Genomic DNA, 69,662 nt, shown 5'->3' with positions numbered 1-69,662 from the left:
TCGGAACGCGGACTCACCACAGAGCAATTCATGTCATTTATTTTCAGTATATTTTATAAAAGTTTACTACCACTATGAGAATTGAATCAAAATTTATTTCACGTAAAATTATTTTAAAAATGAAAAGGTCACACAAATAATGTTTTGTTTTAATTGATGCGGATTTGAACATGTGCAGAACATTAAAAATAAGTCTATGCAAACAATAATTTGCAAATATGCTATAAAAAATTTAACACAGATTTATAAAAACATTGATTTCTACCTAGTGACGCAAGTTTATCATTAAAATATTAGGTTCGCGCCATAAATCGCCGCCATATTATCATCGCGCACAGAGTAGTATCCCCGCGGTGCAGAGTAGTTTAATGTTGTGTAACGTTTCCTGACAGCAGTAAGCTCATCTGTCATGAGTCCTGGGAAGACTCAGATATGGCCCGTCGGCTTATATGCTATTCCCTAAAGTACAAATACCCATAGCTGAATTTTTCACCTTTATTCATTGTTGTAATAAAATTTTATTTAAACGTAAATTGTATATTAATCAAGTACAATAAATTTACATATTTTTTTACTTCTTTATTAAATACTTAGCTGTATAATTTAGGCTGCCCTCTGCTTGTCTCATCGTTGTTACTAAATTCCAAAATATGGTTTAAGGCATTTTCATTATTTTCTGATTGTAGTCCTATTCTAATAGGAATTTTCCGCATTTTTGTTTATAGTTATATATATTTTTATAAAAGCACATAAGTATAGAATAGAATAGTCTCTCTAATCTCTCAATCACTAGATACTCATCCTCTATAAATATCAAAAATAGTCATCAAAATAGGTAAATATACTATTTTGACCGTTGATGTAAACTATAAATATAATTTAATTTTAATATAACATAATTAAGTACTTCTATTCATGACTAAAGTAGTTACTAAACACCGAATATTCTGGAAACGCATTACCACACCCTCAAAGTTGGGAGCGAGTAAAATTGCGCCAAAACTTCTGACATTATCACTTCATTCCTGTATCGCAAAAACATTTAGCGTACAATTTCGGTCTGCAATCTGCATTAACCAAGCCCAGCCAGTGTAATAAAACGTAACCGTTGCTTTTAGGTATCTAATAATCTTCATGACGCAGTGGATGATGAAATTCCGTATTCACATCTCGGTTGTAACAATTAAAGAAATATATCTTACTAGCTGTCCCGGCAAACTTTGTTTTGCCATATAAATTAATAATAAAAATGTTGGTGATAGAAAGGTGAAAATTTAGGGTAGTATATATTTTTTAATAACACATAATAAAAAATATAAATAAAAAAATTGCCAAAAAATAAAAAAAATATGTTAGGGGTGGACAACCCTTATCACTTAGGGGTGTAAAAAATTGATAGTGTAATGACCGATTTTTATGAAATTTTATATGCTTATTCAGAAGGTCTGAGAATCGACTATCATCTATTTTTCATAATAAATATTTTTTGCCACATATTTCATAGCTGCTCTGCTCATACAGATCGTACCTTTATATTATATAGCCTATAGGATGTAGGTATAATATAACTTTCCAAGTGTGAAAGAATTTTTAAAATCGGATTAGCAGAACTGGAGGTTACCCCGAAGATACATACATGCAAATACCTACCCAAACCTCTTTATAGAAATAATAAAGTGACTATGGATTAAGTGCATTAAAGTTAAATAAATTAATAAAAAAAATAAGTAAACTACTCGTCTACACAGATGCGCTGAAAACGATTTCGTCTATTTCCGCGAAATTTAACCAATATTTTGAATTAAACTAATGATACAAAAAATAGCCGATAAAATCCGTATCCATTTAAAATCTATTGCGCCACATAGATTATAAATTCTATAGATCTATAGAAACAAAGACTTCAAATAGAAACTATTTGCATTGATATTAAAAAAAAATAATCGTTCAGTATTGGGCAGTGAGTTATCAAATCGTTTGTGCGCTGGTGCAGTGCACTTTGATGGTATTAATAGCCATGATGCTTTGTGAATCTCTATGGCAGCTTTAGGGCTTTAGATACTGCAATATCAAACCAATCAAGGTCGGATAAGAGAAATATACACTACTACTTTATAAAAAGTATAGAGTGCCTTTATTAGAGAGTTTAAGAAAAACTTAAGCTGTATAAATATAAGGTCATTTCTATATAAGCTCTTTTCTATATATATATTGTAAAAAATCATCCCTGTATTTGATCAGTTGTCTAGTACGCATAACACAGGTTCGTTCGTTTAGTTCTACTTAGCTTGGGACTAGATGGCGTCGTTGTATTATACTATAATTTAGTTTTTGTTACTTTTTAATCTTACTCTTGTTCCATTATTCAGGATATTCGCAGAAAGTCTTCATTCACTCCCTGTGACCGATATATCTGGTCTTGATCTCCTTTTATACATATCATCTTTCACACATTCCACGCATCTTTTGTTCGTTCGTCTTTCCTTTTAATTTTATTCATGTCAATGCCGGATTAGCCTAGTTGTAAGCGTAGCAATTGGGGTACGCGCTTTGAGGGCCACCTAATACTTCTGGCTGAACATTGACAATAAAAAAATCTAGAAATATATGTTCACGCCTCTTAGTGAGAAGAGGGTCTTGATGGTGTAATCAAAATCGGAGATTCCAGGCTAGTTTTTTAATTTGAAAATAGTTTACAATGGTTGCGTATGATAATGCGTATATGATCGTTGACAGATTTTGAATATGAACTGTAATGGTTTGGTCTATGGCCCACTGAAATACCGACATTCCAGAGTTGCTATATTAAAATAATATATTGGGCCAAATATAGCACAACCGCACCTGAACATATATATATATATATATATTTAATTAACACAAAGTAAAAACTGTAATAATTTACTTTAATTATCATTTGTAAGTACTGTTTATAAAACCAAACTTGTGAACCGAAGCGATATTGGAGTGTCTTGAAAAATTTGCTACAGCACTCCGCTGAATATATACTCGTATATAGCACTGTAAAATTTTTAATATCATCGTCAAAACTATGTTCCATTACTTGTAACATATTATTTTGTTTAATTCCGCTACCATTAGTATGTGTGAGAGCACAAATATTCAGTGCGGAAACCTGACTACCGCTACTGGACTGGAAGCGTTACGGTAATCTCTATTGGTGATCAAATTCCGACCGATAAATTCTACACACATTGCAACACGTGTTTTGCTTCTGAACAAGGACAAAGAATAGATCTAGTGTACAGCACAGTAGCCTAAAGACATTATTAAACAAAGAATAGAGCTAGTATACAGCATAGTAGCATATTGTTGACTGGAGACTGTTTGGCGACTAAACTACGAGTACACTGCAAAATACTACCTAATTCGATAAAATATTGCACTTAACTACATTTTCTTAGATATAGTAATTAGAAATAATGTTAACAAATGAGGACTTATCTATAAAAGAGATCTCTTCCAGTCAACCCAATACAGCGTGGCATAGGAAGTGTTGAGTGGGTGAAATTGTGCAAATAATAATAAATACTACAAAGATAAATTTACAATGATGACACTAATCACATAGCAGTAGAAGGATAGTACGATTTTAACTTAAATATATGAATTACAATACGTTAACATTTTCAGCTTTGCCCAACTAGTTTCGCACTCGACATCAGCCGTTATTTATGAGCACGTCACGCGGTATCCCGCAGGCAGTTCGACACGCAACTGATATAAATCACTACAATTTAGCATTACTCATGACAGTTAATACCTACCTTCTAAATTCATAATTATAATTTATCACCGGCCAGACCCTTTTTTATGTAAGTCATTATAATAATAAGTTTTTATTTCATCTGCACAAATTATATTAGATTAAATTGATTCTAGTAGAAATAGAAATAATGTTTATTAAAATAAATCTAAGACAAGCGAACTTTTAATTAATTTTTTTACTTTTTTTATTCTACCACTCATTCGGAACGCAAACGATGAGTCTGAATGATAAGAAGAATGAGCTAGAAACTTGCGTCTTGCTCGTTTAAATATATGTAGATCAGAATTAGATATTTAAGATTTTTTTTTGTGAATATACCAATAGCACTAATTTATTACAATCAATAATAAAGACACAACCAACTGGTTGAGTAAATAAATAAGAATAAACGTAGACGATAGATATAAGACGTAGTGATTGGAGCAGACCAGAGCCTACAGCCGGACCCGTTCACTGTATAAATGCCAATGACAAAAATTGTAAATAGAGCTAATCAAATCATTCATGAATACACATGTTTGTACCAAGAATGCAAGAATCGAACCCGCGATTATCGAACGTAAAGCGACGTTTAAATAAATTTTATATCTATGTCTATAATGGATTACCACTTTCCTTGTGGAGGATCATCAGCATGTTTACCATTACGTTTACACGAACAAAATACTCTAAACTGCATATACGGTTAAGGCTACAATACCTTAAGGTAATTAAGGGATTAGCATCCATAATGCAACGTATTACGTGTCTAGATGGCGTGTACTTTAGGGATTGTTGTAGATTATCTGTGAGCACCTAAACTGAGCTTACCTTTATGACCGTCGTTAATTTATCGGATCGTTTTATCGATATCGGATAATTATAGATCCGTATGATTACTGATATATTAAGTTTTAAATTTTCCCACTTTCTTCCAGTCACGTAATAAAATTTAAGAACTATTAATAAAAATACATTCCAATGTACCCACAATAAACTTCTTCTGATAAAAGGAGAAAACTTTAGTCTTTAGGCATAATAAAAAAATGTTCAAATTGAGTTTCTTGCCAGTTTTTCACATTAGTCTTCGTCATTAGACGTAGCTAGCTGAACTGGTAGGAAGGATAGCGATAAAAGTTTTGACACATAAGAAATAATTATTTTGACTGCCAAATTTAACAGTTTTTTAATTATTCCTATTACTGAACACCGCATTGAAAAATCTTATTACTTACATAGAGACCGGCATTTTTTTAAATTGTTGAATACGTATATTATTTTTTAAATATGTTTTTAGTGCACAATAATTTGAGGTAGACATTATTTAACCCATAGATTTATTTCAATTAAAGTGCTCACGAGTGATCACCTGGTCCCAAAGTGTAAATTTACTTTCATTGCGAAGTGACGCACCGGTGGGCATGCGGTCTATAACGCGTTAAGATATGGTATTATACTTATGATGCGTCATAACTTATATGTTGTAATTTTACTACCTAATTCACTATACAAAGAATAACCAGCTTACTAAGCGGCTGTTTAGCGGCTGAAACAGGTGAGTGCCAAAGTCTCACAGTTTCGTTGAATAGAATAGAAAATCATTTATTCAAATAAACTTACATTGAAGCACTTTTGAATAGTCATCACATTTTTTTTTCAATCTACCGCTCATTCGAAAAGCTGTCTCATCACAAGAAGAACGAGCAAGAAACTTGTGTGTTGCTCTTTTAAATAATTTTATTCTTACTTACAATTTAAGTTTAAGTGTGTGAATACAAACTATTGATTAGCACTAATTCAATTAAATAATAAAATAGAAACAAAAAGTTGAGAAAAGTAAATTCCGTAACCACTGCACCAAATTAATTCACTGTTTCAAAGGAAAGTACATTTGTTCCATAGTAAGATATGCTTATATTATAATATAAGTGACATTATATTAATTGTGTGTATATGCTAAATTTATGGGCACCAAGGTCAAGTTTAGTTCGGTCAGCACCTCTCTTATGAGAATTGAACCAATAATGGTTCTAAAAAAAGAATAGTTTGATGAAAAACTATTTTGTTTTGTAATGAGGGCTTGCATATGCGGACAAAACCTAAACAAATATGCTTGCTAATATACGTGCTGAAAAAAATTGTTACATTGTATAAAAAAAAACATCTGAACGCTGTATTCTGCATTCAAATAAATGAATGAATGAAGACCCTGTTGTGACGAAAATCTGGCTTGGTTGGTTGTCTGTTACCTTTTAGTGAATGTACATGGTTGACTATTTTTTTTTGTACTCTTCATCCTTTTAGGCGAAAGGCAAAAGCGTAAGCCGTACAGCCGTATATGTGCAAATTGTACGTGGATTATCATAGACCTTTTTTGTTTTTACAAAGGCTAAGAAATGGACACCCTTTCGCCCGTTCCTTTGTTCTCATGTGACCTAAAAATGTTAAATCGCTATATTGTTAACTCCCTGATAACGGTTTTTATGTAGTTGAAATAACAAAACACGCTGACGGCCCATTGATGGTAAGTGGTAACTGTAGTCTATATACATGAACAGCACTACGGTTATCACGTTATCATGTTTCCGTAATACCCATACGTTGCCATTCCAGAGGACTAAGATCTCATGCTTCTTATCCTGTCTGTATCACTGCTTAATCGCATCCTACAATTTAACATAGATTACAAACCAAGCTGCTTGGTACTGAGGTACCCAAATGCCTTTTTTACAGTCCATCTCTGTATATTTTTTCTAATGGATGATAATGGAATGGGGTATATATACCATTACATTATCATTGTTTGCGCTAACGGTTTACATACGCTGGCGGGACACCAGTGGAGGATGATAAGATGAGCAAGAGGTCAGGTCAGTTTGCCTGTGATTAAACAGCCATAATTAGCCATAATTGCTTCCAGGAGGAACCGTGTGATGGTCGATCTAATATAGTACTCACTACCGAATTCGGTCTATGTCCTTATTGTGACTCAAACATCATATAATAGCTATAACAGCGGAAAATCATATAAAAACAATATAAAGTGCCACAGAGACGTCGAGCAGAGAAATAGTAATGTAATTAACTATATTAAATAAGGCCATTCATCAAAATAGCCTGAAGTCTGCGCTACTACACAAGTTTGTTTGAGTTTCTATTCTGTGCAGGGTTGTCAACCCTTAGACGTTTACAGAAGTAAATTTTCTCATATATTAACTCAATTACGAGAAATTTGATTTGAATTTGACGGCTTTAGTGGTCTAGTGGTTTAGCATACCGTCTTACTTCCGATGGTCGCGGGTTCGATTCCTGGCACGGCACAAAAATTTGTATGATTGTTTGTATTGATCTGGATGCTTTCTATGCATAATATGTATGTATTTATGAGAAAATAAATATCTAACCCATAACATAAATTTTAGGTAACTTAACTTGGGTCTACATAGATGGCGCTGTGTGAATTGTTCTAAGATTATTATAATAAAAATATAATTGCAACCTCGTACTTGTAAACGTGTTTTGATATTCGTAGGTTAAAATCTCGTACACTCCTAGTAAGAAGAAAGCATCGTCCTGCCTAAGGTTTTTTTTATTGCACAGGGGATAAACGACCACGTCTAACCACGGCCCGTAAGTACCCGCAACAATTGCAAGTGCATTGTCTGTCTTGTACGAAGGAATAAACTCTTTGTTTGAAGGTCAATATCGTAGAGGTCGAAGATCTTGTACCTGTACTAGGATTCTCTTACTCTCTTTGGCATCCTTAGTAGTGTTGATTTTCTTGTCTATTCAGAACAAAAATAGGCTTTATTAAGATCAACAAGAACTGAGGTTTGTACAACTATTGGAAGTGTTCTTTGTTTGCTTTGTATTATTTGGACAACCTATAATCGGTTCAACTTGATTTAGAGTAAAACTCAAACTATAGCTGGAATATGTTTTATAGCTAGACATAGTAGAGGTAGTATATATATATCGCAGTGGGTACCTATTTACCTACGCCTATTTTAACTGTCAAACAGCTTGCTTTTTCAGTTATAGGTTGAGATATGTCAGTCAATTTAGAAAGAAAGACAGAAATTATTAGAAACATATTTTTATTTAGCACATACTGTCTACAAATTAAACATCTTATGACTGTATGTATGTATACACAAGTTATTTATTTTTATGAATGAGATATATAATTAATATAATAATATAATATTTCAGGACAATTTACACAGCGTCATCTAGTCCCAAGCTAAGCAGACCTTGTGTTATGGGTACTAGAAAACTGATACTAATACATAGATGTTTTTTGTTAATACATACATAATATATCATACGAAACACTCAGATCGAAAAAACAATGATTATATATATAACTCAGGTGACAAACTGTTTGTACATCCATTTTTTTAAATAATAAAACTAGACAATTCACTGCGCTATTTATTCCCAAGCTTAGTTTGTGTAATAGGTATGAGATAACGGATAAAAACACCTAAATATAATAAAAAACACATAGATCGGATATACTCATGAATATAAATATTTGTATAGCTTCAGCAAATGCCAGAATCGTTGTGCAAAACCGATAAACCATTGAAGTCGTCTTAAGTACATGAAAATATATAATTCTTACATCACATTTTTAGCATACTGCCTTCCATAATATATGTATATATGAGTATGTTTATTGACAAATGAGATATAATGTAATTTTACGAATGTAAAATATTTGATGAAAATTACATTGTTTTTTGAACGTATTACGTAATTATATAATGTCGTGGGTAGAATGACAATGCGACCACATAACTCCGGCATGCACAGCATCTTGAAGCATACCGTGGGAATTTCAAGAGGGTTAAAATTCTATACTCGCTAACCTGCCTCCCCAGACGGGCGAAAATCTTTGTAACATTTTTCATAACTTCAAAAAGGAGGTACATATAATCTAAGTGTAAATAATTTGCATTATTAAAAATGTTCTTATTATTTTCCGTGAACTTGGGATTAATAAATAAATAACCCTGGACAATTAACACAGCGCCATATAGTTTCACGGGAAGCAGAGCTTGTATAATGGATACTAAGCAACTGATATAAATACTTAAATATTGTTTTTAATACATACATATCATACATATAATACACTCAATACACTGATACAACAATCATACTCATGAATATAAAAGTTTTCACCGCGCAAGGAATCAAACCCGCAACCATCGGGAGTAAAGGGCTGTGCTAAACCGCTAGATCACCGAGACCGTCAAATATAATCAAATAAATATAAATATAGTCAATAGGATTATTTTAATATTTATAACACTTACGATGGAATTATGGAAGTAAAGAATGTAAACGTAAAATCGATTAATGGATGTAGAGAAAAAGGCGCGAACTCTCTAGGGAAAGTTAGAATAGAATGTCTTTGCCTCCTTTTTTCTGTTCATATTTTGTGCCTTTTAAAAAATAAAAGAGGACGTATTAAATATTTATTATCGTATCGTCGTAAATTTTAAACATAGAATATTTAATATCAAATTCGAATTTTCAATCAATTTGAATTTGGAATTGTGTATAATAAATTTCCAACCAGGATCCAGTGTCATATCACTTAGTACAAAAAAACATTTTAGGAAACTGTGTACTGCAATCGTTTAATAACTCTATTGGAAACTATTTTATAAACTTTTTTTATTGTCTATATTTTTTATAAACACTATATTGTTTTTATATTACATAAGTCATTATTACATAATATTTTACGATTATACCGGTGCCGTTTCCTTTGCGTGTCGTCTTGGTCTCCATCCTTCACAACTACCATTAAAAGACTATGTACTGATTCAAAGTTACTTACGTTACCGTAAGGGTGATGTTAAATCTTTTAAAATGCAGTTTTATTTGCTTTGTAGAAAGAATGAGAATGCTAAGTTTGAAACATATTCAATAGAATATGTAGATTATCTGTTGCACAGAGCAATTAACACTACTTTATAGAAGAGTTGTTACCTGTTACTACAATTTAACCTATATTATTATAATAATATTAGGCATAGACAATTCACACAGCGTTATATAACAATATATATTTAATTACAGTTTTTTGTATGTATATACGCATATATATATAAATATCGAAAACAATCAGATTGATACAATGATACTCATGAATACAAATGCTTGAACCGTGCGCGTAATCGAACCCGCTACTATCAGATGTAAAGCGATGTGCTGAACTGCTAGACCACCGAGGCCGTCGAATTTTATAACAAATTATGCCTCTAAAAAAGAAAAGTTTGCACATAAAAATGTTTTCTATTAATTGATCTTGCATATGAGAACAATAGCGTTAAAATGAATCTACAAAAACAATTGCTTATAAATATGAATTGCTGAATACAGATTCATATAAAATTTATTTTGTTTGTAGTTGCAGCCCTGGTCTGTTGTTATATATATACAAACAGTTTATAATTGGTAGATCACAGACAATACCTGTGCAATTAACTCGCGACGATATTTACATTTCGTTTAATTAACGATACTGTAACTAGTCTTTGTATATCATTGTGTTTGTTTTGTTTCCCCTAATTTAGGCTCCGAACATGTTCCTGAGTAGAGCAGCTAATTTTGTTAAGATTAGTAGCCTAATTTGGGACTAGACGTGATATAAATATGTAAGTCTAAGTCTGCCTGAAAATAGATTTACACGTCCTATAAAACACATTCTCTGTAAAAGCGCTTATTATACATAAAATTGGCGAGTTTTTAAATGATAGTAATATTTTTCTAGAAACACACTTAAAATTCAAAGCGCTGACAATATTCTCTGATTGGACTGGGAATGAGTACGTAGCGGTTTCTATGTTGATTATCCCATGCCACTTACTTGTTATTATTATAAACAACGTTATATGTTATGTTAAAGAATATGTATAATATAGAATTAGATACACTATTGTATTGGGCTTAGACCTGTAATAATAGTTGTGTAAATAAATAAATAAATATTTCATTTATAACTTTAAAATAATACTTAAAAGAACAACACACAAGTTTTTTGCTTATTCTTCTTGTGATGTGTCTTCGTTCCGAATGAGTGATAGGATAAAAAATATCACTATAAAGTGCTTGTATTGTGTTTATTTGAATAAAGAATATTTTTATTTCTATTTCTAAGAGGTTAAATATTACTAATTTTAAAATCTCATGTTATTTTAAATGTATACTGTAAGTACGTATAATAAGATGAGTCTAATAAATAAATATAGAGTCAATACACAAAAATTTAAAGTAGCAACTCGAAAGTTTCTTGCTCCTTCTTGAGATGAGTTTGCTTTCCAAATGAAAAATGTGAATAATTCAAAACTGCTTATATTAAGTTTATGAATGAATGAAGATTTATGTCGTTTCTATTCTATTTCTTTATTCATTTATGTTTTTATGTTCATGTTTCTCTATTCATATATAAACATATCTTAATAAAAAGTGATGTAAACTAGTTTGTATCCCAAGGATATCTTTAATATCAAAAAAAGTATTCAGGGTCGCGGGTCTTAGCTAGTATAGCTATATGTAGCTTGTGAAAATGCCAAGGTTTCAGTGTTATGCAATTTTTTATATAAATTATATAATATACTACATTTTGGTGAGTATATTGTAAACGGTTTTAAAAAAGGATTTTTTACTGATCCATCAACTTTGGCTAAATGATTGGAGCCAGAATATAAAGCCTGAAATATTGAATATGCTTCTTTAATAACGCAAGCATTCACTAAGAATAGAATAATCAGCTGAAGGATGTAATATGTTAAACACAAAGTGAAGCATAGGTCTAACAAAATGTACTGTGACGTCAGGTTTATAACTCTTACTTAAGGTGTTAACACAAATAAGGTGTCTAAGGCCTAGTTAAAGAAAAAAAAATCAAATAAAAGGCAAGTACCAAGTACTTATATATTTATATTTGCATAAATATTATAAAATCAGTTTACCCGTGATCATGGTGGTTGAAACACTGCCGAAATATCGGGAAGTCAGCAAATAAATATAAAACGTGGTAAGATCTGGTGATTTTTACTAATTATACGTATAAATAATGACCGCGTCAAATTTAAAACAGTATATTATAAAATAACATTGAAAACTATTCTACAAGTATTTATTTAATATTATAGAGCGGAATTTTTTTATTTATATTGAAATGTATAACATACATTATAAATAAAAAAATTAGGACTTTTTAATTATATAATCAGTTTATATAATTATTAATTAAATAATATTGATAAACAAACTCACCTTCATAATCCCTCTGCACTCGAGCAAGTACACTCGACCACATTATTACAACTATTTCACATTTAGTATATAATAATTAAATGTTATACACATCATTGTTCACATAAATTATATTCTATTAACAACACCACTGTAATATAAATTAAAGTAAATATGTAAATAATATAAATAAATTTATCTAATTTATTTTTTAAAAACCTAATATGTTTACACCTAAATATAAAGATACCTGTTTTGATAATTCAGAAAATTATACACGAAACTAGTTACTAAAATTAAAAGTTTTTGTTAAATTCACTATTCACGATTTAGATTTTTTTCTTATTTCATAATTTACCGAATTATATCTGGTAATAACTATATTGTATAATTTTGTAATATAATGTCATGAAAACATGTTTACAGGTCATGAAAATCTTTTTCATAATTATACTCAGACTCTTATGTCTTATTGTATATTAAGTTTTTCCTAAGACATTAAAAACGACTGGAAATAAATATACAATTACAAAATATATTATTTGAAATTAGAATTATAAATTAATATTCCTGTTTATATATTTTTAATAATAATAAATAAATAAAACTTTATTAAAGTATTAGTTTATAATTAAACCACATAATAATTATGTAATTGAGTTTCGTAATAAATTAATGCAATTAAAACTGTAATCGGATCGCACTCATAATTAAAACGAAACAAAGATTAATTGTTGTCACTTCTTAACCAATTTTATATAAATTACACGAAATCTGTTTTGATTATAAAATTGTATTGAATGACTAAGTAAAATATAAATGGAAGATTGATAAAAGATATTAATATTAAATTATATTTATATAAATAAATATAAATTATAAATAACTATTATACATCACTATAATATAAGTAACTGTTATACTAAGTTCGTGATAGAATACCTAAATATTTCGTATTATACAATAATTTTCGGGCGTAGAAACTTTGACACGTAGCGCTCGGAACGTAGCTGGCGTAGCAACCGCTCTACGCCGTAGCACGGGCGAAACTGCCTTAGTAATCTTATTTAAGACAGGTACTGAGTATCGGAGATGGCTTGAAGCGCCGATGCGATGATCTAAGGCTTTACGTTTGTGTACTAGACCATTTATAAGGCTTACAACAAAATTAGGTCGCGCTGTAAATTTGTGTTCATATAAAATTCCATTACTCATTCTTTTATATCACACATAAAAATTAAATGAATGAGTAAAGTCCCAGAATAGAGTATTATTTTTGTAGTAGACCTTTTTCTATTTTAGAGACCGCGATATTTTTGGATAGGTTGGAATACGAATACAGACAGTGTAAATGACTCGTATTTGTATCAATTTATATCTGCAATGCTTGCTCTGATAATTGAAAATATATCAATCTAACAGTCCTGGGAAATGTACGGAATAATTAAAAAAATATTTTTTTATAGGTTGGTCACCATCATTCATGGGTATATAAATAGATAATAGCCTATGTACAGACCAAGCATACATATAAAAATTCATCAAAATCAGTAGTTTAGGATTCCATCGCGGACAAACAACGGGACTCGAAATTTTTATATATGTAGATATATACATATATATATAATTCAATACCGAGGTATACTTTAATAAAAAGAAGTCTTTCGTATGCCTCCAAGTTTATATTTGAAGGATGGAACAATACTGAGGGGAGCAAAACTCAGCATGAAGAGGATCTTCAAATGGGTTGAAGCGGAAAATCAGTGTTTTGTTCTCTGAACAAACTCCCACACTGTGATTACGACCTCGTTGTGTTACCATTGCCACTCACGTATAATGACACAAAATTGTTATTATTATGTATTATCCTTGTATATACAAGTATAATTAAGTATGATTGGTAATAATGAAATAACGATTTATCTATCTATCTACAATGAGAGTCATGTGATGATGTGGTAGTGGTAATCCTGATTATACCTAAACATGAACTGGAAGGTAGGGAAATAATTATAATATTAAAAATATGTTTTATAAGCGGCTAACATGTGCCCATGAATAAATGATTTTTGCAGTTGATGTTGAGTTATTTGTAGACAGTTTTCATCATGTGGGCAGTCAGATTGTTTCATACAGTCAGATCATTTCTATTATATAAAAATGTATACTTTTCTATTCGATATGGTTACACTTGGTTGACAGCCTCAGTGGTCCAGTAGGTTAGTACGCTGCCTTACTTCCTATGGTCGCAGTTTCGATTATGATTGTTTGTATTAGTCATATATTTAAGTATTTCTAATAGTTATTTAATATCTTTAACAAAAGCTCATTTTATCTTTGGACTAGATAACACTGTATGGCTTGTACTGAGATTTTATTATTATTATTTTGAACACGCAAATTGTGTTTATTAATTTTCATTAATGCAATAAATAACAGTACAACTAAGTATTAAATTTTCATTTATAATATATATTTAATACAGAAACACAGTTATGACAGAATTATGTTGCTAATAAAAGTAAAACGTCTTACATTTACTGTAAAAGTATTCCCAACAGTATCGTATGCTCAGTTTGAGTTATATAACAGATATAAGAGGGCCAATTGCTTATTTATATAATACAAGGTTTACCCGCGTCTTCTCTCGCCTTAATTTACCCCCTTAGAGGTGGAATTTATTAAAATTCTTTCTTAGGGGATGCCTACGTCATAATATCTTTATGCATGCAAAGTCTCAGCCCGATCGGTTTAAAATTGACAAAGCTTCATACAAACTTTCATACCCTATTTTATCCCGTTGGGGGTAGAATTAGTTAAAATCCTACGTCATAACATCTACCTGCAAATCTAATTTCAGCCCGATCTGTCCAGTGGTTTGGGCTGTGCGTTGATAGATCACTAAGTCAGTCACCTTTGAGTTATATATATTTAGACTAGTTGACTCGCGCAACTTCGTCTGCGTTACATTTCAGATGTCTAGCCATAAACAAGCTCTGCTTAGCTAGGGACTAGATGGCGTTGTGTAAATTGTCTAAGGATATTATTATAATTATCCCCATTATATAACCCGTACTCTTCCTCAATCTATCTAAAACAAATTTTTTTTTTTAAATCGACACAGTAGTTCAAGAGATATAAGGAACATCCAAACTCACTATAAAATCTCTTTTTAATATTAGTATAGATTGAAAGAGGATTTATAGTTACGGTTTTTCACGTTGCCATGTATACTGGATCTGGTATAGTGCTTGTTTGAACATTATCTTCTCGTCTATGCGTTTTTGATTTGTTCTCAAAAGATGAAATGGAGTAATAATAAATTATATTCATATTCTGTCTATATGCAGAATTTGGTGGTCACACTCGTCTCTCTGCCTATTATACCCTATGAGATTTGGCTTTTTTTTTCCGGATGAGTAATCCGAAAAAAAAAAGCCAAATCTTAATGCTGCAATAATGCTGTTGTCCGCAGCTGGCCTTTACAGCTTCACCGGACGATAGCGGGCGAGTGCAGATGGCACTCCAAACCCGCGGAGGTACTTAACTCCCGGCTGACGCATACGACTTTAGTTTGAGGGCACCGCTAGGGGTTCGAACCTCGGCTCATCCCGTAATTTAGATCACCGTTTGAATTGAACGAGAAATCGATCCGAAAGTACAGTATCTGCTCTTTTCATCATAATGAGTTTTGGCGTCCAGATATACAGTTAGAAGATAATGTTTAATTTGTATGTACTACACAATGCTAATGCTCAGCGTTTTCGATATGAATACCGGGGTGCATGTTCAACCGAGGTGCCTCCTGACCTATTTCGTTAACCCAATCTACGCCAGAAGCGTTAGCTATTGGTGGTTTAATATCTGAAAATTGCACTATGTTCCATTTAAACTAATTATAATTTCAGATACAGACGGATGTTATACAGTTATGGACTTCTAATGTACCTAGAAATTTATATTAAGAATAATAATATATCAGGAGCGTTCATACAGCGCCATCTAATCTGAAGCCAATTAGAGCTTGTATTGTGGGTACTAGACAACTCATTTAAATACATAGATTTTTTTGATAATACATATGTAATATACATAGAAATCATCTTGACTGATACAAACAAACATACTAATGAATATAAATTTTTGTATCGTGTGAGGAATCGAACCCGTAATGATGAGAATTAAGGACGGTACACTTTTATAAGGAACACCAAATAACACAGCACCGACTGGGCCTAACTTCATGTTGCGTGCCATAACGCCGAACATGGCAATATACCGGTCTTGCCTGTACTACATCATCAAGGAACAGGACATCGTCGACTATATCTGGAACAAAAGTAACTTGATATTGAGGGTGACGCAGCTGGAATTGAGTCACAACGCGACAGCGTTCGTAGCCCGGGTCTCCACCAACACGCTTCATGAAGTAAGACTGCTGACCGAAAGGGGTGGTGTATAGACGCTACCGTGGCAGATTACCATCGTCAGTGCCGTGACCATAGAGACAATTGGAATTTATATCTTATTATTGTTTCTTATGTATGTTAATTTATAAAGTATTTAAAATATAAGCCATGTAGTCTGAATTAAATAAAAAATAAACTCTAACATCAAATGGTATGATCAAAACTAAAAATTAGTTTCTTATTTCACTTATAATTACTGATTCAGAATATGTATATCAAATTTCAAAAAACATATCATGCTGGGCAATTCATAAATCAATTTCATTTTTACCTTTGATGATGGAATAAAAATGCAAGTACCATCCACTAAATGCTACTTGATGATCTGTATTGGATCTCGTTTTGATTCCGTCAAACGGTTCGAGTCTGATGATTTTATTGGACAACTACAAAGAGAATTGGCAATTGCCATAACCACAGTCGACTCTTAGTCCGCGAGCCAGGAACAGATCAATGTGACTAATTTCCTCACAGACCATTTTGTACAACGTCATTATTAATCAGTAGATGTCCTGTTAAAATAAATTTCAGAAACAAGAATTGAAATGTAGTTTAAAATTAAGTGGGTAAAGTCTATTTTCATAAACAACTAATTTTAAAATCTTGTGAGCTTCCTCAAACCAGCTAACTAATGTTCACTTGGCTTCATAATATAATATAACTACCTTAACCATCATATAAATTATCGGTCGAAAGGAAGTGATTAACGAAATTAAACTTTGGCTCGCGGACTATTGAATACATGGCACTGCATCACAGATATAATTGGATAGAATGGCTCAATAAGCAATATTGAACATTCTATAATCTATTCAAAACCGTATTAGTTACTAATATTAAAGTATGTATTAATGTAGTTCATTTTAGTACATAATTTTTATAGTTAATTTTAAACTGTGTTTAATATACATTATTTAAATTATTAACCGGGTCTTAACACGAATAATTTTATGGCAAATAAAGGTATTGATCTCTCGACGTTTCGACAAACACGATCTCAGCGTGTTAAGACCCGGTTAATAATTTAAATAATTTTTTAAGTACAAGAATTTTTATGTAATTTGATAGACAAACAATCTCACGTCCTACTTGATGGTAAGTGGTACCGTGTGTACCTGTGGTTAGAGCTAACAACAGGTACCTACTAGAGATAAACTATAATATAAAGAACCGGCTTATGATGGCGGAGCACCAGTGGTGAATGGGGTTTTTTTTAACGATTGATAATGGAATAGTGTATTTGCACTAATCTTGGCGGGGCACCAGTAGAATGATATAATGAACATGAGGACAGGTCAGTTAGTCCATCATGACAAATCACCAAGAGCATATCACCATGGCTTCCAGGTGGAAACATGGAAGTCAATCTTGTCAATACATACATTGAAACTATACATTGCTAGCAATCGAGTCATCTGTCCACATTACTAACAATCTCTTTTCATCCATCTAGTTCTAAGTTAAGCAAAGCTTGAGTTATGGGTACTAGAGAATTAATAGATACATAGATATTTTTTTGTAAATACAGACATAATTTACACAGACAACATACTGATCGATACAAATAACCATACTCAGGAATATAAATAATAACTAACTCGAACTCTCTTCTAACCTCTCCCCCAGTAGAAGATATTTAAAGTAAGCCTACAAATAAAATTCAGAGGCAGTAAACAAAAAAAAATCCACAGAGTTCTGATCTTTTCGAGATCACTTTTCCTGCAACAACTAATTTTAACATTTGCCTACAAAATTCGAGAAAAAAAGCAAAAATAAAACACATTTTGTGTAATATATTTAAATTTCATTCCGTCTCTGTGGTCGGGTACAGTACAGGGTATCACATTTAAATTCACTTGTAAATTTGCACCGGAACATTTTGACGAGAAAGGATTTTTTTTTCCGTGTTCTTGTATACCCAAATTTATGATGTGACAACTAATTAATGAATATAGACACAGTTATGTAAATATATATAATAAATTGTATATTTTAAATACAACCCGTATAAAAAAAAATCTAATAAATTGTAGATAATATCATTGGTAATCATCTTTGTGACAGACTCGACCCGTTGGTTCTGCGGAAGACATTGCATCTCTGTGTATTTACTACCTCATATATCACGGTAACTGCTATGAGGAATTGTCCCAATTAATACCATCAACTGATTTCACACCATCATTTCACTACCCGCCAGAAACTAAAATACCATCCTGATCATCTAGGACGAATGGCGGTCCTCCTGTCCTGCATTTTTCTAGAAACTTTTTGACACGAATAATCACATTGTGGAATCACTATCTTACAATGGTATTTCCGAACCGATACGACATTGAAACCTTTAAGATAAGTGTTACTGGAGCGGGAACACAACTACTATTTTAATAGAAACCAAATACTAGTAAAAATGTGTATTCTTCCCAAAAGGGCTCACAGCGAGAAGTAACAAAACAATATAGTGGTCAAAAGTGACATATAAAAAATAGATATAAAAAATATAAAGTTTATAAAAAGAATGGTAGACAAGCTGCCAGTAACAATAAGCTTATTCCTTCTTAAAAAGGCGGCAACGTACTTGTCATTCTCCTGGTATTGCGGATCAGGTGAGCCTCAAACTCGTTTGTCTCCTATGATATAAAAAAATGATAAGAAATAACAGAATAACAATGCAGTCGTTTGCTTATAACTAAACTACACACATATACACCTCATTTTACAGAGACAGATTTTAACTTCTTGTGTATCTGTGTTTGGCACTGTAGCTTTTAAACGACTAAACCGATTATAATGCGGCTTTTCTGTTCGAAAGCTTGAGCATCCGAAATGGTTCTTAGCTACAATTTATAAAGATCTGTTTAGGCGTTTCAAGGACCTCAGCTATTTTTCTTGATGGCAGTAGGTATCTTACACGCATATGTAATGTTTACTTATTGGAGTTTTTTTTAGTCTGGGACATCTTTTTCTACTGATCCTAAAGGGTTGCCTAACAAGCACCACCCTTATATGGCGACCCTGCCACCCTTATAAGAGTATGTTTTTTATTTGTATACCATAATAATATTAAAACTGGTGTTACATATTATACAGAACACTTTATAACAAACCATTCAAATTTCCATGCAAAATACTAACTCTTGCTCTGCCTACTGAGTTTGTGGGCTTTTTACTTTATTTCTATTAACTTTACTACGGAATTAACGCCATTCTATGTATTTCTGACATGTTTGACATGACAAAATAGAAAGCGCTTTTAAAATATATATATATTTTACATAGAAAACACCCAGACCGATACAAACAATCATACTCATGTTTGTACTGTCCAAGGAATAGAAACCGCAACCATCGGAAGTAAGGCGTGCTAGATCGCTAGACTATTGGTGCCGTCGTTTTACTGGATATATCTGAATACAACATAATATGGGGAGAGCTTACCGCCGTCTCCTGGATATACTTTTAGATTATTAACGGTGTTTCCTTCGCCAGAGAGTCAGTCAAAAAGGTAAAATAACGCTAAAGTTGTTTTTCCGGTCAAATTTGATTTAGTGACCTTCTGGGTGATAAGGCTGGGCCTAGGCCATTACGCTCTATTTATCACGTTATTATTATAGAGTAGTATTTATATATATTTTTTTTTAAACTTGCTTATTTTTTTCTAACGAATCGCCATTTCGTTTATAAGTTAGGTAATCCATCTCCCAAATCCGCCTGAGCGCGGCCCGATGTGAGATTTCGAGTTGTTCTTGTGAAAAATGTTTTGTTGATATTTGTATTATATGTTTACCAACATTTTTAGTTATTCATTGCAGTATCACATAAATATAAAACACATACATACAGAATGCGGGTTTTTTTTTGTGGATGATAATCGAATGGTGCACCCGCCTGGGCAAATGGTTTACGGCAGGGGTTTTAATGATTAATGGCGGGGCACCAGTGGAGGCTGATAAGATGAGTGTGGTTAGGTCAGTTAGCCAAGTGTGAAGCCCAATTTACACTCAGCCCGAGTGGGCAGGGAAGTGAACACGGAAGTGAGCAGCCAGAGTGTAAACAGGATACTTCCCATGCCATTGCCGCTGCCACTCGCGTTTCCCGGCGCTCGGTTTTTCGTGCGCGAGTCAAAGGACTGGCAGCGCGAGTGGCAGGGTGTGTTTACATTCAGCCCTCTCGCTCAGTTGTCGCCCGGCAATATTCCCGGCAGTGCAGGCAGAAGAAGCGGCTGACGGCGGCTGGCCCCTTTTATATATATTTTTGGTGCCACTGAAAACCAGCTGTATGTTCACCTAGGACATACATTAAAGCTGAGTGGAGCCATTTCAGTGCATTTTTGGATGTAAAAAATGATTATTTTATGTTTATTTTTAATTATGGTAAATTAAGTTTAATTATATGTACATTTTAATTGCTCTTTTTTTTTGGTTTGTTGTTTATATTGTATTTTTTACATTGCACTGAATAAAATATTTTTCTTTCTTTCTTTGAATGTAAACGTAGCATGGGAGATTCACTAAGAATTATCACGATGGTTTCGAGGGGGATCCTCGTGGAGGTCAGCCTGACATGGTACATTTCTAGCAATAAGACACTACTAACAATCCCTTTTCCCCTGCATATTGTGGTTAAATTTTTACAATTTTTTGTAACGCTTAGAAAGGGCTACATTGGCAAATACAATATTATAATTCAAATGTCAAAATGTCGTATACTATAAATAATAAATGTACCTTACAAAACTTCATTAAAATTAAAACCTTCCTATTCAAAATGAATCATTATAATAACAATGTATGTGTTAGCTGTATGATTAGGGGCTATATTTATATGCCTGTTTTGGTTGTATATAAGGGATGAAAATAAAAGATATTGCGTAGTTTAAAACTAGGACGTGCAACAAGCCGCGTTCGCGTCGGTTGGTGGGAAGCTACTAAGCAATTAGGTGGGGAGACTTGCATACGGAGAGTACGGCGGGTCATTGCACATACCTGTACCTTTAATAAAAATCATACGTAGGTGCGTAATACAGGCATACATACAATTCTAAACAATATAGCCCAAAGCCAAAATAAGCCAATATAGTCAAAATAAGAGCCCACGACTGCCAGACATACGTCATTTTAGTAAACGTGAAAGTTCTTGTATGTGTGTCCCCAACACAGGTAAGAACGATCCCCAAACATGAAACCTGGATCGTGGTTCCTTTGGCAGGTACCAGGTAACAAAGGTGTAAAAAATTTCATATCAAATCCGTTATTTTAAGAAACTCCATATTTTCATATATTGTTCGTAGCATTATTATAACTTGCGCTGCTCATTGCCAGACACGTAGTGTGGTTCCAACCCCCCTCCGGACCCCCCTAAACTATACTATTTTATAAATAAACTTACGTCATTTTAATAAAGCATATATATTATTGAGAGAACATTAAACTGAGTTTCCTAAATTGCCAGACAGTTTTCTTGGTTCGACAACGAGCAGAGCAAGTTATATTACTGTTACAAGCAATATGTGAAAAAATGAAGCATCTTAAAATAACGAATTTGATATGAAATTGTATACACCGTTGTTACCCAATATACGGTTTCAATGAGTCTGGTAGGATAAGGAACAAAGAAAACTAATTTAGGAACTCAGTTTAATAGTTCTCTCAATTATATATATAAAGTTAATAATGCTACGAACAATATATAAAAATATGGAGTTTCTTAAAATAACGAATTTGATATGAAATTTTTTACACCATTGTTACCTGGTATCTGCCAAAGGAACCACGATCCAGGTTTCAGGTTTGGGGATCGTTCTTACCTGTGTTGGGGATACACATACAAGAACTTTCACGTTTACTAAAATGACGTATGTCTGGCAGTCGTGGGCTCTTGCTCTAATAGGGCAAACAAGAACATCTCAAGAGGAACATGATATAAAAATATACAAAAAATTATATATAAGTAGTGCGTCGCTTAAGTTGTATATGAGTAGTTTATTAAAATAAAAGTAAATTTCGAACATATATAGTTGTATAGAAACTGTATAAAAATTTGTGATCAGAAGTACAATGGTTGAAGAATGTCTGTAGAAGAAGTTATTTTTGCAGTTAGGTTTTCCCGCGCAAACGCAACGCGCCACAGATTCAAAATATACGGACGGCGCGCAGCCGCAGTAGGATGATCAGTCCATTATGGCAGTATGCGCGATATTAATACTATGAGTATTAATAGTATGTATTAAACCCAACATATTATTTGTAGGTTTAGGATTGCTACGTGAATGTATCAATCGCTACACGCAGTCTCCTGAAAATCTGTGTTTTTTTTCTATCTGATTGTTCCTAATATATATTATTTATTATTACTTAATAATATCTAATTTTTGATCTACAAGAAATTGACAATTCTAATTATTTTATAACTAGCTATCCCCGCGGTTTCACCCGTATATATCATATTGGGTGGTCCAGCGGTTTAGCACACCTGACTTTTGATGGTTGCGGGTTCGATTCCTCGCACGGCACAATCATTTGTATTCATGAGTATGATTATTTGTACGGGTCTGGGTATTTTCTATGTATAATATGTATACAATGTATTATATAACACAAGCTTTGGCTGGCTTGACGTGGGTCTAGATGGCGCTGTATGAATTGTCGTGAGATGCTTATTATTATTATCACTTAGATAAGTATCCATATGTGGATGGATAGATATCCATACTTACAATTTTTTATTCAAAAGTTTGTTAGTACGGATTATTACGATAGATAGATATGATGAAGATGGTCAGAACCACAAAGATCATCAGAAATAAAAGACCTTGAGTAACTTAGATATTGTTAAATTCATAGTATCTTTCATACGTTACAGACCACCTGTTGCAATACCACGCACAAACGTATATCACACACATAATTCTAAACTGCATTAATTTTCAAAATAAAATTTTGAAAAATCAACTTTAACAATTATAAATTTAAAGTCGATTATCGAAATATTGTAAATTTTCAGTTACAATAGTATATTCTAACGACACAGATGGTATGGCTACCAACACATATGCAGTAATTTCAACGGCATTATCTCTAACACGGGAAGCAAACAGCTTGCAAAACAAGCAGTTTACGGCAGAAATACGTTTGACAGAAGTAATATATAACTTAAATGATATATATAATACGTTTTTTTTACGTGTAATACAGCAGTTTTTTTTATGTTGTACAGCAATAATTAATTTCAGTATATATATAATAGCCATGTTTTTTATATGTAACATTTCTATTTTTTTTTCGGTATCGGTGGTATAGTGGTTTAGCACCGCTTTCCAATGATAGTGGGGTCGATTTGTTGTACGGTACAAACTTTTGAATTCACGAATATGATTGCTTGTATCGATCTGAGTGTTTTCTATGTATATTATGTATGTATTTCCAAAAAATATATAATAATAATAATAATAAAAATCTTTATTTGTCTCAAACAAAAACTTTTCACACAATACAACTGTTTTTGTCATCCATACAATAATATAAAAATCTGAACAAACACCTAGACACGTGAATGAGACAAAAAAAAGGTCTATAAACACATCAATAGTGAACGAAAATGATCTTCATCACATAACTCTCTGCTATTCTGTTATAGCCTTTTGAATAATAATACAATATGAAAAAGGACGATACGATAAATATATATAATAATAATACAACTAACAAAGTAAACAAAAAATTTTTCACACAATATAAACTAATAAGATTGGACAATAACAAACTTAAATATATATAATCTAAACATTATTCAGGATTAGTTACAACATCAAATAAAAACTAAGAATTATTCAGGATTATTTTATAATATATACCAACAGACGCAGACTTGCGCGTACACACACATATCGACACAACTTAGTAGATTACAATACTACGAAACGAAACATAAAAATTGACAATAGCAACATTTGCAAAGCCTAAATATTGGACAATAACAAACTTAAATATATATAATCTAAACATTATTCAAATTAGTTACATCATTAAATAAAAACTATAGAATTATTCATGGATTATTTTATAATATATAGAACAGACTGATGACATCTGTCTCGTACACACACATATTTATAAACACTAGTTTTTACATATAAACATGAAGGTAATTTTGTATTCCTTATGAAGTGCAAAAGACAAGCATACTTTAAAATACAACCATTGTGTGAATTTAATATATTATTTCTGATTAAATGAGGTGTAATATTATGATCTCCGCGGTATATTGTAACAAAAAGTCATACAAGCATTCTGTACTCTTTGTTTCATTTTGGCAGCTTTTGCAATCACACAAGGAATATAAACAATATCACAATAGTTTATTAGTGATAATACTAGACTATTGCATAATAACAGTCTTATGTCTCGTTTGAGAAACGTACGAAACTTATAAAGCATTTTTAATACCCCATAACATTTAGCTACTTTACTTCGGATATGCTGTTCAAATTTAAGATGCTCATCCATGAGGAGATCCAGATTACGTACACTATCTTGATATGGTATAATAATATAAGTTTAATTGCCGGTTTACATTTTTATTGATATTTTTAACTTGTTGTTTAGTTCCAAATAGTACTACTTTTATTGGGATTAAGTGTAAGATCATATTTTACAGACCACTCTGTTATTGATGTCAGATCTATATTTTATTTGTTAACAGCAGTACTAACATCATGTTGACCTGGTAAAGTGTGAACATACAACTGACTATTATCTGCATAATATAAGGGTATTTGTGAGTGAGTTACTGCTTTAACAATACTAGCGGTGTATATGGAAAAAAGTATTTATATCAGTTGTCTGTTATCTATGTAACATATTATTATTATTCCTGCCAATACGATATATGTATATGTAGCTTACTGTACCTACCTTACGTTTAACCAGGTACCTAATAAAATTATTCAAATCAGCGTCGGTCTGTCATTTAATGCTAACAAAGGTCGTGTATTCATTAGAACGGGATACTGTAACTCATTCTAATGAGAGCTAGCTATATTTAGACTACCCTCATTCTGATCAAATTATCATATTTTTGTTTAGATTTTAATCATCATCATCATTATCATTACATAGAATAAAATAAAGTCGCTGTCGCTGTCTGTCCGTCCCTATGTATTTTTAAAATTACACAACGGATTTTGTTGTTTTTTTTTAAATATATAAAGTGATTCAAGAGGAAGATTTATATTATATATATAATACATGTACACCCGGGCGAAATCGGAGCGAGTTACTATTAATATTATAAACGCGAAAGTTTGTGAGTATGGATGGATGTTTGTTACTCTTTCACGCAAAAACTACTGAACGGATTTTGATGAAACTTTTCCGTAATATAGCTTATACATCTGAGTAATATACAGGCTATAAATTTCATGCGGAGGAAACCGCGAGCATGGATAGTTTAAAATAATTGTGGTCAAATTTCGACGCCTGGTCGACAACTTAATAGAAATAGAAATAGAGTATAATAGAGTAGAAATAGATATGTACATAACTACATACATAATAAATAAGCATTTCCTTATTTAAATCTAAGTATCGCTTTTAAGATAAAATGAATTCATATGCTCATCCCTTCTTGTGAATAAATAATACATAGGGTACAAAAGCTTCCCAACTTGAGCACTTCAAATAGGGATCCAGGAAACCTTATTGTAAACATATATTTTGGGTTAAAGAGGCTTTTAATGGAGGTACAACCACTACAATCAATATGTCATATAGGGCCTCGCTGGTCTAGCGATTTAGCACACCGTGTTACTTCCGATGGTCGTAAGTTCGATTCCTCGCACGGTTTGTATTCATGAGTATGACTGTTTGTATTGATTTGGGTGTTTTCTATCTATAAGATATACATCTTGTTGATTGATTAAATACATACATATTTAATCAATAATATAAATAATATAATTTGTCTAGTACCCATAACACAAGCTCTGTTTATCGTGGGGCTCGATGGCGCTTGTTAATTGTCCAAGGCATTTTTTAAAGATTTATTCATTCTTGAAAGCATTGTAGCCTAGTAGGTTACTACTCTGAATTACTCCCAAAAGTTGTGAGTTCAAATCTAGTCAATATAAAAAACATATTTTGTATGTCAATTTATATTTCTGAATGACTCCGAAAGGTTTTGCATGTTGATAATCGAATGCCTCTTACTTGTTATTGCGTAATTATTTATTTAAAATAACATTTATTCAAAAAAGCAACACACAAGCTTCTTACTCATTCTTCTTGTGATGAGTCTGCGTTCCGAATCAGTGGTACAATAAAAAAAATGACTATTCAAAAGTGCTTGTGTTGTTTATCTGAATAAAGATTCAAATTAAAATTCAAAATGTCTTTATTCATATAGGTCAATTACAGACTCTTATGATATGACAAATCTATCGTTCGGAATAATTTCGTGATGAGAAGAACTGACATGAAACTCAGCTCGTATTCTTTTCAAATAAATGTTGTACATATTTACAATAAAACGGATTCATTTTTAAAATCAAATTTGGGAGAATGGAGTGACCACCAGCACATGCTATTGCAAAAGCAAATAGTCTACTAACCAGTGCTCGTAACCCAAACAGACCAGTCCCCAGCAGCACTCGTTCACGAGTATGACGGATTATTTTAGATTATTTCTATTTCAAGACGGACGATGTTAACTAACAGAGTCATATGGTATCGCAAACCGTTCACGATACAACGGAGTTCATCCATTTTCGCTAATAGCATCTGGCAAACGCTACCAACCCACGCTCAATATCGTATCGGTGGAATAACTACGGCGTCGCGGCGTGAGACGGTCTGATTCTGTACTGAAATTAGGTGACGTGTTTACCCGACTACCAAAGATTATATTGTGTTTTTTTCTTATATAAGTACCAAATGTAAATAAACTAAATTATAAAAAAAAGAAATTCGGTTGAGTTTCTTGTTAGTTCATCTTTCTTCATTGACTATACTCAACGAAGACTGACGGTAGGGAAAAAAATATTAATACAAATAAAAGAGTAGTTTTTTTTGTTCTATGGAAACAAGCTAACGGCCCATCTAACGATGAATGGTAATTGTCCCATATACAAATGAATAACACTATAGATATAATATGACGCTCGTGGTACTACTTATGAATTGTTATTCCGAAGGATTAAGGTATTTTTTACGTTAGCCTGTAGTTTCTTCGCCTCAGATCCAATTTAATTATATGTACAGGTATAAAAATAATTATGTATATATAAATAGAATCGACACTTACACAATAAATTTATGTGCACAAACGCCTGTGCGTTTGTTTGTTTGTGTATCTGTATAACCTTTACAACAACGGGTTTTATTACGATGACAAAATCCCTCAATAATAGTTTTTGTTATAGATGTTCTGTATACAGACATCAGTCAATTATATTTTAATATATGTAGATATAGAATATATATTTTGAATGCAATTACAATGTTAATTCACATTGTTAAACCACCTTCTAGTAATGGTATCTCCGAACATATACAATATTGAAATCTTCAAGAAAAGAGCTTATTCCTTCTTAAAGTCGATGCCCTTGCAATTCCCCTGATGTTACGGGTACTAATGGGCGGCGGTAATCACTCACCATCAAGTGAACCGTAAACTCGTTTGTACTCTACGCTATAAAAGACAGAAACATATTCGCGAGCTCAACTAGTAGCGTAATAAGCTATTTACTCAGAATAGGTCGGCGATCTGAACATTGGCTGTCTGAATAGACGAAGGTCTGACGTACGAGGATATATAGATGTAATTACTACGTTTTCTAAACGTTTATAAAACAATATACCAAACGAATGTACGTCAAATTATGGTAGAATCTTCGATTGTTAAGTTTAACAACATTTATTTGATAATAATACGAGCTGAGTTTCTTGTCAGTTCTTCTCATCTCGAAATCATTCTGAACTGACGGTAGATTTGACATATCATAAGTCTGTAATATACCTACATGAATAAAGATATTTTCATTTTGAATTTGAATTTAAAAAATATAATTTCCATTACTTTACATAATATCGAAATTATTGTTCACAAAAGAAAAAAAGAAAATATTTTTAGATATATAAGTTATATAATTTGGAATAATAAAATCATTAAAATTAATGATGTAGTATTTACGAGATAAAGACTAACTCAATTAATATTTTTTTAATTATCTTTAATACAATAACTTACGTAATTAATACAAAATGAAACCAATTATAATCTTTATTTTTTCTAAGAAATCCTATTTAACAATACATACCGCAAAATAGTTTGCTCTGTAACACGCGTTGTGGTTAGGGGAAATAAGTGGTAAAAAGTGTTAGTAATGGAGAATAATGGCTTCATTGCTATCAATGGTGCGTGACGGCCTGACTGATCTTACTTCTTACTTATCATATTTTACTCTACTGCGGCCCCGTCAGCGTATATAGTTAGGGGAGGCTAGTGCACCATATAAATAAAATTGAAGTGTCTGTTTGTAATATTGAAATAACCCTTTTTTTACTACATGCATACGAATATAAATACGGTACACACCAGAATAACATTTTTTACAATTTTTGTCTGTCTGTATGTCGGTCAGTTTGTTCCGGCTAATCATTAAAATGGCTGGACCGATTTTGACGGGACTTTTATTGGCAGGTAGCTGATGTAATAAGGAGTAACTTAGGCTACTTTTATTTTAGAAAAATAAAGTTAAATTCCACGCGGACGAAGTCGCGAGTACAGCTAGTTCATTAATAAAGACTAAAAAAACTCAAACTCAAATTTATTTCTCTCGAAATAAATTCAATGCTACGGTAAGCCCTGTGAGTTAGTAATAGTATAATTTTGAAGAGTATATTTGAATTCAACGTGGTATAGGATTTGATATCGGCGTTTCCATAACTGGGGAATCAATCAGCAATTTACATTAAGACACCGTTTCTTAGTGGCATTCAGGTTCGAACACACTACCTTTGAAGTATAAATCAGGTAGTAAACTGGGAGCCAGTAGCTACCCTGTTTTCATTATAATAAAGAGGAAGGGAATTATTAATAATGTGGACTGATGACCCCATTGCTAGCAATATACCAAATCCTGGTAAATTTATCGCGATGGGCTAACTGACCTAACCTCATGCTGATCCTATCATCCAGGAGGTGGATACCATACCATTATCATCCTTTATAAAGATACTAGAATAGGTGTAATCCAGATATTGTGCTATTTCTCAATGATAATAACGAATATGTACATAAAAAGATTTAATCGTTCCAAACAAAGCATCGCGCTCTTTATGTAGTATATTAATAAATTACATTTACTTGAATTAACTTTGATTTATAGTAGGTAGTTAATAATTTGTTGGGAAATTATGCGAAATGCGATTAAGAGGCGCAACTCTGCGAGTTATCATCACAAAAACTGTTGTAACTCATCTTAATATAGTCCTAGAGATAAACAATACATTCATAGTTTAATTATGATTATTATTTAATAATTGATTATAATATTAACTAGATTGATATTTTTACAAACACGGTCTTAAATCATAATTATAATTATGATACGTTTGCTCTTTTTATGAATAAGTAAGGAAATCGTCATTGGTTTGAATTATTCCTTAATCATTTTTTATCATATAAGCAGCTTTCTCTGCTATCATTATCATTGGTTCATTTATGTTGCCACTTGGAAGTGTTAGTATGATACTTGCATCCACAACTCTGACTCCTTGCACTCCCCAGACTTTTAAAGTATCATTTACTACACCTGTGTCTTTTGGACCCATAGCACAAGTTCCTGCAGGATTAGACATTGTAGGAACGGTATTAACTATATAACATTTCCAATACATCTAGCTATTGAATTTGTATTCTTTACATTGCTTTATATTAAGATCGGCAAAATTGGCATTCGTGCTTTTAAAACAAGTGGTATTAGTGACAGTTAAGATGTCTTCTAAATACGCATCAAAATTCTCCAAGTCCTCGTCAACTGATAAATATTCAAGGTATATGAGAACCTTATCAGCTGGATTATTATTGCTCAATTTAATTTCACTCCTAGATTCAGGGTGTAATAATATAATGTTTACAAAGACGCGCTTTAGCTATGGATGCGCATATATGATTATTTAATTTTAAAACTTGAGAAGACATCGTCGTAGTTACTAAAGAAGCCTTTGGTAATGGCATAGCAAGAATTTGATAATCTGGATGGTGTTGGTATTTATTTACTGCTACAAAACCTGTTATGATAAGAAATTGTATTTTATCCAAATTTGTCAACATTTCAATATTTTGTGTAATTGGCATTAATTTTTTCTTTCCTGTAACAACTAAGGATACTGATAAATGATCTTGATAATTTCTTCCAACATTAGGGGAATCTGAAACTACAGATATATTCATTTACTTTAAATGATATTTTGGGCCTACTCCAGAGTGCATTAGTAATTAAGGACTATTTATCGATCCTGCTGACAAAATGACTTCTTATCTAGCTTTCAAAATTATCACTTCTTTATTAGGTACTTTAACTTCTACGCCAGTTGCTTTTTTGTCGTCATCAAATACAATTTTTCTAGCTAATGTTTTCTTCAAAATATAAAGATTGTAACGATTCTTTATAGGCCTCCAAAAAGATATAACAGGTCTTGTAATACCTAAATAGCCTTTAGTGTCAAGCAAATATCCAGACTTGCTTTTTAAAATAGCGTAATCGTTTAACCGTTCACTTTTCTTGAAATAATATGTGACGTTATTCCAATCCCAGCCTGAGTTACCCTGTTCTGCCCAGCTGTCATAGTCGACCTTATTTCCTCTGTGACTGTGCTTCATTGCATCCTATTACATATTACCTACCTACCCGATCTTGAATTATAGTCTTAAGGATACAATTTTATACATATTATATTAGAGAAACTTTCAGTCTCCTGTACTAACATAATATTTGGTAAAGAAGGTAATTAATCATTACTTATCATTGTTCGGACTACGTGACCACCGCGACTGAAACAAAACAGACCTATGTACATAAATATTATTGTAATAATACCACGGTGGTCGAGTGATTTAGCATACCGAGTTATGTACTTCCTATGGTCGCGGGTTCAATTCCTCGCACGGTGCAAACATATATTCATGAGTATGATTGTTTGTATTGATCTGGGTGTTTTCTATGTATATTATGTATGTATTTACAAAAAAAAATATCTAAGTATTTATATCTGTTGTCTGTTACCCATAACACAAGCATCCCACAACCGTGGGACTAGATGGCGCTGTGTTAATTGTCCAGGATATAACAATATTAGAGGTATAACGATGGTGTAACCTAATTTTATTTATTTATTTAATTAATTCAGGTTACATGGCCTATATTATAAATACCTTATAGACTAACATATGAAATAATAATAATAAAATATATATAATTAATTTAAATACAATAGCTAATTGGAGGCGGCAAAAAATTGGAACTGAGCAAAACACTGAACTAAACAAAATCTTTTATCTTTTTAACCGACCCAAAAAAAGACGATGAAATCTCTAAAGTGTATTTTTTTAATGTTTGTTACTTCATAACACCGTTATTTATAAATTAATATCAAAAAACTTTATTCATGAAGAGTATAGTTTCAGATTTGTCCCATTTTTTGATCCCAAGTGTTTGGAGTTTTTTTAATAATAAATGATTCTAATGAATATATCAGAAAATACGATGAATAATTTTAAATATACATAGAACACCGAAAACAATATAAACAATCAAACTCAAGAATACAAATATTTATACCATGCGAGAATCGAACCCGCAAAATACGGAAATACGCCAGCATACTCAACTAGAATATCAAGCGCGACAATTTTTACTCCAATTCTATGAAATATCCAAATCATTTCTGTAAAGAGTCGAAACAGCAGATGATAAATATTACGAGGACGCTATTCATCAAAGAGGAGACAAAATAAAACCCACACGAAATTTATGACCGCACTAAACTGTCAACGGGATTTTTCATTGAGAACCGAATTTACTACCTCAGCGAGGCTTTCGTCGGAGAATATGTTTATCCACGCACACATTACATCTTCGGAAATGCTGTTAATATATTCGCGGCTCGATTGTAATATAAAAAATAAATTACTTGTAAATTAAAATGTTTCGTGTGCTAACACTGGTGATCGAGATGATGATGGCTTCGTCGTGGTAGAGAAGAAGAGGCACCAACTGGAATCATTGTGTCCCTGCTCCCACTGGGCTCTACTTCTTGTTTCGTGCTGCTACACCGACCACAACAATCAGGTTGCCGTGCTCCAGCCTACACTATGTCATCTAGGAACAAGACATACTACATATATACCACGAGTATTGAGGGTGGCGCAGCTGGAGTTCCAGCACGAGCTTCAAGGCGTTTGTGGCCCGGATCCCCACTAACTTGCTGCCCATCTTCATGAAGGAGGACTACTAGACGAAAAGGGTTATGTATTGACGCTACCGTAGCAGATTGCCATCACCTGAGCGGTGACCATAGAGCGCCATTTAATCCCAAATTAATCAGATCTTGTACTGTAGATACTAAATAATTAGGACATACATTTTTTTTTGTAAATGACTATGTTCGCGCGTCTTCTAAATCCATAAAAAAAAAAAAAAAATAATAATAATAGGTTGGTAAGCCGCCACACTGCTTTTTCCCGCCCCCCTTTCCCCGGCACAATATGGACAATTCATTATTCGCCGCCATCTAACAAGTGAAACAACCACCGCATGCATCAATTTTTAATTAATCAAGGAGCTCCTTAAAATATTATAACAAACTGTATTTGTGTCGCGAGTGTGGTGTATTGTAATTGAAAACTTCAAGTGCTTCAAGTCGCCGACGCAGATCATCAATATTATAATTTGTGCAATTTGGGTGAGTTCCTTAATTCCCTTTTCCTACGATCACTGCAGTGTGGCTAAAAAATACATCATTTTATGGTACCAATCGAACCGGATTCCTGTAAAACTGATCCAGAACGCGTTTTTCTATATATATATTCCGTCATCGCATTGTATTAGCATTAAAAACCTACAAACGCGTTCAAAACAATTGTCGTCGCTAGCGCACGGCATTCGCCATTTTGAAACCTATCGCTAATTGCACGTGATCGTGATATTCTATTTTTTTCTATTCGCTTCCGCTATAATAATACATTTCTACTGCTATTCGTATAATCGCTTAATACGAAACATCGTAATATCAAACCGCTTAAAATACACAAACTTCGTACAACCGCGTAAATATAATTAATTATTTACAAACCTATTTCATGTCTACATTCGCATTATTTTTTAAAACGATACTTATTTAACTTAAATAACGTGTTATTTGTGTAATACGAATAGATATCGATGTTCTATATTGCATAGTAACAAGCCGCACCTGTGTACCTATTATTTACAGGTAATTTAGTTATTGAGTACTTATAACTGCCCTTCAATTAATTTATAATTAAATAAAGCTATTCGCCATCTTTAAAAATGAGTTCTAAGGTCACTGTTTTAGTTGCTAAAATTAATTGCACTTTTCAACGTATAAATAGGCTGCATGATTGCGCAAAAAAGATAAATATTTCTAGTCCCGAACTTCGTTCTACGGAGGCGTTCATGGCGGATACGGAGACATTGTCAGTAATTCGTGATGAATTTATTGCTAATTTAGATATGATAAATCAATACAAAATTGATGATGATTCTTCGTATGTACCCAACTATTCCCAACTTAATGCGTTTGAAGATATTTACACACGCATTCAGAGAGTTCGTTCTCAGTTAATGCAATCGCAGTCGCAGAGTTCTCGTATGCAAACCCAGAATGTCAGGTCTACTATACCCCTTCCACCTATTGATCTTAAATCATTTGATGGCCGATTGGATTCCTGGCCAAGCTTCTATGAATGTTTTAAAGCTAATATCCATGATAACAAAAGTTTATCTGATTCCCAAAAGATACATTATCTGATAGGTAAATTGTCAGGCCCCGCTTTAAGACTAACGACTGGGATAGTACCAGCCGGAGAAAACTACGCCAGCATTTGGCAAAGTTTAGTTGATAAGTACCAAGACCAACGAGCATTAGGCTCTCATTATATGTCCATTTTATTGAATATTAAACCCGCTATTAATAATTCTGTTGCGCTTAATTCCTTTATCGAATCCTTCAACGCCGCAGTGTCAGCCTTAGAACAATTAAAAATTGGTGATCTTAAAGATTTCATATTATTAACGATTGCCTTAAGAAAAATAGATTCTGTAACAGCACACGCATTCGAAATGTCAATTAGAGATAAAGATATTCCTACTTATTCGGAGTTTGTAGATTTTATTAAAAGTCAAGTAAAAATATTAGATCGTACCAGCACCCGTCCTACGGTTTTTCCTATCGTAGCTAGCCCGCGTAATAATACAGTCCACAACTCGAAAGCTTTGCTATCCCACGACAATAATGAATGTTGTTCAATGTGCAATAGTGGTGATCACTTGCAATTATATCAATGTTCCTTTTTCAAATCGCTTCCAACCGAACAACGTTTCGATTTTATTAAAAATAAACGTGCATGTATAAATTGCTTGAGCATGTCACATACTGTATCGCGTTGTAATTCATCGCAGCATTGTAAAATGTGTAATAAACAACATCACACATTATTACATAATAATAATATTGTAAACAATAAATTTAATAATAATCGAAAATCCTCCGCGCCGCCGTCCTGCTCGCACGCATTAGTCACCGCGTCAACCGTCAATTCTGTTGACGTGCCTGCTCTAACCTCATGCAATTGCCCGACGCCGCCGCCACCGCCGGCGGCGGGGGAGGGGGCGAGGGCACAAACCGCTCAAGTCGCGGCACAGCTGACCCCAGCGAGTCAGGTATCATTGTGTGCTCGCGCGCATGTTATTAATAACAACAATACAATATTGCTTAGCACGGCGCAAGTAACTGTCTTAAATTACTATAAACAAAGATCGAATATTAGATGCCTTATTGATAACGCGTCACAAAATCATATAGTGACAACTGCTTGTTGTAAACGGCTTAATTTAAAACCAATTGCACTTAACACGCATTCTACTATTAAAGGTATAGGGTCCGCTTCGCAAACCGTTCGCGGTTGGGTTCCGCTCTGTATTTCTTCGAGAGATAATTTATATACATATACTATTGATGCGCTTGTCGTCGATGTCATAACGGATAACATGCCTTCCGGTTTAGTAGATATGACGATTATTGATAATTTATTAAATATACCGCTTGCTGATCCACTCTGGCATACGCCTGGACAGATTGAGCTTGTAATTGGGGCTCAATTATTCCCATATTTACTATTAGGTGGTAAAATTATTGCACCTCCCGCGCCAGCCGCTCTGGAAACCGTATTTGGATACATTTTAATGGGAGACACACCTTCAGTCGTTGACTCCAATACGAAACCCGCTTCTTCAACATTTCTTGTATATTCCGAACATGATAACGAAAATGATTACTTAGATAAAACATTATGCAAATTCTGGGAACTTGAAGAAATTCCTTCAAATAAATTCATGAGTCCGGAAGAAAAAGAGTGTGAACAGATATACTGTGACACAGTGTCACGTGATTCCTCAGGTAAATATTGTACCGCGCTCCCATTTTCTAGGGATCCAGCTATATTGGGTGATTCCCGTTCTGTAGCTACTCGCCGCTTATTCTCACTGGAACGTAAATTAAAAGATCCAAGTCTTCGTGTCAGTTATAATGAAATCATACAAGATTATCTCGGTAACGATTACCTGTCCGAGGTTCCACCCACCAGTAACGAATACGGTAAAGGGTATTACATACCACATCACCTCGTCATTAGGAACGATAAAACTACCACGAAAGTACGCGTAGTTCTCGACGCAAGCGCTAAATGTCATAATAATATATCCTTAAATGACGTATTACATACGGGACCCAATTTACAGGCAGATATATTCATTCTCTTATTAAATTTTCGCTTATTTCCCATTGCACTAACAGCAGACATTAAACAAATGTATTTAAGAATTGAGGTAAAACAAGAACATAGAAAATATCAAAAAATATTGTACCGTTTTAATTCTACAGAACCCATTCGCGAGTTTCAATTTAATCGAGTCGCATTCGGTCTCAGATGCAGCCCGTTCCTAGCCATGCGTACTGTCAGGCAGTTGGCAGAGGACGAGAAGGGAGTGCATCCGCGAGCAGCAGATATAGCTACTCATGAACTGTATACTGATGATTTAGCTACCTCCGTTCCGACGCTCGAGGAGGGGGTGGCGTTGTCACGTGAACTCATTGACTTATTTAAAAAAAGGGGTTTCCATCTTACTAAATGGGCTAGTAACTCTGTAGAACTACTATCTACGGTACCTGAATGTAAACGCGCCGCTATTAATTTTGTAAATGATGATAATTTAAAAATACTCGGGTTGAAATGGCTTCCCTTAGAAGACGAATTTACTTTTTCAACATGTCCCTTGGACAATAAATGTACTAAACGTACTATCCTTTCCGCTATTGCTCGCTTATGGGACGTTCTGGGATTCGCAGCGCCCGTTATCCTTTTTGCTAAACTTTTAATAAAGGACCTGTGGGTCCAACGGATTGGATGGGATGACTCACCACCAATAGACATACAAAACCATTTTCTTAATTTTAAACAGCAATTACCTCATCTCTCTTCTTTAAAAATTCCTAGACATGTAAAGGTAGAAAATGGTTGTAGTACTAATATAGTCGCTTTCGCGGACGCCAGTATGAAGGCGTACGGTTGCGTAGTATACCTACACGTCACAGATGCTGCAGGCATTGTGCACGTTGCTTTAGTATGCGCTAAATCTAAAGTCGCGCCAATCAAAATTGTAACTCTTGCTAGGCTGGAATTATGTGCCGCTGTATTAATGTCAAAATTGGTAAAATTAGTGTCAGAAACGTATCGTACCCGCATTAATATTAATAATACGTATGCATTTTCCGATTCAAAAATAGCACTTTCGTGGATTAATTCATCACCACACAGATGGAACATTTTTGTAAGTAACCGCATCGCTAAATGTCAAGAAAATCTAGACCCTTGTCATTTCTATTACGTAAATACGACAGAGAATCCTAGTGATTGCCTGTCTAGAGGTTTATTACCTGATCAATTGATATGTCACTCATTATGGTGGCATGGCCCCGCTTGGTTACAGCGACCCGTCGCCGAATGGCCAGTATCACCATTCAAATCTGTAGCATGTGAACAGTTACCTGAAATAAAAAATAAAACACTTACCTGTACGACGTCTACTCCCGCTTCTATAATATACCAAATGGCGCTGAAGTTCTCCTCCTGGAATAAAATATTACGTATTATTTCGTATATTCTTAAATTTGTAAAATTAATACCAAGTAGCCCCCGCGTCATGTCTTCCCATATTAATGTATCAGAAATGTATCTTATTCGTGAAGTGCAAAAGTTATATTTTCAATCGCTTTTTTATGATTTAAAGAAAAACAATTTACCTTCTTCTCAATTTCGTAAACTGGATCCATTTATTGATGATAATGGACTTATAAGAGTAGGAGGAAGATTATCTAATAGTAACTTACCCTTTGAAGCTCAACATCCTGCATTGTTACCTAAACACGATCATATTACTCATTTGATTATAGATTATTATCACCACGTGCACTGTCACACTGGTGCGTCATTATTAACTTCATTGTTACGCCAAAAATATTGGATTTTATCAGCTAGAAGTGTAATTAAACAAAGAGTTCACTCTTGTAACAAATGCTTTAAAGCTTCTCCATCTAGTAAGACGCCAAAAATGGCAGATTTACCTTCGTACCGCGTGCGTGAAACGAAAGCTTTTGTGCATACCGGTGTGGATTACGCTGGACCTATAAGTATAACTCTATGTAGGCGTCGCGGCCAAAGATCTCAAAAGGCATACATTTGTTTATTCATTTGTCTAGTAACAAAGGCTGTACACATTGAGTTAGCCACAGACCTATCGTCCGATATCTTTATTTCTGCTTTTAAACGCTTCATATCTCGACGCGGACCTGTTTCATATCTTTATTCCGATAATGGAACAAATTTTGTTGGAGCAAAGGCTCAACTTCAAACTTTAGTACTTAGCCATCGTATCGAATGGCATATGATCCCTCCCCGCGCACCTCACTTTGGAGGTGCGTGGGAATCAAATATTAAAAATATAAAGAATCATCTATTTCGTACTATCGGTTCTCAATTACTCACGTACGAAGAACTATTAACAGTATTAACGCAAATTGAGACAATTTTAAATTCAAGGCCTCTTTGTGTACTCACTGAGGAGCCATTTCCAGAACCACTAACTCCTGCACATTTCATTATGGCATCTCCTCTTTCGTACTTGCCAATTGAACGCGTATCCGAAGATACTCGAAGTATTAGACAACGTAAACAGCTACTTGATCACATGGTTAGAAGCTATTGGAAAAGGTGGCGTTTAGAATATCTTAATAATTTACAAGTGCGACAGAAGTGGCTTGTTAATAATGAGAATGTAAAACCCGGTACTGTAGTATTAGTGCATCAAGATGATGTACCTTCGTTACGTTGGCCCTTGGGCGTTATTACTGAAACATATCCTGGATCAGACGGCAAAGTACGTGTCGCGCTAGTAAAAACATGTAGTGGTTCGTACAAACGTCCCGTTGTAAAACTTTGTTCTTTACCGTCTCAATAACCCAACTTAACAAAAATTCCATAGTTAATAAAGAACATATAAATATTAGTATAGTATCATTTAATTTCATTCCGTTATTTCTCTAACTCTTATTGAAAATACTACGTATTCTCAAGGCCGGGAGAATGTTCGCGCGTCTTCTAAATCCATAAAAAAAAAAAAAATAATAATAATAGGTTGGTAAGCCGCCACACTGCTTTTTCCCGCCCCCCTTTCCCCGGCACAATATGGACAATTCATTATTCGCCGCCATCTAACAAGTGAAACAACCACCGCATGCATCAATTTTTAATTAATCAAGGAGCTCCTTAAAATATTTTAACAAACTGTATTTGTGTCGCGAGTGTGGTGTATTGTAATTGAAAACTTCAAGTGCTTCAAGTCGCCGACGCAGATCATCAATATTATAATTTGTGCAATTTGGGTGAGTTCCTTAATTCCCTTTTCCTACGATCACTGCAGTGTGGCTAAAAAATACATCAGACTACATAGTATACTTTTATAAAAAAAGCCAATAGAATACCAGCATGGTTCTATTTTTGTAAAGGTTTTTTAATGAACCATTCTTATATCCGTCAAAGAACAAGTATTAAAAAAGTATAATGCCATATCTGTAAGGAATTTATTATAAAATACTTTGTAAAAAATGATATTATAGTATTAAATAAGTTGCAAAAAAATTGTACCTAAACGGTATATAAAAAAATACATATATATATATACGTACAGAATCTCCTTTGTTCCGCCGGAGAATAAGAAAATTTTTAGATTAGAACTTCACAAGAGGTAAAAAAATTTAAAAAGCAAAATCTTTATCAAGAAATTGTATATCACCTTCACTTTAAGCTCTATGCTAATAGGACTAAAGTGAACTTTCCTTCGTAGTTTATATAAAGCTTCTCGAAGCAGACATTTTAAGATCCTTTCTGTGTCAGGTTCAAGATATAAAATTAAGAATATCATACTTTATACGGGCCTCCTCCCCGGGCCTAGATTTTTAGTTTACCTGATGTTATATGAAAAAATTCATCTGCCTTTGAATATTATTAGACACATGACACCAATCTAAAGATATAACATAGAGGCTCAACAAATATAAGTAAATGGATTTCTAGTCTAATAATGAAATTATATAATTTGAAAACCTTGGAGGTCTAGCGCTTTAACACACCTTTTCACATTCGATGGTCCCAAGATCAATTCTCGCACGATACAAATATTTTTTATTGAGTACAGTTACAGGTATTGAGTAAAAAATATTGACACACACGTGATATAATCTATCCTGATTTTCTTTTAGTCCTGAAAAGATAAAAGACAGGTTTACATACATAATAATATTAATAATATCACTGAAAAATTCACACAGCGCCATCTAGTGTCAATTAAAGCAGAGCTTGTGTTATGGGTACTAGACAACTGATACAAATATTTTGATACATTTTTCTGTATTAATATGTATTTAAACAAAAATCTCCTCGACTGCTACAAATAAGCATATCTATAAATACAAATATTACACATATATTATTACTATCGATTAATATATACTAGTTGACCCACACAACTTCGTCCATATTACGAGATAACCGTTTACGTAGCGAACAAAGAACATATTTGTAACATTTTTTACTAATGTTCCGCTCCTATTGGTCGTAGCGTGATACTATACAACCTGTACTCTTCCTAGATAAATAGGATATGACTTAATCAATAGTTTATGAGTTTACGATCAAACAGACGAACTAATCTTTAGCTTTATAATATTAGTACATAAAGATATGCTAAGTTTATCATTTCGGGTTCATTGAAATATTCGTAGATAACGATTTTATTGACTATTGACAGATCTTATGTAACAGTCATTTTGCACGTAATATCTGTGATTGAATTGTTTGAATTGAGTTTAAATATTTAATTTTGTAGTTATATTTTAATAATATACTAGTAGTCGCCCAATGTTCGAATATCGACCATAAATAATTTAAATTATAAGTTTGAACTTTATTAATTCTATTGTCAAAGACCATTTTGTATTTATGTGTGTTAAAAACATGGCAGTGTGTGTAATTAAAAAAATTACATGAATTTGTATGAATAATTAAAAAAAAATATATTAGCATTCTACAGACCTTCTCTATATAAACTATAAGTGTACGTTTCATAATTCTCTATCTGCGCAATTTTCATAAAAAGTAGCACAAAGTTTTTGCATCACGTATTCATATAATAATGATATCGAAGTGTATATTGTTTGTTTGTATTATTGTTGGTACCTTCGCCGGTGATGTAACTAGTAATGAAGACACTAAAGCTCTGATTTCAGACGTTTATGATGATTACGTTGTCAAGTTTATTGAAAACGGTGGACAAGAAGACGGTAATTTTTTATATATATATTAATACAGAACTGAAGTGACTATCAAATGGTAAAAGAACAATTGTTAGTTAGAAAACAATTGTCGCAAAACATGAATACATGCTTAGTTTATTAAATTTCCTTCCTATTTATTGATACCTAAGAATAAAAATATAAAGAATACTAAAAAGTACTAATACTAAATAGTAAAAGAAACTAAGCAATGAAATGTAAATCTAAAAAATCTGTATATTTTTTGTTATTTTTAGTATTTTATACCTAACTTTTTATACAATTATTATCTTTTTTATTCACCTTACTTATTAATATTATAAAAGCGAAAGTTTGTGAATATGTATAGATAGATGTTTGTTAATCTTTCACGCAAAAACTACTATACTTGTTTTAATATAACTTTACAGTAATATAGTTTAAGCGTCAGAATAACAATTAGGATATAAACAAAGGGCACCGCAGTAAATAAATAAACGGAACGTAAATATTTACGGCAAAATCTCGATTGAAAAATTGTGCTTGGGTGAAAGGTGACGAAAGATCTTTAAAATAATCTAAATAAATACTGGAGAGTACCTATAACGTAATTTTATTGCGTAGACACCCTCCTCTTAAAATCCATTCAGCCATATAGTGAAAAGGTAGACACATTTTTGCATTTATAATATTTGTATGGATTGTGGCTATTTCGTTTTAGAAGACACCCCTATTCTGACTGGAGGGATCTGGAAGTGTGGTGACTGTGAAAACATCAACGAATCCCAGCTCATTTATAGCGAAAGCAATGACATAGATAAGGGAATGTCTAAGGAGAATATGGATATACAGGTATTTCCATTAATTAATATATAACAACACATATTACACCTGATTATAGAATAATTCCAATTGCAATTAATTATTGGTATTTAACAGATTCAATTTTGGATATTCATTTTGCTACTATTGTTTACTCTTCTGTGTATTGTTTTATATTATGTATGTTATTTAAATGTAGAGTGTCTTAAATGTAATGGATTAAGAGATCGTATTAGGCACATTGATTGAAGAAGAAAAATTATAATCCATCACATTTAAAATTAGTATTCATGTTGCTAAGTAACAGATATATGTAACTTGCAACTGTGATCAAAACATTAAATTATATTTGCTGCTATAATCCACTGAATATCTCTCTCTGGTAGATTAAAAAGTCACATTTTTTATTCTACCAGTCATTCGAACCGTAGACTCATCACAAGAAGAATGAGCAAGATGTTATTGCTTATGCAATATATATGCAAATTAATATTTTATTTCAGTTTGAGTTTACAAATATGCGATGTGTGACCGTACGGGCAGATGTCGCCGGTGTGGTTAGACGGATGGAGGGATCGTGCAAGGGTGACAGTGTTACCCTGACTGTTGCGTATGCGCAGTACATCACTATTAATATCTATGGAAATTAGACGTTAAGAGCATGCCAAACCATAGACAGTTGACAACCTAGGTACACGGTTCACAACCGCACATATCAACAGCAAGCACATATACAAGCACATGTCCGACTGGATATTCCATCCTTTGGACTACGCAAACAATTGTATTCATGAGTATGATTGTTCATAATGTTGTGGGTGTTTTATGTATAACTAGCTGACCCCTCGAACTCTGTTCCGCCTCAAAATAATAAATATGTCAAAGGTTTTTTTGAAGTTAATTACGCAATAAATTTCTGAATTCTGTTTGACATGTATCAGCAGTTTGTATGGGAAAATAAAATTGTTGTTTTTACTATTAAAAATGCAATTTCATCATATTTTATCACCGTTTAAACCTTCCCTGGACTTCCACGAATATTTGAAGACTAAAATTAGCCAAATCGATTCAGCCGTTCTCGAGTTTAGCGAGACTAACGAACAGCAATTCATTCATCATTTGTATATATAGATAGATGTAAAAAAATATATCTCTTGTATTTGTATCAGTTATCTAGTACCCACAATACAAACTAAAACTTGGGTCTAGATGGCGCGATGTGAGTTCTCCTAATATAATTATTATTAGATATTAAGTATTTCTATCAGTTGTCTAGTACCAATAACTCTGCCCTACATACTGAGACTACATGATGCTATGCTGAATTGTCCAAAATTATTATTATTAATATATTAGTCATATTGTTCATGACATTAAAGAAATAACAATGAAAATTGCAAAAAATAAATTATCATTTTATAAATAAATATTCACAAATTGGTCTCGTAAACAAACAATCAACTTGTGTCACATAATCAAGTTGGTAAAAAAAGTTCAGTTTCTAATGTGATATAATAAATAATTAATGATGAATTGATTTATGCTGTGCGTTGCGCGTCGTGGCCTTTTTATTACTTGGTAAAGTCCTCATGGGGCCCGTTCATCACATATTCGATATTGTTTTCTATTTGAGTATTTAATTGGATTAGTGCTAATTGGTGGTTTGTATTCACACACTTAAACTTAAAAATGTAAAGTAAAAATAAAATATGAAAAATAAAATTTCTCTATGGTCTTATCACTGACGACTGATTTAATCTTATTGCATATTTATATTGAAAAAATTAGTGCTAATTGGTAGTTTGTATTCACACACTTTGGACTTAAAAATGTAAACTAAGAATAAAATTATTTAAAAGAGCAACACGCAAAAGTCTTGCTCGTTCTTCTTGTGATGAGACAGCTTTCCAAATGAGCGGTAGATTAAAAAAATGTAATGACTATTCAAAAGTGCTTCAATGTAAGTTGATTTGAATAAATGATTTTCTATTCTATTCTAATCATACTATGACTTCTATTTACTAAAATCTCTAAGAAGACCTTAAGACCATCAAAGGCCATACATCACAGTTGCGTGATTGAATGGCAGTCCACCGCGACTCTGACGGCTGTGACCCATTCCATAAAGGGCCTCATCTCTGCGGGTTCCCATTGGTACTCACTTTTTCCCTATTGCCGTTTGTCATGACGTAATAGAAATAAAAATAATCTTTATTCAAATAAATTCAAAGTAAGCACTTTTGAATGGTCATATTTTTTCTATTCTACCACTCTTTCGGAATGTAGACTCATCAGCAGAAAAAGCAGTAAGAAACTTGCGTGTTGGTGTTATGAATGAATGTTATTTTCAATAAATAAATGCATAGTAATAAGTATTAATAATAGTAATAAAGTACTAATATATTCATTGCGCAATCTGATAATATTTTCAAAACTATGATTTTTAAGTTTGTTCTACAAAAACATTATTATAAGAAAAGTAAGAAAAATATATTTATTTGGCCCATACAAAACATTCATACAAGATATTAAAAATATAATAATTATTTATTTAAAAAATTACAGCTGCGACCAAATTGGTTTCCATTCAGCTTTGATGTGGTGTCTAGGTTACATTATAATTTATAACTCTTCAATATTAAAAAAAGCTTTTTTACAAAGAAAATAGTGATCTATTTCCTCGTTTAAAACCTTAAGGCTCATGAATTCAAACCTAGTCAAGACCGTAAACTGTTGTCATATTACATTATTAAAAAGAACAGGAAAATTCATATCATAATTTATAGAATTATATTGATAATTACAGTTAAATGTATATAATTAATATTGGAACCACATAAAATGGAGTTTTGTGCTTCAAATTTCCTTGATATTGTTAATTGAGTTTTAACTGGAATTTATCAATAATTAAAATTTAATTATAAATTATTGTTATATTTATATAGTGAAATAAATTATTATTTTATATTGGAACAAGTTTTTATTTCAATATTCCTTAAATTGTTTAACTTAGTACGTACTGGTACTAAATTATATTTAACACTAGTTATGACCGCAACTTCGTATGCGTTGTATTCAAAATCTTATTAATATTTTAAACGAGGAAGTTAGTCAGTGTGAATGAACGGATTCGTGAATGTTTGTTACTCTTTCACGCAAAAACTATTGACTGGATTTGACTGATACTTTATAACAATACAAGTTCATTACTTAGTATAAAACAAAGTCGCTATCGCTGTCTGTCCGCCCCTATGTATGCTTAAATCATTAAAACTCCGCAACGTATTTTGAAGCGGTTTTTTTTAATAGATAGAGTGTTTCAAGAGGAAGGTTTATATATATAATAATACATATACGAAGCCGGGGCGAGTAGTTAGTTAAATTATTAATTAGAATAACACATAGGCTATAAATTATACATTGGTGAAACTCTAGTTTGAGTATAAATGCATTAATATAAATTTTTATATGCCATTTAACAATAATTATAGTAATAATAATTTGTCAGGCCAATTCATACACCGCCATCTAGTCCCATGGTACTAGAGAAATGACTCTCTGTTAAATACATTACTACCTACACAATTTCAATAAAATCTGTTAAATAATTTTTGAGTGAGATCATCCATCCATCTATAGAATCCAAACTCACATATTTTCGCGTTTATATTATACTAGCTACTTGCCCCGGCTATATATATATATATATATATATATATATATATATAATACATGTACACCCTTCTTCTTGAATCACTATATCTATTAAAAAAACGCTTCGAAATCCGTTGCGTAGTTCTAAAGATTTATGCATACATAGGGGCGGACAGACAGCGACAGCGACTTTGTTTTATACTATGTAATGAAGTAAGGTATTATTGAAAATGATTACGTTGTACAATATTCCATTCCTCTTTTAATTAACTAAGTTTATATCTTATTTTATTTTAATGAGGTAACTTTTAACGCGCTCTCTCAAAAATAAAACTAAAAAGTTCATCGCTAATGATTCTCGTTTATTTTCCTCTCTAATACAAATTTAATGGTATTTTGTTACGTTTGTATTCTTAAAAAGGAAATCACGTTACACGTTCAAATAATTAATATTTTTTATATGCCAATTTTAATAAACAATTCCCTCATATTTATAGATCTAATGAAAATACTTTCTAAGACGAATGCAAAAATATATAATAATGATGTCTAAATATGCTTTTTTTATGAAACCATATCTACTAATATTGCTCATAGATGCTAAAGAAAATGTTTTTTAAAAGGAATGCATAACTAAATTTAATAAATTTAATTTGTTATCCTATTTTTTTTTAAAACAATCCTAATAATTCTAATGCGAAAGTATGTCTGTCTGTCTGTTTGTTAATTTTAAACCAAACGATAGAACAGATCGTAATGAAATTTGTCGTGAAAATAGATGTTATCACGTGGACAGACATATGGTGCCTTATATCTTAAAGCAGACGGATATGCCGGTAAGAACTAGTTTTTTTAAATGAAATATGAAATAATTGAAGAAGATATTGTGTGACATATAATACAAATTTGCGTAAGTACTTTATACATATAAATATATATTTATTGTTCATATTTGGTTAGGTTTCATTTATTACAAAATAATACTTAGAAGTACCCCATTATCTATTTTACAGCATAGGGAACAAACGAGCTTATCTGATGGTAAATGATTACCGGCACAAACGAGCATCCGCGACACTAGTAGAATTTTAAGTATGTCGCCAGTTTATTAAGAAAGAATAAGATCTTTTCTTGAAGGTTTCAATATCGCATAGGTTCGGTACCATTGCTGGAAGGTGATTCCACAATGTGTACGTGGTAAAAAGTTTCTGAAAAAACGGACGTTGGAAGACTGCATCATTTATTCAGATAATCAGGATGATGATAAATCTATGTATAGATCTCCTTCACCCCAAATGTCAAGTTTCATATTGAAGTAAACCCAAATGTGGCAAGAGTCAATAAAAACGAACAAATTCTCGTTAGTTTATGAGTAACAAATTTCTTTAAATATGTATACATAATATCAGTATATAGTAGTAGTATATAATTGAATTGAAATTTAAGATGAAAGCCTCGGTGGTACAGCGGTTTAGTACACCGCCTTACTTCCGATGGTCGCGGGTTCGATTCCTCGCACGGCGCAAACACGTAAGTGTATTAACGAGTATAATTGTTTGTTTCGGTCTGGGTGTTTTCTATGGATAATAGGATATTTATAAAAAAAATATCTACACGTATGTATTGGTATCAGTTATCTATTACCCATAACACAAACTTTAGCTAGCTTAACTTGGGTCTAGATGGCGCTATGTGAATTGTTCTCAGATTATTATTATTATTTATATTTAGATGTTTAGCGAAAATGGCTGGATTTTCGACCAAGTATAAAAAAAGACGTTAACCTATAGAGGTTGACTGCATAGGCAGTCTTTTAAAATCCATTGATTTTTATCCCCAGAAGGTACTATATGTAATATTATGTTATCTGTGGTACTAGGATCATAGTAATGATAGCAAGATATATAACAACAATGTAGGGGCATCAAAGAAGGGATTTTCGATATTTTACTATAAATATTTCTAATATCGAACTCTATTTGAACGCTATGTTGTAGTTATAAACATTGAAACTGATTAAAAAAATGTACCAGTTGAGGTTTTTTCTATTTCTTATGAATAACAAGAGCTGTATCGTCTAAGATCTACAATTATCCTTGTCACATAAAGCATATATACTCCGTAACTAGCACTGCATTTTCATATATCTAGTGACTACGCAACAGAGACGAATTGTACTCTCGAAGGTGACAAATACATAAATCTGTTTTAAAGAAACATAAATATATTTTGGAATCGTAAGAATAACAAAATAATTATACTAATACTAAATTATTCATTAATCTAATAAAGTATATAAAATTGATATTAATACATTTATATTAATGAATATTAACATTTGTTAAAATCGGTAAATTAAAAGTGAAAAGAGTGTGAAAACAGTGATGAATTATAATAATAAAAAAAAATTTACTAAATCATTCATTCATCTAATTAATGAATTTAATATTTTTAATAAGCGTTGAACTACAATGATTTTTTATTCATTCATCTAAAAATTTATGTGTGAATATATTAACATTGTTTATTAATATATGCCTATACTGAAGTTAGATTATAAAATAGATTAAATTAATAAAAACATATTTATATCAATAAATATTAATATTTTTAATAAGCCAGTATTAAATAAGTGAAAAGAGTGTAATAATCTAGTAAAACTTAGAAGAATCATTTTAAAAATATTATAACAATATATTTTTTTGTTGTATTTTCTCTACCTAAATGTTGTCTAGAAGAGATTGCTTCCTTTTGTACATCCATATCTTTTTTCTATATAATTCTTCTGTATTAATTCTACTGGTGCAATAAAGAGTTTATAAATAAAATAAGTAAACATAACACTAGCTGATCCGGCGAACATTATTATAAATATATTATTCATTCATCTAAAAATTTACACGATACAATTTTGATTATGTGAATATATTAATGCGTCCACCTTGCCTCCAGCAAGGTGGACCGACGATCTGGTCAAGATCGCTAGAAGGCATTGGATGCGAGCAGCGCAGGACCGATCGTCGTAGAGATCTTTGGGGGAGGCCTATGTCCAGCAGTGGACGTCTTCCGGGCTGCGATGATGAATATAATAATAATGTTTGTTTATATATCCCTATAATGAAGTGTTGTCTACAAAAATGATCTAAAAAATATATTAAATTAATAATAACATATTTACATTAATGAATATTGATATTTTTGTTGAATACCGATAAATTAATTAAGGGAAAAGAGTATAATAATAGAGTGAAACTTACAAGAAGCATATTAAAAATATTATAACATATTTTAACAATATATACACAGTTAAAACTAAAATAAAACTATTTTTTTAGCAAAAATGACGACTTTCAACGATATTTCGTCTACATTGAAACCGGTCGCGGACTATTATTCTGGAAAGTCATTGTTCATAACCGGCGGTACAGGATTTCTTGGCAAGGTATGTTTATATATATAAAAGAATACATAAACATATATATTATAGTAATGTTTGGAGAGCTTATTACACTATCAGTATAGATTATGTACAACAATATCCAACTTAATCCACGAAATGACGCATGGCATCACGCCGCTTGCAAAGTTTATATTTAATTATATAGTTATAAATCAATCGAATTGTTTACATTTTAAGGTTATGGTTCACTATGTAATCTATACTAAACAATACCTCTGACTACCCCATCTTAGAAGATAGTCATGAAGATATATTTTATTTTTTAATTTGAATCTAAATAATATTATAAAGATGAAGAGTTTGTTTGATTGTTTGTTTGAACACGCTAATCTCAGGAACTACTGGTTCGAATTGAAAAATTCTTTTTGTGTTGGATTATCCTTTTGTTGAGCTTTAAGCTAAATAATTACGCAATGATCAATAGAAATGAAGCTTTAATGAAAAATATTGCAAAAACGGGGAAAATTATTCATTTAAGAGGTTTTTTTATAGATGACAGTGGAATGGTGCACCCGTCTGCGCTAACGGTTTTACACTGGCGGGGCCCCAGTGGAGGATGATAAGATGAACATAAGGTCAGGTCAGTTAGCGCATCGTGACAAATTCACCAGGAATTTATCACTATGGTTTCCAGGGAGAACCGCGTGGAGGTCAACCTGACCTGAATGTACCATACATTGCTAGTGATATGGTCATGGGTTATGAGTCCATATAACAAACAATCCCCTTTCCACCTCATTTAAGGGGTTTCCTTGAGTGCGCTGCGCGAACGAATTCGCGGGCACAGCTAGTATAAATATATATACCAATATTATAAAGATACCTATAGGACAGGTGTGTACTTAGGTCCTTATTTTATATTGCGCAACTTTCTGTCATTTGATTACCTACCTAACTAACTAATTTCAACTATTATATATTGCTCCTTTTTAATGTTGTAATCTTATGGTTTGTTTGTTTGTAATACTTTATTGTACAATAAAATTATAAATAAAAGGACACAATTGACTTAAAAAAAATCGTACAATGGGGGACTTATACCAATGAGTTTCTTCCAGTCAATCTTTGAGCTAGTGAGAGGAATTGTGGAATGGTGGAAATAGTGGTTGTACAATAAAGCATTATTAAAGATAAAGACTGTATCTTGTTATGAGAAAACTACTGCACCAATCTGATATTTTTTTTTCTCTGTACGATCGATCCCCCGTCAAATTTAAACGGGGATCAAAATTACGATGGCCTGAGCCGTAGTTCGGACCATAGCACCTAAGGGCAGCCTCAGACTATAGACGTATCCCTCAGGTGGGAAGTGGCCTTCAGGTACTCCATAAGTCCTTCCGCGGGTTTGGAGTACCATCTGTACTCGGCCCCTGTGGTCCGGTGGAGCTTTAAAGGCCAACTGCTGGCTGCATCTGGCCTACGATGTTATTTCCACAATATTTATCCACCATTCATTTACTCTACTTCAAGATAATAATTTCAACCAATGCTATGTACCTACCATTAAACATAAATAATTATTGTTCTACATAAATCTCTAAACATTGTCTTCCCATTGGCGCAAAATACAAATTATAGTAGATATTTACTCAAACCACCTCAAACGTAGAAGGCTGTATGGGTGCATGGTCGTTGCTCATGTTAGTAAAAGGAAAAAAAATGTTTCGGCGGGAAATAGAAGATAAAGTTTTTTTTTCTTTACGCATAACATTAATGAGCGGTTGAATAGCAAATATTTACTGTCTATTGCACGCGATTCACAAGTTATCAGCACGCAATATGACTGCACACAGTAACGCGTATCATTGTAGTTTTACGGAGAAAACTTAGACAAACAAAATTTATGTACTTTTTAAACAAACAATAATAATCGTGGACAATTCACACAACACTAGTCCTTAACTAATCTTGTGTTATCGGTAGACAACTGATGCAAATACTTTTTTTTGTAAATAGATACATAATATGTATAGAAAATACCCAGAGCAATACAAAAATCACATATACTCGTGAATACAGATGTTTGCATCGTGCTAGGAATTGAACCTACGAGCAACGAAAGTAAGGCTGTATGCTAAGTAAACCGCTAAAGCATAAAGAGGCTATAACTTTTCAGTAATATGTTAATATGAATACTATATTTTTAAGGATTCAAAAGAATGTTCTGGCATTTGCTTAATAATGAAAGATAACAGATAGTAGTAGGTATATACTCCAGAGTGATATAGTTAATATCATCATCTGCTTCTTCCTTATTCCGTTAATTTGGGGTCGGCGTAATATGCTTTTGTCTTCCATTCATCTCTGTTCGCAGTATAGTTAACATAAAAAAAACTGTTTCTGTCGGCTAACTCGAGTTAACTCGAGTTACCGGAGTTTCAACTCGAGTTATGTATATTACGATAATATTACGGTATATTATAGATGCCACGTTAACATCAGAATGTTTAATTATAATCTTAATCTAATAGTAAGTTTTATCATTTTAATAGAATTATTTTTAATCATTTTAGGTTTTAATAGAGAAATTATTGTATAGCTGTGAAGAAATTGACAAGATTTACGTGTTGGTACGAAATAAAAACGATCAAGATGCCAATAAAAGAATTGATGAGATGTTATCCAATACAGTGAGTATAATTTACACTAACGGCCTCGGTGGTCTAGCGGTTTAGCATACCGCCTTACATCCGATGGTCGCGGGTTCGATTCCTCGCACGACACAAACATTTGTATTCATGAGTATGATTGTTGGTATCGGCTGGGTGTTTTCTATTTATAATATGTATTTATGAAAAAATATATATATGTATTTGTATCGTGCGAGGAATCGACCCCGCGACCATAGGAAGTAAAGCGGTGTACTACACCACTACACCGCCGAGGCCGTCATTATTATTTTTATTATTTTACATTAAATATTTTATAGAATGTGGTGTTATTTTGCGGAAGTCCGTTTCAATAATCCGTTTAATAGATTATTTTGTTTAATTTCGCTATCATTAGTATGTGTGAGATCATAAATATTTAGTGCGAACACTTGATCACCTCGACCGGAAGCGCTATGACCTTCTCCATTAGTGATCACCTCCGATCGTTATCGTATCTTCACCCATATTGAGACACGTGTTTCACCTCTAAATGTGGTAATATCATTATTTATTTTGTTATATTTCTAAACAAGAATAATTTTGTCTTACTAATATAATAATCGCAAAAGTTTGTCAGTATGTATAAATGTTTGTTACTATTTCACGCAAAAACTACTGAATGGATTTTCATGAAACTTAACAGTAATCTTATGCATCAGAATAATATATAGGCTATAATTTAAGATATATCGCCATAAAGAATCCTAAATTTTCACTCTTTTGCCATTATCCTCTATTTTTTAATGGCGCTATTAATTTATATGGCAAAGGGAAAGGGAAAATATTTAGGAGCTTGGCTGTACTACTAGAGTATAGTGGCCGAGACTACTAGAGTATAGTAGTCTCGGCTCTACACGCACAAAGGTCCAGATTAGAGGCTAATTGCGGAAAGTATAGTCTAATTTTATATGGCAAAACAATGTTTGTCGGATGCAGTAGTAATTAAAAATAATGTATGTAATAATCACAAAATAATAATCACAGGACAATTTACACAGCGCCATCTAGACCCAAGTTAAGTTAGTTAAAGCTTGTGTTATGGGTTAGATAACTGATACATATACATAGATATTTTTTTTGTAAATACATACATATTATACATAGAAAACACCCAGACCGATACAAACAATCATACTCATGAATACAAATGTTTGTGCCGTGCAAGGAATCGAACCCGCGACCATCGGTCGTAAAGCGGTGTGCCAGACCGCTAGACTACCGAGGTCGTCGGTAATGTAATATTTTATTTATTGTTATTTATCTAAATAGACTGTTAATTTCAAACCAGACTAGATATGCAGTCTGCATTTGACGGAGTATGCAAATCATTACTGCAGACAATACAATCCAATTAAAGTTATGATAACTGGACATATTGTATGCACAATTGTATTAGTTACAATTAACATGTTTCTAGTAACTAGTAGTCGCTGAACTTTGAACATTATTTAAGGTAAAATTTTTAAAGAGTTACACAGTTCTACTAGCTACACGCCTCTGCTTCGCACGGGTGTACGTGTAGTATATAACATAAACCTTCCTCTTTAATCACTCTATCTATTAAATAATCGGGTTCAAAATCCGTTGCATTGTTTTAAAGATTTAAGCATACATAGGGACAGACGGCGACAGCGACGTTGTTTTATACTATGTAATGAAATTATGATGCATGCGTGTCAAATACGTGGTAATGTGTGTAATATTTTTTTATTGATTTAATGTACTTTTTATGCATAATTTAAAAAAATATTAGCATTCTAAACTTATTTATTTATTTATTTATTATAGTTTTGCATTCCATAATTTTATAGTAGATAGATCTTCTTCTTCTTCTTTCAGCATATATTTGTCCACTGCTGGACGTATGATAGCATATAGATAGATAGGTATATTTCAAAGTAGGTTAATTATGGACCCTGTTGGGCAGCAAGCGGAAGAAAAGAGAGGAGGAGTTATTTTTTTATATAATATATAATAACAATAATAATAGTAATAATGAATAAATTGTAACTGTATATATTTAATTATTAAAATTGTATAATATTAAATTCAATATGTCATTTTTGTATTCTAAAATTGTATACATTTTTTAATCAACGATGTCTTGAAATTTCTTATAAATATTTTATCATTTTTTTCCTCTTTTAAAGAAACTTATTCTCTGTTTAAAGCATAAGTCTGCGAAATTTCATACTGCTTAGTTCGCGCAATATTCGTAAAAAGGGGTACAAAGTTTTTGTTTGATGTATTAATATAATGATTGTATATTCAAACAAAGGCTTTATTAATGTATATTGTATACAAAGTCGTCTTCATGGACATCTATTTCAGCTGCTAAGCATAAGATGATTCGTAATGTTTGTGAAGTAGATTTTTTTATTTAATACAATTCACACAGTGCTGTCCAATCTCAATCTAAGCAGAGCTTACGTTATGGGTCCTACAATTTATCTATTTTGACGAGCCATCAACTTATTTGTCAATCCAGTTACATTATCACATCCTTAAATATCGTGAGTTCGATTCTCGCCGACATCAAAAACATTATCTACGGTTGAATAACCGATTATATAACACATTTTACGACTAACTCCGTGTATTCATAACTGCAATTATGTAGGATTATTAATTTGCAAAATTACAATTAATAATGTTACTTGGATACAATGAATGAATAAAAAAAAAACAATTGACCGCATCGTATCATATAATTAACATTCCACTAATGTGTACCGATCCTCGTAGAGCTATTATTTAGAGTTGATATCTTATCTATACAAATCTATAGAAATAAATAAAATTAAATTGCAAATTAACAGGTTTTCACTAAATGCATAATTTAGGGTTGATGTGACATAAAACCCTAAACCTATAAACCTAAATTAAAATTAATTGTCTGTCTGAATGTTTATTCTTGATTATATACAGCACATACAAATGATATTATTTAAAAAAAGTGTTTGTTTGTTCTTGCTAATCTTTGATCCGATCCGTCAAAATCCGGCCCATTTTGACGCCGGCGGCCTCGGCCGCCTTCAGCCGCTCTGTAAGTCCTTCAGCGGGCGGTGAAGCTGTAAAAGCCAATAATATTAAAATAATTAAAAATAAAACGCTTCAAGTAAAACAAAATAATTTTTGTGTGTGCAAGTTTATAGAATTTTTTTACGACTCTGCCTAGCTTCAAACTTGGCCCAATATTTATAATGCCAGTAACAATCCTTATAAAATGCTATATCTATCTAAATAAAATGAATAAAAAAGACTTAACGAGCTGGCCACAGAGCAATATTATGCTCTGTGGCCAGCTCGTTAAGTCTTTTTTATTCATTTTATTTAGAGTACATCTACTGTGTTTTGTTCTTTATGTTGCTTCTAATGATATCCTGAGGAAAACTATATACCACTACTGGTATATAGTTTTCTTACTTCGTAGTTACTGCGAAGAAAGGTAGACGTTTTATTTGTTGTTTCTAGACATTGTAATAGTAATAAAAACTATTTGCTAGCTATTCTAAAATTGTTTTATGTAATTTTCAGCTTTTTACTAGATTAAAGGAAAATAAAGCGGATTGTTTAAAGAAATTGGTACCAATTATAGGAGATATTGCTGAGCCGAACTTAGGAATGACGCCTAGTGACGAGGAACTCTTAATTGAGAAGGTACTTATTATACATGTTAGGAAATATATTAATTAAGGCAAGATTTTTTTTTATTAACTCACAATAGCCTTATTGTGAGGTGCTTCAGAACTGTAGCACTGCGAACTTCATAGATCTATTGTGCTCGCCCTTTTTCCTGTCAGGGACAAGAACTGAAGGGTATTCTTAGGAGCGATGGTTTGTATCTCCTCAGGATAAAGTGTATACTTCATCCTATGTGGTTGTATCTCACTCATGGAGTGTTTCATAAAAAAATCGTCGTCATGAAAACATATTGATATTTTTTAATTTCAGGTTTCTGTTGTATTCCATTCGGCTGCTACAGTTAAATTTAATGAACCCTTATCAGAAGCTATAAAAGTAAATGTAGAAGGCACAAGGAAAGTACTAGATCTATGTCACAGAATGAAGAATATAGATGTAAGTAATTTCTTTCTTATATCAAACCCAAAATTTAAATAAGACAGTGAAATAACAGGACAATAGGCATGACATTATATCCTTCGAAATAGCGAGGCATGTATGACTTGATGCCCTCGGTAGTCTAGCAGTATAGCACACCGCTTTACCTCGGATGGTCGCGGGTGCGATTCCTCGCACGATACAAACATTTGTATTCATGAGTATGATAGGTTGTAACGGTCTGTGTGTTTTCTACGTATATTATGTGTGTATTTACAAAAAAAAATGTACGATGCATCTCATTAGATAGATAGAAATAAGAGCAACGAATGTGAGTGTTAACGGACTCTGACATTCACTGCTCTTATTTCTCAATTCCTAGTTCCGGGAAATGCTCCGAGTTACCCTCTTTCCACACAAAGAACCCAGCTCCCTCTCGGCGAATGCATGGAACGCTAAAAAGTTCGTACTTGACATTATTATTGTACTCTACTGTTATATATATTTTTATTTACTATTTTTTTATTCATCAGATGCTCGTCCACATTTCAACATTGTACGCCAACTGCGACAGAAAGGTTATTGAAGAAGTTATATATCCACCTCCTACAGATCTTAATGAATTGTATACTTACATGAAATCAGATGCCTACGACGAGAAGTCTGTGTCACATATTTTAGGTGAGTTTGACTCGGATCCATACTAATATTATAAATCTAACCATGTCTGAACTTAACCTGACTAAAGGTCTGAAAGAATCTTAATGTATTTATATATTACTAACTGACCTGTCCGACTTCCTCTACATCACACTTATCATTATATATCGCGTAATTTACATAATATATTTTTAAATTATAGCCTATATATTATTCTGATGTCTAAGCTATGTTACTGTAAAGATTCATCAAAATCCGTTCAGTAGTTTTTGCATGAAAGAGTAACAAACATTCAGTAACATTATACACAAATAATATCAATCTTTTATTCACAGTTTGACCACAGACTTTAACAATACATAAAAGATCATATATACGTTTACGTATATATATATATATATATATACAGTAGCGTGTGTAATGTTTTTTTCATTATTTTAATGTATTTTTGATACACCATTTAAAAAAAAATAGCATACTGTACCTTCTCTATATAAATGTGCGAAATTTCATACTCCGCCGTCAAAAATGTACAACATTTTTACTTCACGTATTAATATGTACATTATTAAAGTAATATATTTATGATAATTAGTAGTTATGTATCCACAGAATACCAACATTGTGCATATGAGCTACATATTATTGCTCTAATTGTATTGGATTATCTTTTCGTTTTTTTTTATTATTGCTTACTGTTGCGAGTGTCGAATACACATATTTTCTTTCTAATGAAATTTGACTTGAAGATATATCAAATTTTATTAGAAACAAAGTCATATTACATTTTACTAAATGGTTGAATGAATCTTAATGTGATTCTTGACGAATTTTATCACGAGAACAAACACAGCTTATTTATAATCTAAAAAATGTAAACCAAGTCGCAGGAAACACCTAGTATAGCTATAACGTTAAGTGACAGAGTGCAATCAGGAAAAAATAAAGAAAGAAGGAGCATCAAAGGAAGTCGTAAAAGAGGTAACAAAAGCAAATATGGCGAGCTTTACTTTACTTTTCTAGGTGCTATTTTTGAAGCGATGCGAGGATTTTTAAATGTTGCAAGGAAATGAGTTTTTTTTATAGCCCAATAGTTTTTTTAAACGTTGCGAAATATAATAAATAATAATAAAGATGACTTATGGTATAGTAAAAAGATATAGCATGTTTCTTTATACACCTTTATACATATAAGTTTTTCGCTTACCTCGGAGTTTTTTTCTTAATATAAAATGTTGAATTTTTTCGGTAATAATATATACTTATATATATAAACTTAAAGAACAAAAAGCATTTATTTTGATGGTAAATTAGCTTTTACCTGCCCTTCTTCTGTATAAACTTTCATCTCTTTCATCTATTTCATCCCCTTCTAGAGTATTTTGCGATATAAAAGACAAGACAAGAAATTTGGTATTTTTTATATTAAATTAAATAAAAAATACCAAACAAGCAAAATCTAGGCTTGTTATGAAATAAAAAAAAAATTTACCAGTTCATTATATTTTAAGTTTACATCTACACATGTTTTTTTTTATTTCATCAAACAAGCCTGTCTGTTGCAATAATACTAAGTATAGGATAAGATCAATAACTTAAATTAATGACAATCTATTAGTGAGCAGTAATTAAAGCAATTACCTTTATAATCGAGCAATTACTTATCAAGAAATCTGCAAAGTTTTCAATAATTATCACCACAGTTATTACTTCCTACGTTTAAAAGTTGTCTTCACGGGTATTTACTTATATAATCTGTGGTATTTAGTTTTCTTCATATTTTAAAGTATTTCTTTCAGAAAAAAACAATAGCATATTTATTTATTTCAGGCTACGAATAGCCCATCTTATAAGTACCCTATGGACTAACATACACATGTAATAATAGTATAAATAAATATAAGTCGTCTGTGTGGTCATGGCAATGACGACGGTAAACTGCCACGGTAACGTCGATACACCGCCCCCTTCGGACAGTAGTCCTCCTTCATGAAGGTGGGCAGCATGTTGGTAGGCATCCGGGACATAAACGATTTGAAACTCGCATATGCTGATAGTCATTACACCCTTCCTAATTGAATTAAAAAAAAAGGTATTTTTGTAATTATGTACAAAACTCGTTTGAAAAGAATAAGAACGGAGGTTCTTGTCAGTTCTTAGATTGAAAACACTCCAAATTGATGGTAGATTTAACATATCATAAGAGTCTGTAATATACCTACATGAATCAAGATATTTTGATCATGATTCACTACGATTTAGGAATGCGAGATTAAATTATAATGTTATTGGAATAATTAATCTAAATTAATTATAAAACTCAAGATTTTTTTTGTATGTTTAAATGCATTAATCTAAATCTAAACATTTGTTAGACCAATTCTTGAGCAATATTATAGGTTGTATTAAATATCATCCAACGATTTAAAAATAAAAGAAATCAGAATTTACAATAAAAGAAATATAAGTAATGCGGTAATACGGTAATAACTCATCGTCTTATTCATTTATTTCCTTACTAATTATGTATTAAAACTTATATTTTACTTATTTATTAAAACTTGAATACACAAATAAAGGTGCACATTGCAGACTTAATACCTTGAGGCATTTTCTCCCAGACAATAGGGCAAACAGCGATTCATTAGCGATATGGACGGTGCATTAGCAAAATAAACTAAGTAAAAGAGAATATACTTTGAATATATAGGTACATATGCAACCATTCTTTTTAAAATCTTATTTTTAATCCAAAATCAAAATATATTTATTTATATAGGTCTATTACAAATTCTTATGATATGTCACATATTTCTACATATATAATCTTATACTATATATGTTTATACATATATGAATACAATACTTACACATGCAGTTAATTTTTAAACAAATGAACAGTTTAAATATTATACAATTACATTCAAAAGTCTGTTTGTTACGTTGCCATAACTAAACGGTTTTAATATCTATAATTGTTTTAAAATAAGTATCATAATAGACTAGATGTAGCTAATTTGTAATTTAGCGAATAACAAGAACAATTAACATTAACCCGACTTTATTCGTACCAAGTATTTATTACATATACCATAATAACTTAACATCTCCTTTTCCTTTTCTTTTCTTTTTTTTTCTTTTTGTTTCATAATGTGGTCCCTAGATCAACCATACGCATCTCGTATGCGTATGGTTGAAGTTTGCTAGAAGAATTTTTTTTCTAAGATAAGAACTCTCTTGTAGATTTACCTAGTTACATTTCTTAGTTACTTTTATTTTTTCCTGTGTATACAATTAAGGACAAGTACAAACTCCATTATTCGTAGTAACTACCAAATGAAGCATGAATTGTTACTAATTAATGATATTAGTAGATTAGTTGACAATGCTTCGAGCATTGCCGTCGTATTCAAGTAGTTTGTAGAATAGCTTTAGGATGAAATCAAAAGTAGGGAAAAAATTAAATAAAAAAAAAAATACGTTTATAAGCGGCTAAAATGGTCTACATGAAAACAATATTTTTGAATTTAAAATGGAACATTTATATACCTGGCTACACTGTGTGGTATAAGTCAGTTTCCTTTTAACCTGACGGAGATTATACTTTTCGTATTGTCTACACTTGAGCTTCCATTTTTATCTAATATAACTTATTAAAATATATAAATAAATAAGGAGAGTAGGTTATTGAACCTACTCTTTTAATTTATTCATTTAACAAATCGGTATCACAACCACTACCCTGCTATAGGTAACATTATTTCAAAATATTACATTTACACCTATCAATTTAGAGTCCGGGTTTAAAAAACAGACCATTAACATATTCTTCTTAACCAATACGTATCATTTAAAAAACAATACATCAAATCATTGTAATGATAAAAAACAATATTGACTCAAACATTTATTAAACCATTAACATATTCTCATGAATCATTACGTTTCGTTGTAAACAACAATGCATCGTTTAATAGATGATAATCATTATAAATTGTTGCATAGGTTTTGTCATGAAACCTGTATTACTACAATGTTAACTATCAAATCAGTATTAATCACAGCATAATTGGTCCAGTGATTATACCTAGTTTATTCAAACATAACTATTGTAGTGTTAATTACCATCGACCAGTAGGAAATAAGATAAATTAAATGAGATACATCATAATTAACGGAAACTGAAAGTAATTCAGTAATTTGTATAATTTTATCATTGCTAACTAATGTTCGTATTAAATAAATAAACCTGGACTATTAACACAGCACCATCTAATCTCACGGTAAGCAGAACTTGTGCTATAATATACATAACACTCAGACCTTTTTTTTTCGGACTACTCTAATGCTGTTGGCCCCAGCTGGCCTTTACAGCTTCAACGGACGTTAGGGGGCGAGTGCACTGTGCAGAGTGCAGACTCCAAACCCGCGGAAGGAATCCTTCCGCAGGTTTGGAGTGCCATCTGCACTCGTTATGGAGCGGCTGAAGGCCAACTCCTGCCTGACGGATACAGTCAGACCGATACAAACAATCATACTCATAATAATAATAATAATCTCAGGACAATTCACACAGCGCTATCTAGTTAAGCTAGCTAAAGCTTGTGTTATGGGTACTAGATAACTGATACATATACATAGATATTTTTTTTTTGTAAATACAGTCATATTATACATAGAAAACACCCAGACCGATACCATTATCTCGGTGACGACGACCTCGGTGGTCTAGCGGTCTAGCACACCGCTTTACGACCGATGGTCGCGGGTTCGATTCCTCGCACGGCACAAACAATTGTATTCATGAGTGCGATTGTCTGTATCGGTCTGGGTGTTTTCTATGTATAATATGTATTTACAAAAAAAAAATATTATGTATATGTACGTATCAGTTATCTAGTACTCATAACACAAGCTTTAGCTAGCTTAACTTGGGTCTAGATGGCGCTGTGTGAATTGAGATTTATTATTATTTTATTATTATCTGAGTGAATGAGTACCTAATAGGCTGTGCTCAGTAAATATGATTTAACAGATGTTTTGAATTTATTTAAAGGTAATTCCAATATATCCTTTGGTATCTTATTGTAAATTTAAATACATATACATAGTAATTTAAATACTACTTTATTATATAAAAAAAAACATCTATTAAAAAGAGCAACACACAAGTTTCTTGCTCAGTCTTCTTGTGATGAATCTGCATTCCGAATGAGTGGTAGAATCAAAATATGACTATTCAAAAGTGCTTGTAATGAGTTTATTTGAATAAAGATTATTTCTATTTCTATTTCTACTAAATTTAATTAAATATAATTAAATAACTTACTAGTGTTACTTATTACCTTTCGTGCATTAACATTAACTTTATTTCCAGCAGCCAACAGACCTAATACTTACACATTCACGAAAGCACTGGCCGAGAATCTGATAGAGAAGGAACATGGAGAAATACCTACTATCATAATCCGACCTTCGATTGGTAAATATAAATTAATTCACTAAATCTTATATATAAAATTCTCGTGTCACAATGTTTGTTTGCGATCGCAATTAGCCATATTTAGTTACATCTATAGGTACATATATCTGTACATATAAATAAAATTGGAGTGTCTGTTTGTAATATTGAAATAACCGTTTTTTACTACATGCATATGAATATAAATACGATACATACACCAAAAAACCACTTTTTAAAATTTTTGTCTGTCTGTCGTTCTGTTTGTTTCGGCTAATGTTTGAAACGGCTGAACCGATTTTAACGGGACTTTTTTTGGCAGATAGCTGATGTAATAGGGAGTAACTTAGGCTACTTTTATTTTAGAAACATTATTTTATTTTAGAAAACTAAAGTATAATTCCACGCAGACGGAGTCGCGGGTACAGCTAGTAGTAAATAAAATTAGAGTGTCTGTTTGTAATATTGACATAACCGTTTTTTACTACATGCATATGAATATAAATACGGTACATACACCAAAATAACATTTTTTATAATTTTTATCTGTCTGTTTGTTCCGGCTAATCTCTGAAATGGCTAGACCGATTTTGATGGGACTTTTTTTGGCAGGTAGCTGATGTAATAAGGAGTCACTTAGGCTACTTTATTTTAGAAAAATAAACTTAAATTCCACGCGTACGAAGTCTCGGGAACAGGTAGTTTAAAAATTAAATTATAAAATTCAAATTTGGAACGTCCATACGTGACGTTCATCGTTACATGGATGTTGTTTTGTTTTACTTTATATACATTTTCGTCACTTCATCTCGAACGTTCCGTGGCGTCATTATTAAATTTTTAGTGTATTTTACATTCTAAGCATTTTCTATTTTAATAATACAACAACTTAAACATTGCAATATTCCTCCAGCAAACAATTTTAGCTACCATATGCCTCCAAAACGGCTTCACCAATTTTATGAAATTTTATATGCATATTCAGTAGGTCTAAGAAACGCCTATTTTTTTTATGTACCATTAAAAAATACGTACAACCCTAATAGGCCCCCGGTTTCACCCGCATATATAATGTAACCTATGTGTTAATCTGACGCATAAGCAATATTACTGTAAAGTTTCATCAAAATCGTTCAGGAGTTTTATTTATATGCCAGTTTTGGTTGTATATAAGTAGTTTATTCTAATAATAGTAATTTACAGCTATATATAGTAATGAAGAACAGTATACAAAAATTAGTGATCAGAAGTATAATAGTTGAAGAATGTCTTTAGAAGAAGTTAAATTGTAGATTCTATCCCAGATTCAAAATATACGGATGGCGCGCAGCCGCAGTAGGATTGATGAACGCACCATGGCAGTATGCGCGATGTTAATACTATGAGTATTAAACAAACATCCATACTTACAAAATTTTGGGATTTATATTAGTAATATTATTTTACACGCAGCTTCGCTCGCATTGAATCAAAAATATTTATTTTTTCTAAATAAAAAGTATCCTATGTTCATTCTAATACCTCCAAGAATATATGTACAAAATTTCATGATGATCGGTTCAGTAGTTTTTACGTGAATGTGTAACAAACATCTCTACTTTCACATTTATAATACTACTATTAAGAACTAGCTGTACCCGTGATCTGTCCGCGTGGAATTATACCTTATTTTTCTAAAATAAAAGTAGCCTAAATAACTACTTATTACATTAGCTATCTGCCAAAAAAAGTCCCGTTAAATTCGTTCAGCCATTTCAGATATTAACCGGAACAAATAGACCGACAAACATTTTAAAAAGTGTTTTTTTTGTATATGTACCGTATTTATAATCATATGCATGTAGTAAAAGATGATTATTTCAAAATTACAAACAGACACTCCAATTTTATTTATATGTATAGATAAAAATAAGATTGTATGAACTTGTAATGAGAACTGCGTGTGAAATGTAAATTATGCTTCACCAACTCCAGTGTAAGTGACATCTGACTAACAGAATGTTGCCTCCTTGAGATCTAGTAACTTTTTTTTCAGTGGGATCAGTGAAAAATGAACCTACACCGGGATGGTTAGACAACTGGTACGGAGCCACAAGTTTTTTCACGTTCGTCTCAATGGGCATCATTCGCATCATACCAGGCAGAGGCGACGGCGTTATAGACTTGATTCCAGTTGATTATGTATGTAATCTCGCCATTGTAGCGGCTGCGAAATCTGTAAGGTGAGACATTATTTAATAGTCCAAGATCCGCTTTAAGAGAGATATAACTTCATATTTATTCCTTTTTTTCGGACTACTCTAAAGTTGTTGGTCGCAGCTGGTGTTTACAGCTTCGCAGGATGATACTGGTCGAGTGCAGATGGTAAACCAAACCCGCGGAAGAACTTCTGGAGCGGCCGAAGCCCAACTCCCGCCTGACGAATACGGCTTTATTGAGAAGGCACCGCTAGAGGTTCGAACCTTGTCTCAGGCCGTCGTAATTTTGATCCCCGTTTGATTTGGTCGGTGGGGTTCTGTTGTTCATTATTGATAATGCTTCCATTAGACCCACGCGCACAACGTCCGTTCCTCTCGCGGACTGTTCGTATAATACCATTTTTGTGTCGAAACTGTTCATAGTTCGCCATCTTGTGCCCCACTACTCTCAAAAAATCGGAAGTAATAACATTTAGAGCCCAAATTGCTTTAACAACAATCCCTCGTAGATATTTTTATTTGGATTAGAACAGACAAGGTAGTGTGATATAAAGTCCAGTCTCTACAAGCAGCGCTAGTTCACGAGTATGACGGATGAGTAAAGGAATTTTCTTCCATCATTCATATGTCATACTCGTGAAGCAGAATAAATAAACAACTATATTAGTCAGTTGAGGATGGGTGTGTGTACATTGCCAATACGCTAAAAAGGCAACACCTCAGTGTATTGTTTGATCGAGCAAACCAATTTCCAGATATTGTCTATTATATTACTCTTGTTATTTCGCACTTGAATACTTATTAATTATGCATATTTTTTTATAACCCGTGTTAGCATAGCTCTTCAATAATTGTTGTTTTTTTTTGCAAATTATAAATTATTTGTGTAATAATCGGCGTGTGCTTTTGATGAATAACAAATGATGGAAGGTAATAAAAAAAAGTGTGCTATACCCTTTTACACTTTTTTTATTATGTTCTGATATATTTTTCAATTCAATTCAGCTCAAAATATCTTTATTCTTGTAGGTCTATTACAGACTCCTATGATAAGTCAAATCTACCGTCAGTTCGGAATGATTTCGAGACGAGAAGAATTGACAAGAAACTCAGCTCGTATTCTTTTCAAATAATACAGATTCAATTTTAAATTTAAATTTGGGAGAACAGAGTGACCACTAGCATATGGTATTGCAAAAGCAAAAAGTCTAATCAGTGTTCGTAACCTGAACAGATCAGTACCGCTATAATAGCTTACGATTATCGATAATAATTATCGACAAATCGATAAATCTATTTATTTGCACTAGTTTCACAAATTACCTTTATTTACTTAGTTCAATTAATAAAAATGTGCTTGTATTTTTGATGGAAAGTGTAAAGTGGACATGTAATGCAAATATTATTTAAAAGACAACAAGATACCCGTTCACGAGTATGATCTAAATCTACATATTAGGTAAAATGTAAAAGTTGTTATTAACTGGCAGACCTACAATAACATGTACTGGCAGTTTCGTATATTCGTATATCCATATTTGAAATAAAATATTACTTTTATTTATTGTAACTGCTTTGCGCTATATTAAACTTCTAAAAGCATATCAAAAGATAGAGGGCCTATCTTTTTGAGGACGTATCCTGTACTATGTACTTATAGGCTCTGTATACAATAACATCCGTTATGTTGCTAGTAAAAAGAGGTAGATATAGATCTCCGACTTCTTTTTTTATGTAATTGGAACGGTACACATACTGAAAATCAGAGCTGTGGTGTAATTCAGTTATGCTACAGTATGTATGTTGAGTGGGAGTCACATTCAGCGTTACAAGTAGGTTTTAATTTTGAAGATATAAAAAAGTAGTAATAGTATCTAATACTGATATAATGAATAAATAATATTCTTATTTTTTTATATACTACGACGTTGACAAATAAGCATACGACCCACCTGATAGTAAACGGTAATCATAGCCTATGGATACCTGGAACACTAGGGGTGTCACGTACGCGTTGCTAACCCTTATGAATCCTTAATAAATATATAGTTTTCCTGAAAACCCCATGATGTAGTCTCTCGAGAAAACCTTGTTGGTATATAGTTAGAAAAATAGTAAAGTAAGATACGAAGTTTCTGTGACATCAGGTTTGAACCTACGACTTATGATGTTTACAAGATTTTATGTTAGTTTTTTGCAATTTTAATAGAGGATGTAATGTATTATTATTATGTAATGATTTATAATATTTTTAATTTCAGATCAAATTTATTACACGTGTACAACTCATGTACCAGTGAATGTAATCCTATAAATATGAAGAAGTTAACTGATTTGATCTTATCTAATAATAGTAAGTTATATCTGTAAAATGACTTTCATAACAATTTATATTGACGCCCTCAGTGACGTAGCGGTTTAGCACACCGTCTTACTTCTTCGCGAGTTCGATTACTTGCACAGCACCAACATTTGTATTCACAAGTGTGATTGTTTGTATCGGTCTGAGTGTTTTCTATGTATAATATGTATGTATTATACTTGGATCTAGAGAGCACTATGTGAATTGTCCTGAGATTAGTATTATTATTACTGTATCTACGAAATTTATTAATCTCACTAATAATATAGGCGCGAAAGTTTGAGATTATGTATGGATGATTGGTTCTCGTTCACGTAAAAATTACTGAAACGATTTTGATGAAACTTTACAATAACATAGCTTATACATGAGAATGACATATAGATTATAATTTAAAAAGGCATTATATAAATTAGGCGAAATATCATGTAAGTATGCAGACTAACCTGCGCTGGGGCAGCTAGCTATTATTTTTAACCTTTTTAAAAAGGGTATCAAATTATTTTTTTATAACACAGGGGACAAACGAGTATGCGGCTCACCTGATGGTAAGTGATTACCGCCGCCCATGAGCATCCGCAACACAAGGGGTATTTGCAAGTACGTTATCGGCCTTTTAAGATGGAATAAGCTCTTTTCTTGAAGGTTTCCATATCGTATCGGTTCGAAAATACCATTGAAGAAGAAGAAGAAAAATATTTATTCAGTGCTTTTCAACAATGTTTCAATATAACAAACAAGCAAACGAAAAAAAAGATTAAATATAATGTACATATAATTAAACTTAATTTATCATGTAGATAATTAAAAATGATTGCTGGGGATTCCACAATGTGGTTGTGCGTGGCAAAAAGTTTCTAGAATACCGCACTGTGGAGGACCGCCATTCATCCAGGTGATCATCAGGTGATCATGATCTGGATGGTAGTTTAGTTTCTGTCGGGTGGTACGGTGGTGAAACTCAGCAGGTATTAATCCGAACAATTTATTAACCAATCCTTTTACGGCCTGCCAGATGGTAAGCCACCGAAGACGGACTTGTTCTTGCGATAGATACAAATCATCAATAACTGTATTATTAAATAACATTTTTATAATTTCAGACTTCTTAAACACCAGTATACATTTTACTACTTCAAGAAAGATTATGAAGGTATTAAGTTTTGTACTTGAATACATACCAGCTTATTTTAAGGATATTTATTTATGGATGGCAGGTCAGAAACAGAGGTAAGGTACATATATATTAATTTATTAGAGCACTGACAAAATTTCATATGTAAAAAAAACTCTATGTGCTATGTATTATAAATCATATTTGTTATTATACTTATTAAGCATGCTGTAATATTCAATGTTAGAATTAAACTAATCTGATTTTTTAAAGTTCATATTACTTGACCAATTCTAATTATTGTTTTTGAAAATAATACAATATTTTATAATATATAGTGCGTTTAGTTATCGGCGTATTTTAATCCGCTTCATGTTTGTTAGTATTAATATAGATTAGTATTAATAATAACTACATTTTTTTACATATGGAACTGATATTTTTTTTTATAGTCGGTTTAGTATTAATAATAATAAAACCACCCAAGATAATTCACACAGTGCCATCTAGTCCGAAGGTAAAAAGAGCTTCTGTTAGATAGATATATACAATTCTAAATTCTATTGGTTTAGTTTTAAAAATTAATATGGATTGTGGATTATTGTCAACAGAGTAGTGAAACTACATTCCCGTGTGAACCATCAGCGGGAGAAGTTAGAATATTTCGGTTTCAACAATTGGCAGGCGAAATATAATAATTCCAAATCACTCGTCGATTCGTTATCGGAAACAGATATACAGACGTTCCGATGTGATTCTACAGATATAAAATGGAACGAGTATATACCAATATATCTTATGGGAGCGCGTAAATATGTAATGGAAAAATTAAATGAATGAAAGTATACTAGCAAGTATGTGGAGGTTACTATCAATGGTGGTAAACAGTATTAATAATAATATAATAACAATATAGATTTTAATTAAGTAATTTAATTTTGTTGTAATAAAAATTGATAGAGTAGTACGTCTTTGTTTTTCTGTAATTACAATCCATTTTAACAAAACATTTATATATAACCTGATAAATGATATGAATCGAAATTCACAGAGTAATAGGGTACAAAAGGCGGGCTTATTGCTTATGCAATCTCTTCCAGACAACCTTTGGGTAGAAGAGAAAAGAGGAAAGGTAGGTGGCGCTAGAATAGAGTGGTAAAAATAATAATAATGGCAATAACATTACAAATTAATAATAATGAAGAACATAACATATTATATATAGACATAGTAACATGCAATAAAAAAATACACAACACAAAATAATGTAAGCAACACACGCATAGGAAAGATACTAGTAACAGAACAATTATGACGACAGCAAAGAGACATTACAAGGAAAGATTTTTTCTTTGTAATTTATCTTATACCTACTTACAAAGAAAGAATCTTTCACTCTCTTAGAGGTCTTAAAACTGGATAGTGATCGTGAGCTAAGTTTGGAGGAAGGTAGTGAGTTCTATAATCCAACGGCATGTATAGAAAAGGAGGGGGTGCATAGAAAAGAATAAACAGGGGTAGTATAAGATTTTTTTTTAAT

General features: G+C 32.3%; 2 protein-coding genes across 2 annotated transcripts; both read left to right on the top strand.

Moving 5' to 3' along the window:
* The first annotated feature begins 41,560 nt into the window (after window positions 1–41,560).
* LOC131849516 (uncharacterized) lies at window positions 41,561–43,150 on the top strand. Its single transcript, XM_059199598.1, has 3 exons — window positions 41,561–41,708; window positions 42,400–42,530; window positions 43,004–43,150. Exons 1-3 carry the CDS (start codon window positions 41,561–41,563, stop codon window positions 43,148–43,150), a joined length of 426 nt encoding a protein of 141 aa, XP_059055581.1.
* A 6,344-nt stretch (window positions 43,151–49,494) lies between these two features.
* On the top strand, window positions 49,495–68,962 carry LOC131849531 (putative fatty acyl-CoA reductase CG5065). The gene is made up of 10 exons (XM_059199618.1): window positions 49,495–49,596; window positions 52,128–52,244; window positions 55,803–55,925; window positions 56,220–56,345; window positions 56,861–57,008; window positions 62,368–62,469; window positions 64,484–64,670; window positions 66,908–66,999; window positions 68,112–68,238; window positions 68,734–68,962. The coding sequence occupies exons 1-10, from the start codon at window positions 49,495–49,497 to the stop codon at window positions 68,960–68,962; spliced, it is 1,353 nt and encodes a 450-aa protein (XP_059055601.1).
* Window positions 68,963–69,662: the final 700 nt, after the last annotated feature.

The sequence above is a fragment of the Achroia grisella genome, unplaced genomic scaffold, assembly GCF_030625045.1.
Source record: "Achroia grisella isolate CSIRO2021 unplaced genomic scaffold, CSIRO_AGI_Agris_v1 utg642, whole genome shotgun sequence".
Classification (NCBI taxonomy): Eukaryota; Metazoa; Arthropoda; class Insecta; order Lepidoptera; family Pyralidae; genus Achroia; species Achroia grisella.
Note: the sequence above shows the minus strand (reverse complement) of the source record. Positions and strands in the feature narration are given on the sequence as shown.

What these genes read in the sequence shown, in the direction of transcription:
- LOC131849531 (XM_059199618.1), top strand. Translation starts at nt 49,495, where the DNA reads ATGACGACTTTCAACGATATTTCGTCTACATTGAAACCGGTCGCGGAC. An exon ending in AGGAACTCTTAATTGAGAAG is followed by an intron (nt 55,926 to 56,219) that starts GTACTTATTATA and finishes TTTTAATTTCAG; the next exon opens with GTTTCTGTTGTATTCCATTC. An exon ending in GCGGCTGCGAAATCTGTAAG is followed by an intron (nt 64,671 to 66,907) that starts GTGAGACATTAT and finishes TTTTAATTTCAG; the next exon opens with ATCAAATTTATTACACGTGT.
- LOC131849516 (XM_059199598.1), top strand. Translation starts at nt 41,561, where the DNA reads ATGATATCGAAGTGTATATTGTTTGTTTGTATTATTGTTGGTACCTTC. An exon ending in AAACGGTGGACAAGAAGACG is followed by an intron (nt 41,709 to 42,399) that starts GTAATTTTTTAT and finishes ATTTCGTTTTAG; the next exon opens with AAGACACCCCTATTCTGACT. An exon ending in AGGAGAATATGGATATACAG is followed by an intron (nt 42,531 to 43,003) that starts GTATTTCCATTA and finishes ATTTTATTTCAG; the next exon opens with TTTGAGTTTACAAATATGCG.